Source organism: Sipha flava, unplaced genomic scaffold (assembly GCF_003268045.1).
Source record: "Sipha flava isolate LNK unplaced genomic scaffold, YSA_version1 104_pilon_pilon, whole genome shotgun sequence".
Lineage (NCBI taxonomy): Eukaryota > Metazoa > Arthropoda > Insecta > Hemiptera > Aphididae > Sipha > Sipha flava.
In genome coordinates, this window is record NW_020271718.1 from 2,100,462 (window position 1) to 2,162,789 (window position 62,328).

The window sequence follows — 62,328 nt, forward strand, 5'->3', positions numbered from 1 at the left end:
TGATTCCCGTTTAATTACTCACATTTTCTTTCTCAATTTTACAGGACTGTCAACTTTTAAGTATGTTTGGTTAACAATGTGCGTTAATGTGTGTTAAAAAAAAATTATAAACTATATACAATTTTAAATCATTGATTTAGAAGTCAACTAGTCATCACTTAGATGTTCGAAATACAAATAATAAAATGTAATAAATGCAATTTAAAACCACTGATTTGCAAATTGGAAGCTAATTTTCTTTAAATATTCAATTCTTGCAATCTTCTCATTAAATGTACTCAGTCATACAATTTTCCAAGTATTTGTTATTTCTTTCCTGTTTGCTAGTAATTTGCTAGTCTCTAGTAATCTATAGTCTATTATATTTTTTTACTCTATCTTATCGGTATAATAATTGTGACTGGAATTTAATTTTTAATAGTATGGGTTATCTGTACACAAATGGGAACCAATTCGGCTACTCCCCTGAATCGACCGCTCTCAGACTCCTATCTGTATAAAAATGCCATAACTATAAATGGTAGTTTTGAAAAAAGTTGTAACAAATAATCTTAAATGCTATTTAAAATTGAACTTGAAAAATATATATAATGATGTTTAATAATGCTAAATTAAACAGAGGCATTGATTGGATTAGAAATTATGACGTCTTTGCGTTCTTTAAAGCAAAATATTATTTATTAACCTATAGATTTAACTCAAAAATAATAATATTTTGTAATGAGGGTTTTGTATTACGAACATGTATTTTTGGTTATAATTAATTAATGAATATTATGATTCCAAGCTTAGTATAAAAAACAGGAATTGTCAATGTTTTTATTTTTAATCTTCTATTTTTAATTTTATTATTACTTTCATTTTTTTATATAGGTTTACTCTTTGAGTGTTATTTTTTTTCTTACATTTTGTAAAAGTTAAGAGAACTTAGGCTTGTAAAAGCTGCACAAATTAATATAAATATGCACATATTTATATTTATGTTTTTTGAACCTATACTCATAACTATGCTATATTAAGGTATTTTTAAAATTTAATGATTTTTAATAGTAATTTTAATAGTACTATTTTTTTTTAAGTAAAGGAGCAAAATTTATTATCAATGGAAAATTACAAATATTTTTGTAGCTGACCTAGTTTACAGTAATTTGACCTAATTGTTGATTGCAAAACAATGTACACGATTACTTTAATTTCAAATTGGCAAAAAAAAACCAGTAACTAAAAAAAAAAAATCAACAATAATAGAGCCTTGTAAAGTATTGTCATGTTAAGATTTTTGTTCAATGACACACTAACCTAGTTACTGGACAAGCTATATATATATATATGTTCTGTATATGTGAATAAGTCTATATATTTAAATTTTATTGCACAATCAGCAAATATTATTTCAATGTGTTCTAATAACGTTTTGTTCATATTTAATATATATAAATTGAAATTTTGGAAAAAACGTTCAATATTTGATTATGTTAAAAAGTACATTGGCATTCTAAAATTATTTAACATAATAACATATAAGAGTATTTAGTTAATGTTATATATAACATTATTAGCCATTACTTATAAAGAAACTATGTACTATAGTACGTTCAGTTTTCACATTTAGTTTTAGAAATGTAAGAATCTAATCGATATGGTATAGTAATCAATCAACCAATGGATATAATTTTTATATATCAGTACGTTCGGTCTAAGAAAATACTTCAACAGAATTTATGAAAATCCTTTTTATTTTGTGTATAAACAGTACATATACTTATAAGTTGTAGTAGGTAGAATGCAGCGTATAAAAATAATTTACTAAGTACATTTTACATTGTATGAATGATACGAAATAAGTTATACAAAACAAAACGCGATTACCATAAAAGTTGACTATCGATAAAAATTGATTAATATTATTCACTAAACAGAGTACAAAATATGACAAAAGAAGGTATATTTAAAACATAGTTAGAAAAATTTTCATCTACACAAAAAGTAACAATAAAATAAAATCTTAATGAACAATTTTGAAAAATTGAAATTGTAAGAAAGTATAAGAAAAATATTTTCTTGAAATGTATATTATATTGTTTTATGTTACAACATGGCTAAAAAAATCGGATATTTTTGTGAGTTTGAAATTTTCTACTAATTGAACTCTGATATACCAACAATTTATACTTTGCTCAATAAATATATTTAATATTTTTATAGATTGACCATACTGTGACAAAAGTATGACTTTCTGGCAATTAGGCGATTGAAGATTTATATACTTATAAACTAGAAGTTTCAAAAATAAAAAAAAAATATTTAATATCTTATATACTGCATTATTATAGGTACATATTAATAATTTTTAAGCAGTAAAAAGTTCTTTTAGATATCCAATTAACCTTAATAAACAATATAAGCCTTCAAAAAATAAAATACAAAAAAACAATATGTATGGATATTATTTTTTTCCATCAATAATTAATTAAAACAAAATAATTTAAAGTTATTAGTACGAAAACATGTACGTGCGTTTTAGACTATTAAAATATATAGGTAGATTGTAAGTAAATTATTATAATATTCATAATTGTAATGTAAACTTATTGTTTAAACGTTTCAAATTTCAATAATATTCCAACGGTAATCAAATTAAAATTGCGTTGCACGATGTATACAATGATACAATTAATATAATTTGAATAATGGAATCTTAATTTTATATCCGTCTTAAGACATAACAAATTTTATTATAAAAATAATAGTTAACATTAGGCTGTTTAGTACTTTTTTTTTAAAAAAATCCTAACAATATTATATTTTATATACAATGCTAAATATATTTTTATACTTAATTAATTTAGTATTTAACTGGATATTATACAATGCATAATACGACGCAAGCAAAATTTAATATAAATATTTGTATAAAATCCTTAATTTTTTTACGTCTTTTGTATAGTATAGGTTTGTGTACATTTCAGGTTCCGCATTGTACAACATATCTACATAACGATTTAATTATACGTATTTGTCTTAATGTACATTCACATGTATTTTAAAACAACAAATTTACTAGAGTAAAATTATTTAATTTCTAAATAAAAATACGGGAATACAATTTACATAGTTTATGACTTATGAATATCGCCCAACGTAAAGATGTATAGGTATATATATTTAAATAATTGATAAATCTTTATAGACATTATTATTCAGATACTATAATATTGTTTAGAACTATTGTAAATAAATTGTATATAATGCATCTTAACATATTGTTTATTTATTTGTTGTATGTTTGTTATATATAGTAAAATGTAAATTAAATTACTAAAAAGATAAGTAACTAAATAGTAATTTGGTACTTGGTACTTAATATAAATAGTTTAGAACTAAACTGATGTGAAAACGAAATGAATAATGCAGATTGTATGGTTATGAAAGCATATAATAAAAATGTTAAAAAATATTGTTGTAAATTATACTACGTTTTATTTTCATATCTTTGATATTTTTGACATTTTTTCTTTAAAAATGCATATAATTTGTTAGCAATTCCATGAAATACTCTATGATTTACCTTAGTTTTAAGGATACATATTATTGAAACTGATATTTTTGTCTTTTAATTCATATACAGAAACATTATAATTTATATAATATAACTTTTACTAGTAACACTAATATAGTTATTACTTATTAGAGTTTTATAGTTAGAGATTATTACTATTAATTATTATTCATTTATATTATACTATAACCCCAAAATATGCTTAATATAATCTATAAAATTGTAATTTTGTAAATTAAAATGTCTGATAACGATAAAATTCATTATCATGTATTCATTTATTATTATTTATCAATACAAATTATAATAATTATATTTGTCCACAGTATTAATATCTAGATAAGATTTTTTATTAGTTAGTTCATTGAATAATATAATTTGAAACATGTATAAATGCCAACGACGCAATGCAATTTAATAATGATTTAGAGTACGCAATAGTATCGAAAAAATTAGCCTATTGGCAGTATATACGTAATCGTTTATGCTAAACTAGATATTTTTATCGAGAAGGCATGTTTGTAATGAGGGCGGCAGGAGTAGGGGTTGAGCAGTATTTCCACAGAGTTTTTTAAGAACATTTTTTTTTTTATATATATCGATCAATATTATATACATTGAACTTATGCTATTAAAATTAAAATATTCTATACATTTAAAAAAAATGTTAATTTTTTTCTCTTATTATATTATGTTATATAAAATAACTAGTATAGCATTTTTCTAAACACAATTTTTATATGACTATATGTTATTAACCATATAAAATTATAACATAACCTAATACATTTTAATAATGAAATTAATTACTTGAGTAAATGTTGGTTAAAACATAGGTAAAACAATAAATCCATATAATTTTTTTTCCGTACGATTAGTGATTTTTGGAGTAATCTTTGTCACAATATAAAATCAACAAAGAACAATTTAGTTCTATAAAAATGTTATAGTATGCTATTTCAAAAAATATAATTTAAAATAATTATCCTTGTAGCCGGTATAGGTTTATTTTTAATTAATAACTTTTTTAATGCAATTCATACTTGAATACTATTTATTTCAATATGGGTAAATTTATTAATACCTTATTTGAAAAAAAAAGTGTTGATCTAAGGACAATTTTAATTAACTTCTATTATTTTATATAATTATTTCTAATTATTATTATTTTTTAATTATTAACGTAATTAGCAGTTTTAACTTTCTAAATAGTTATTTAAAATACAACCTAATTTTGAAAAAATAATAAGACTTATCTGAGAAGTAATGGTATTTGAATTGTTTCGTTTACATGGATATTTAGGTAAGTGGTAAATTTATTTTAGTCACAAGCTAAGTTTAGTCTAAAGTATAAATAATACAATTATTAAGACTTATTTAGTTATAATGATACCTGATATTGAATTTTAGGTAAATTATAAATAATTAAATCCGTATATTTTTAATTATAATTAATGATTTATTGTCAATAAATTAGTAATTTTATATTAAATTTTTCAATATAAATATTAGTAATGAGTTGAACTGTTCCAATGTCGAACCGAACTCAAAATTAAAGAAAATCGAACCGAACTATTTACCATTTAGGTATGTTCGAAATTTGAACTTGAAAATATTCTTAATCAAACAATTTCAAATTAATTTTCTATAATTTATAGTTTATAATAAGTATTATTATAGAATTAACAATTTTTTTTTTTTACATTATTACGATTAGGTATGATAAAATAAAATGGTTCCACTTGATTATTTTTGTAAATATCTATAGATAAAATTATCACAGATTTTTTTTCATATGATTTGTGATTATATGATCAAAACCTCAAATTTATTTTTGGAAAAGTGAAAAGGAAAAATATAAATGTTATTTGTACTCTATATTTTTAAAAAATTTATCAGAAATAATTGTATTGAATTTTAATGAATAATTATTATAATTTATTACATATTTTTTAGGTGTATTAATTTTTGCACAATGTAAGTAAAATTTTCATAACTTCAATCTATTTGTAAAAGGAAAAAAAAATTATGAGTTCGAATTTTATTTCGATAAAAAATTTTAATAGTTTGGTTCGGTTCGGGTTCGTAATACTTTGACAATGTTCGGTTTAAGTTCGGTTCGACACCAAAAAATCAGTTTCGACACATCACTCAAATATATATATATATATATATATATATATATATATATACTTATATGTTTAATATTGATTAAAAACTATATACAAACCAAATACAATTATCAAACCAGGAAAAATATTGAATTCAGTTGAATTAAACTTATTTTAAATTTACTTTCAGTTTGAATATCATTTATAGCGCACTCTATGATCAAATATTTTAGCCAGTCAATAAATGCACCTGAAACTTTTAAATATTTTTTAATATATACTATCCAGTTAGCATTGTTATAAATGCTTAAAATTGGGCACTCACGTGTCTTACAACAGTTGCAACGTTTTTCTAACTATATTTTAGACCAGAATATTGGTATTCCTATATCGTTAATTTTATAATTTATACACAATGCATAATTTGATACTATTATTTATTACAATATCAACTAATAATTATATACACAAAAATTAAACTTAACACTGCAGTATAGAATAAAATGTATTTATATTAAGTATTTATAATATTATAAATTATATTTAATTATTAACATTTATTTGTTAGCTGTAAAGGTTCATTTTAATATTTTATGAAAGGCAATTACTTATTTAATACAAAAAACCAGCATATAATATTTATACATAAAAATAGTTCATTAATGACAATAACTAACAGAATGCATGCTGCAGTGATCCAAATCATTAAGTAGGTGTTATATATTATATGCAATTTTCTCGTAAACTCAACTACTTTTCAACATGTATTTTTTCGTACTAGTATATATTTATAAAGTTACAATATAATATTATTAACTATAAAAATATATTCTGTATTTTAGCAAGGAAGCTTATAATTTTATGTATGTTATTGTTTAATTTTTTTAAATTATGGAATTATAATCTATGTTAATCAATAAAAAATAAAATGTTCTAAAATTTCGCAGAAACTTTTGTATTAGAAGTGTCTACTTAGAAGTATATTTGAAACAATGCAACTGTCACTAAATATATTAATATACAATTTTAAGGACGGTTGCTATAGACTCGAACATAAAACGAAAATATAGTTTTTGTGTTGTTAGATTACTTCATGCAATCATGTAATATTTTATATACTTCTATTTACTTTGAAAAACCAATAATATTTGAGTCATGTTGAAACATGATAAATAATAATCGTACACAATAGTTGAACAATAATATACATATTAGATCATTAGATTGTTACTGAATAATATATAATTAGGTAATACCATCGATTCAATTGATATGGTGTATTCGGTGACAAATTGTTCGTGTCCTGTATATAGTTTATTGCAATACCATCATACAAGTGTTGACGAACTGTTCACACTATGGGTTTTGCACCGACGATCGGTTATTATCGGTCGTTATTATTTTACATCCTATTTAATATTCGCGCAAACAGTGGACCAGGTGTTCAAAGTGGCAAATACCTACGTCACGACCGTTTAAATATATGAAATATATATAAGTATATATTTGACACCATTGATATATTTTAGGTTTTCATAATAATTATGGCATTTTATATGGATTTTATATTATTTTAATTTTAAAATTTTAGTTTGCTGAGCAAACTTCATTTAACTGTTTTTTAAAAAAATATAATGCTAATAAAGTACACAATTTAAATTACTAAATAATTATTAAATTATTTACAATTGATATTCTACGGCCTGTATATTTTCATATTATATTCTGGCGCCTTCTTTATGTGTTCTGCCACCAAACATAATTTTATATACGTTAATTGATGAACACATATTGCATAACAGAACACATTTTTGGGAGCAATATTTAATTATAACCATTCGACTTATAAAACGATTTCATAGAATTAGCAGAAACCAAGAAGTATTTCATGATGGAAGACATGTAATCAAAAATTTCTATCAAGAAATTATCTTGCTTCCAAGTTACTAGATTTTCAAAATAAGGTAAAAAGTTCTTTTGAATTAAGGTGATTGTCGTTTCCCTTGTTTTTCTTATTATGTTTTGTTTTCAATAGTAAACTTGTAAACCTGACATAAGTTATTCAGTCTATATATTTTTTGTATGTACCTGACATAATATATTTTTCGTTTCAAGTAATCAACATTTAATTATCGATCTGTTTTTGAAATTCAACACTTGCTCAAGTCTCACAAATTATTTATTTAATTTATACGTATAGGGGTACTGCAACGTTTTACACAAAGCTTGTAAATTAGATGTAGTGCAAGTGTAATTAGTCGTAATTATACTACACAGCTATTATAATAAAAAATTGAAACAATTAATAATCACTTGCAAAAGACTTTCATTGACGAAATTTTATCTTTCATTCTCAAGGCAAATATTTGTCCAGAAATTACAGTAATGCATGGTATTTAAAAATCTACCGAGTAATTACAATTGTATGCAATCATGAGGCTATAATAGTTTTAATCTTTATTTGTACGTACATACGCATACACGTACATTATATGCTATTTTTAAATATATGTATGAACCATTTAATACACATGTACACAGTATAAGTAAATATACTTGTATTATTTTTATTGTTTTATGCTGTATCACAGTTCACAGATGTTTCGGATTTGAAAATGTTCGTTGTACAGTTTGCAATATACAACACATACTTCTATGCACGGTAATAATCTCCACAAATAAATAAATACATATTATCGACTAAAATTTTTTTTTATCAATTTTTTTGTGTTCATTCATATGTACTATTAACTAATATTTTATATTTGTTTATAATATAACAATACTATATACTGAAAACAATAGTTATATTCATAGTTCAGTATTTTATATTAAGATTATAACTGAAAAAAAAATTTGTATCGGAATACGATGAGGTGCCATTTAGTTTATAGTTTATAATTGAAAATTATGGAATGACATTTTAATATCTAATATAAGTGATAGCTGTTAGGCAATAATTTAGAAAACCTCAACATATACATCAATCAAAATTAAGTAATGTATATACTTACACATATTATCAAGTATATGTAGCTTGGTAACTATTGTTTGTCATTGTTGACCATTTTCCGCAGTCGGCAAACGTGTACCTATTTACAAATATATGATGTTGAACAATTTGAAATCATTGTTTATATTTATGTTGAAGGTAGGCATATTGTCATATTGAGGAACAACGATGGTCGTTGTTCACTTTTTTTTTCTTAAAAAATTATCACTATGTGCTTTATAACACGTTTTGGTGTTTTGTAGTATGAATACATTTGTACACTTTCGTTTTATCGTTTTAACCAATGGCGGTTCGTGAGTTTTTAATGAAGTGGTGCGAATTTAAAAATTAATTTAACGAACATGCAAGTATATACTTATAGGTACATACATTATACACTATATTAAATTATTATTTGTAGATTTTATTTCATTACCTTCTATTTTGTTTAGAATATATATTATACTTAAATATTAAATTTATAAGTAAAACTTATTTTTATTCTTAAAGGATAAAGATATGATAAATTCGAATCAAAAATAAGATATTAATTTTTTTATAACAATTATATTTCAGCCTTCAGTTACATGTTTAAAATGTATCTTTCTCTTCTGCGAACCTAGTTATTACTTCTTTATTGAAGTTCGTAATATTGTTTATCATTTTTTCAATCAATAACATTGCTAGGGCCATCCTGCCAAACACTAGCCTCTGAGATTCTACCGACGCCCCAATCCACCATCTCATCAATGTGTTATCAAAAATAATCTCATGGTATGACCCCAGAATGTTTTCAGGGATATATTCAAGGTTAACTGCTGACCAATGCCTATTTAGCGCCTACCAGCTTCCCAGTACGGACAATTGAATAGAGTATGTTTATTGATTCATCTGGTTTATCGTAATGGTTGTAGTGAGAATTAGCTACTCTCCTCTTTTTCCATAAGTATTGCAGGAAACATCTGTGTCTTAACAATGCTTGGAACATGTGGAAAAAACATGGTCCCCAGCCTTGACTGATTTACCCATCTCCGGATATTAGGAATCATCCTCCAAGTCTACGTCACCTTCGTCTTATAATCCCATTGTTCCTGCCATTCGAGTAGTCATCACACGCTTCTGCCTCCTGATGACTGCTATCGTCATGACTTTCCATTTGTGAACTTAAATTCTGCACCACTCTTCGGCCAGCATATTCGTTGGAGGCATTTTAACTAGGATCTGAGCAGCCATATCAGATACAGTTTTCTAGCCGAATAAATTTCTAACCCGAATAGCAACAACTCTTTCGGTTTAGCTGAGGGCTGTTCTATTTTGGGCTGACTTCATCACCGCCAGCACTCAAACTAAGGATGCGTACAGCAATTTGCTCTGAGCCACCGAAATAAACAATCATTTAACGTTACAGAGATATTCGTCTTATTTAATTTAATTTACAACTCATTGTTGATATACTTACAAACAGGGTTTAAAATACTAATAAAGGATAGGAGAGATTCTAATCCATTTATTATTCTCAGCGTTCCATAGTCTCATAAATTACTAGGTAATTAATTATAAATATTATTATATTATGAGGTGTTGTCAGTAGCGCAAGGGCGTTAGAAACGTAAAAAAAAGTAATGATAAAATAAAAATAATGATTTTTTTGCAAATGATCCATACAAAAGTTATGTATACGCTACTGGGTGTTGTTAGTATACATTTTTCCTTTATAAACTATTCATTTGCTGTAAAAATGTATAAACTTGTTAAATTACTTACATATTATTTTAAATAACAGATTGTAAATATATTTTAATAAAATAAAAAAATTAAAAAAAGTTATATGTATCTGTTGTATATGATTCTTTTTAACAAACAAACTTGACTTCAAAGTGCAAGTTCAGAAGCTTTACAAGATGTTAAACAATTTATTATTTTATTCAATGTATAATTAAATTATATATAAATATACAATACAATATATATATATTACAAATAGCGAAACTATACATTTTATCTCGAGAAAAACACACAGCCCAAAATTTAATTTTTTTTTTTAAAGCTCGTATTTTTAATTGGCTGTGAAAACTGTGGTAATTTTACATTGTATTGATACATTTATTTTATTTAATTCTGTGAAAATATCAGCCAAGTAATGAAATTGAAATAACCAAATTTTATCAACAAGTCTGATTTTAAACTAAATGGGTGTTAGATAAACAAAACGTACAATTCATTATGTAATTCAAGTAATCGTACAAGTGTTTATCCTCAATAACTAAAGAATATAATAATATTTGAATTTAATTAATTCAGATGTGCCCATGGACCCATGGAGTTCCTAGATTTTTCATTCGGAGCCCTAGGGCTCCGCAGAGCACAGTTTGAGAACCACTGCTCTAGATGTTAAAGACTGAAAAGAGTTTTCAGATAAAATTGGTAATGTAATTATATTTAATCGTATAATTGTTTGGTTCTACGATCGTGGTCATAATGTTGTACTGCTATATGAATACCCTTCAGGAGAATACAAATTAAAAAGTATCTTTTGATCGAAATTTTTTCACAATATTATTAAAATTTTACTGACACTTGCTGTTCATAAGTATAATTTATATGTAATAGGAATACGCTGTTGACTTTGTTATAATTGCTTAAGTAGTACAATATCAGAAAGTTCAATGAATAATAATATCGTTGTAACCGTGAGTAACGACGTATAATTTATTGAATTCTGCTACAACTATATACAGTTATGTATGCTGTTGCTGTTGTTGTTGCAATAGATTGTCATAGATTGTCAACATTGATTACCGTAGGTAACAATTATAGAGCAATTTCATAACTGTGGACATTTCTGACAGGATAAATTTTTTAATCACACGTCGACACATTGACATTAAAAATACAGAACTTAAAATACTTGACCGTTTTGAAAGCGGTCAAATTTAAACTAGATCCGATCGTTATGTGAGTTTGCTGCACTGTAATAAAAAATCCCTTTTATAAAAAACACTGTTAAACCATCATTAACCATTGTGTCATCGTTATCAAGCCAAATAGTTAACAAATTCCAAGTAATCATCCATCGAGTTTCATTATCAGACGTATTATTAAATCTATTTTACTGTATTATCCTAATAATTATAATAATAATAATAAAAATAATAATTAACTGAATGATTTATTTCATGATCTTCAGTTTCTACACGATATTATAGTGCTATTTTACATTTATTCGAAACCGTATTGTGTGATTTTTGTAATTCCGTAATCCGTTGTGTAATTGTGTTGGAAATCAAAACGAAAATTGGTTTTCGTTGATATTAATTTCAAGGTATTTACTAATCTAGGTAAATATTTTCACTTATCATGCATTACGTAATATTCAATATATAACAATAGTGTTTATGTGTGCATTATTTTCAACTAAAATTAAATTTTTATTTTTCTAAGAAGACGTTAATATGGTGAAATTATTTGCTATGAGTGTATTATACAAAGGACCTAATGATGCGACTCTGTTGAAAGCTGCATTTGAACTGCAGTCTTTTGGTTATTTTCAACGCAAGAGTGTTCAAGAGTTTATGGGTTTTGTAACAAAAACAATTGTTGAACGTACAGCTAGTGCTGCTCGGCAATCTGTCAAGGAAAAAGGTATAAATCAGTTAGTTCAAGGTTATTGTTTTTCATTGGTTATCCTTATTTTATTGTCTTAGAGTACATGTGCCATGTTTATGTTCGGGCTGATAATTTAGCTGGTGTTTTAATATCTGACGATGAATATCCACACAGAGTAGCTCATACACTACTTACAAAGGTAAATTGAATGCAGTTCATATAAAATTAAAGTATTATATTATCTTATTTATACTTAAAAATCGTATTTATTTATTTATCTTAAGTAATTACGAAACAAACAATCGCAGTTTACCAGGCATATGTCATTTTATTTTTTGTTATAATCTTCAATTTGTAAACTGTTAATAAATCAAAATTAGCTCACTTCGATGTTTTAAATTGTATACATTTTAATGTAGTAGGTTTATTAGTTTTTGTTTGTCCAAAATTATCATGACTCATCTGAATAATGTTTGAAATGAAATAAATACATTTCTAATTAATTTTAGTGAATACAATTTAAAAACATTTTAATGGTGATGTTATTGAATGGCAATAACATTTTTTGCAACTATAAGTACAAAATACTATGCAATGTATAAACAATTTTGATAACTAAAAATTATATGTTAATATATATAAGTAGGTGAAAAATTATGTTTAAAGTTTATAAATTATTATTTAAAAGCAAAATTAATGCAAAAAAAAAAAAAAAAAAAGAAAGATTGTCTAGTAAACTGCTTTTGTATTATTATTTACATGTGAAATTCTCATTTTTTTAATTTAGACATTGGATGAATTTTCTGCAAAAGTACCTTCACATAGTTGGCCAAAACTTAATGAAACACAAGTAACTTTTAATGAACTAAATATAATGTTAGCCAAGTATCAAAATCCAAAAGAAGCTGATGCAATGACTAAAATTCAACAAGATTTAGATGAAACAAAAATTATTTTGGTAATAATAAATGAGTAATTTATAATTTAACTTGTCTTAATAGTTATTAGTTTTTAATATTAGAAAATTTGTAATTGTTATTAAATGTAAAATCAATAGAATTTGTTAAGATGGTTTGCTTAAATATGTATAAACCCGGGGCAAACTAGCAGATTGGAAGAATAGAAACTTTCTCAAAAGGCCAACCAAAAGTTGAAATTTGGGGCCAGTCTATTTGGTTTTAATCAGTAGTCGAAGTGGATGATAAAAGGATTGGCATCCTTCTACTTATTATATTCTACATTTTTCATCCTTCCACTTATTTTATACAAAATAATACACCCCTTTTATATACAACAATCATTAGTTTATTTTGGTGTTTTTCATAAAAAAATTTTTTTTGAATTGAGTATTTTTATCTCATTTATATTGGATCACTTGACTATTAGATCTAATAAATCTAAATGTAATTTCTTCTAATTGTATGTTGATAAGAAAATTTAAATATGAATCACAAGACTTCTTCTTCGCCTTTCTACCAAAATTGAATTCTAATATATATAATTATGTTTAGGGAACTAATATATTTTTTTTAGTCATTATTTTACTTTTTAAAATAAAAAACAGTAAATATTTTATTTTTTCATATTTAAAGCAATTTTATTAACTTTGTACACCTGACAATGAATTTTGAATTTTAAACCAATTGTACTTAACAAATATAATAATACACCTAGCAAAGCTTAATTTATTTATTTATTTTTATATATAAACTATTTGTTTTTATATTTATATATTACTTTAATTAGTTATATTATATTTATATTATATTTTAGCATAACACAATTGAAGCAGTTTTGGAGCGTGGAGAAAAACTTGACGATTTAGTTGCTAAATCTGAAGGTTTAAGTATGCAATCCAAGGCATTCTACAAAACTGCCAAGAAAACCAATGCCTGTTGTCGAATGTAATGCTATGAAATTATTGGTAATCAATATAACTTGACTGGTTTAAGTATATTATAATTTTTATTATCCAGTTAGCCAACAAATAAGACTACTTTTAAGGATATTTAAATACAATGTTATGGCTTATTTATTTGTACATTCCATTACCTTCCCAGCTTAAAATGTATTCTATAATTGGAAGAAAAAGTGTGTTCATTACTTTTATCCACATTTGAAAACATAATACATAGTTTGTTATAAACAGAAAAAACATGCAACTATGAATACCAATTAAATTAATTTAAAATGTTTTAATACTCAAAACATTTTTTTTATAATTTATATTTTTTATTATAAATATAAATTTTAACCAACAGAGGTCCATAACTAAAACCATATTTTTTTTAACCTTTAATATTGTGTTATAATTTATTTTCAATTTTTTTGATTACTGTAAAATGTAATTCTAATGATTTATTATTTTTAAAATACAATAATTCTCTAAGAAATTTAAAAATGAAACAAAGTTTTATGTCATTACAAAGGGTTTACTTTACATTCATTCATTGCTGATCTTTACTACTTAATAATATATGTAAGAATAAAAATAAACAGGGATTGTGTCAATTTATTTAAAATATTACATGATTGCAAATAATATACAATTTACCTTCGAGCTATCAGTCTCTATTACATTATTATATTAATGACATTTTAATTCTGATTATTAAAATTTATTTTAAATTATTTTTACCACTGATTTTCTCAAATTAAAATTTAAAATATTTATAAATAAATAACTTTTTCATGCCTGTGCTTTGCTATTCTATTATTCTTTTATTCCTAATTACTCATTGCTAAAATAAAAAAAAAAATATAAACAAGATTTATAAATAAGTTCATAGTATTATGATTTGTTAATGTATGATTAAATTATGTTTTTGTAATAAACAATTAAGTACAAAAATAGTATGACAATTTTATATAAATTAGCCATTTACTTATTCAGGCTTCTGTAGATGTAATTATTAAGATTATATTAATAGTGTATTTATTTTTACCTTTTGTGATTAAAAATTAAAAATTAGGTTAAAAAAATATTACAAATGTTGTTATTTTGTTAATCACATATTGATATAGTTAGAAAAAAATTATTTATGCAGTTTATTGTAAACAAATTGGTTTCCCTTTTAAATGATAGAATAATATATTCAAATGTTGCTATTAATTTTTAATAATTTTGAATTAATATAATTTAATCCTTATTCTTTTTGTAATGTGAATAATTTAATATGGATGTTAGACTATTAAATATTGTGATATTTTTTATCTATTCATTATTAACAAAACAGTTTTTTTTTTTACAATAGAACGGTTTTGTTCCTAATTTTTAGGTATCATTTTTAATACATCCCAAATCATACTTGAATGTGAATTTTTCATGAAAAAAAAAACAAAATTGCATTGTAATTATGTATTTTAATTTCCTTTTTTATTATTTGTAAAATAGTTTGTTGTTTATGAAGCTAGTAGTTATGTATATTTATATTGTACTAAATATAAAGTTTTAAAATATTTATAGCCTTTTATTGTTACATTTGACAGTTTATCTATATATTTATATAGAATTAGCCTAACATATTTTGGATTTGGTTTTAAAATATACAATGTTTGTAATTTTAAGTTCAATTTTTTTTATCTATTCTGATTAGTCACATAATATAAATTTTATTTGTGTTATTCTGAATTATAATTTTTGAGTGATTCAATTATTTTAGTTTAAAATATAATATAAATAACATAATAACAGTCACTTGTTATAAATTAATATTTTAATCGTAAATGTATTTATTAATTATTATTGTTATAAATTAGTGTTTTTTCTAAGCTAATATGTTATGGACTAAAAAATGAAATAATTGTATAATTGATAAATAAAAAATAAATCACATTTAACTGATTGTTATTGATAATTATTCTGTAATTTTAAGATGTTTGGCAATGTATAGAAATCTGGTAATGAAATTGAGATTTGTTCTTATTCTTTACTCCTCTGACTGGAAATGGAAGGGTGACATATACTCGTAATTTTAACTTTGTGTCAGTTATTAAGCTAATAAATTATATTTATACATTTGATAAACCATTAAAAAACACATGAAATTATTCTAAAAAACTTCTGATTAGTAGTTCATTTTATCTGAAAATCATTAATTAGAGAACATTTTGAGTATATAGTATTTTATCGTGTTCATATAAATTGATAACACATATATGAAAATATTTATTACGTAAAATTGTAAAATTGAAGTTATTATTATACATCAATATTTTAAATAGAAGAAATAAGGTTAATGTAATATACATGCATGCATGTATATAAAATATATTTTTGATAAAAAACTACCCTTTTTTTTTTCTTTCTTTTTTTTTTTTTTTTTTTTGTCGATAGTAACAACCTAGAAAAACTACAAACAAGTCTATAAGTTTGGTGCCACTTTGGTATGCGCTCTACCGGTTTTTCCTGTTATACGTCAATTCTACACCTGTTCTATATTGGACGACTGTATTTATTATGGATTATAGAACGTGAGTACAAGGCAGGATGAGAAATGCATTCTGATGAAGAGGCTGCATATAGGTGTATTACAAGCCGATGTTTTTTTTTTCATGAAACGATAAATCATCAAATCTCATATGTAGATGAAAATACAGGAGCCCACACTCAAAGCATTGAGAAGTCATGGTTGGACACGAAAATGAAACTATTGAAAAAAATGAGGGGAGTTTCTCTTCACTATTTGCAGTCTCATCTTGATTACTGTTGCTAGCTAATTGATGGTAAGTCAAGATAGTCCTGATCTTTTTCTCGCCTTGTTGGGAGACATTCAGAAGGTGTAACAACAATAAAATTAAGTACAGTTAAGACGACGTATGGTAGAACGCATACCGAAATAAAAACTAGTCGGTAGATCACATACCGAATTAAAAACTTGTTGGTAGAGCGCATACCAAAGTGGCATATAAAAGTTCATCACCCCTGATGTACAGCACGCTTGATCGGTGAACACATTCTGTCGCTAGTGTTGTGGTTTGAATGTTATAAAAATATTTATGTTTTTAATATAATTTAATTATAACATTTTTTTTTTATTATAATGATTTTATGAATAAGTCATCAATTCCTACTTGTGTACCATCTACTGAAACCCCCGAACGCAAGGCTAACCTTAAACAGATATACATATTATGCAGTGGTAAAAAAAAAAAAGAAATTATGTATATTTTAAATGTTTAAATATTAAATACTGATACATTACTATCAAACAGTAATTTGAAAATTATAAATAATAATCAATGTATAAACAATAAAAAAAAATTGTTATTTGAAAGAGGGGGTTCAATTAAGTGAGAGTGGTGAGTAATTTTTTTATTTATTTAACAATTCTCTTCTTAGTCCTATGCTACTGGTAAGATATCTATTTGAAAACTGGTATTGACCGCCATAATTGACGCCATTTAATACTACTAATATTTTATTATATTTTTTAAAGAATAAAAACAATACCTACAACATTTTTCTCACATATGTATAGTAATTAAACTTGAAATGAAATTTTAGTATTTTAAGAACTGTCATCGAAACCGGAACCGATATTTTTTTTTTCTGGGGACCTATCCGGAACCGGAAAATTCATCAAGGTTCCAGCCCCTGGTTTCTAACTAGTCGTACAAGTATGTTAACCTTATCATTGCAGTTTCAGTTATACACTCAAAATTGCATATTCTATATTCTACCAAAAATAATAGGTATAAGCTTGAAGAAATGTAATACATATTTTATAAGTTTTTATATAATGACTAGAAGATATCATAGAATTATTCATGTTCTGATCTCAATACTCAAACTAAAGATGTTAATCAGCACGTAAGGTAGGAAAGACCCCCTCCCTCAAAGATCGTATTGTAGTAACCACCACGGATTAAGGTATCGGTATATATTACTTTATTGCATATTATTTTAACCCCAATAATTTCAAAAAAGGTTTATCCCCCCCCCCCCCCCCCAAAAAAAATAAGCACCGTGTTCGATGCAAATACCTAAATGAATTTTAGGATAATCGTTTACAGTCATACGTTTTTTTTTGAACTCCTGAATAGCTTTGGGCCATGTAATAGTATTCATATTATTGTTATTGAGCCCGACCCTGATTTAAATCCACGGCCATGGGGAAATCTAACGTCAGCACGAATGATGTGTGACGTGGAACTTAGACAGGCAAAACGTTTTCTGGAAGAGTATATGATTTCACTGCATAAGAATAAATTAAGTACATACGTGTCTTCTGCCTACTCGTTTCCACGTGAATGCTAAACTTCGTGATGTTTGTCCGTATGCAGTATCTACTTATTTGTTGAATTGTAATTATTAGTGTTTATAATGAACACGTACACTATTTTATTGTATATCTGTAGGCTCTGACCGTGACGATTTGTACCTGTAATATCAATAAGTATTGCAATGTTTTTTTTCTTTTCGTCGATGCCCGTCAAAAATCGAAGAGCTAGAAATGTACACGCATTTAGTTCTAAGTAGGTACCACCTAAGTATTTTGATTTATCGTTAGACAAAAAAAAGAAATAATAAAATAATAATTATTATTTATAAGGTAATCGTTATTATTATTATTAATAATATTTTTCCGTACCGGTTCGATAAAGAATTAGGAAAATTAGGATTAGGAAGAAATTAGAAGGATTTGGAAGATTTAAGTAGGTAAAGTACTAGTATTTGTTATTGTTTACCGTACATACGCTGAGAATGATCTAAATATCTCTATGCACCTCACATGTTAAATGGGATTCAAAATCTATTTTGCATGTTACGAACATTAAACGTACAGCTTCTCATAGTTTTATTTAATTTTTTTCCAATTTTTATATAATTTATCTGTGCGTTCAATGTAATTATTTCGTTATTTTACTCGTTTTTTTGAGATTTTTAGACTTCGTGATGTGACGACGAATTCCGCATTGTAAGAAATTTCTTAGGTACCTAATAAAATGAACACTATTAAATATATAAGTACACTTAAAACACTTAAATTTGCAAGACGCAAAGTAGGTTTTCAATTCTGTTCACGACACGAAATCCTTCTCAAAGTTTACGCATTTCCGAACGTCAAAACACTCAATATAAGTATACAAATGTTCTGTGTACTTATTTATACATACCAATTATGGTACTGCTGAGAATAATACTGTTAGATAAAGATGTATTATTATGTTACTCATGTCTGCTATCTATGATTTATTATAGTTGCTACCTACTTATTTTTATTTATCATAATTTGTTTGTTTTTTTAATGTTTTCTTTTCTTTGTACTATATCATAACTATTATTATGTATTCTAATTATATTTAGAAACTTTATTGTGTACTCTTATCATTCATGAAAGTATGTTCTTTATTATATTGAACTTCAATATGCAAGTTGCCATTTATTGTTTTTTAGATAAAATAATATTAATTAATCTATTGCATTATTAAACAAAAACAAAAATATTTAGCACGATGAATATTAATTATTAAACTAAGCTTAAGAATTGGGTAGTGCTATTTTTAAATATTTCAATAACTGTCATCATAAAAGTCTAGTTAGTTATATTATAATTAAATATTTTACAATTTTACTTTTGGAATGTTAAATCATTATATTATAATTTACATATACAGTTTTATATATACGAGTATATATATATTGTATATGATAGTTAAAATAGTTATTTAGGTGTACTTATGAGGTACAGATGTGTTACTCTTATTTATACAGAACTATAGATTATATCATATAGTTTAGGAGATTAATAGTACCTATATAATTTACCTTCTAGTTTTTAAAGAAAAAACATTTACTTTTATAGTGATATATAGTTCAGTAAATAACACCATGTTCAAATTTGTACTAGGTATGTAGATAAAGGGATTGCTCATATGTTCTTATAATGTTAATTTTAATTTCCGTGCACAGATGATTTATAAAACATATTGATCACATTTTTAACTACAATTATGCACGTTTTTGTGTATTGATATGTGGACATCTCTGGAAATCTTATTCACCCTATATTTTACGTCCACAATTTTAATTGTCATAGTTTTATATTGTCACTTTCCTTAGTGTTGGCAATATCTTTTAAATTTCGCCTATTTTAAAAATTAATGTATGTTAAATATTTCAATTTGATAAACACCAATTGAGTACCAAACCAGTTTCAAAGCCAGTTCAATAATTATAGACATTTCAATTTTAAAAAATTGAGGATTTAATAATTTGGCATGGAATATTTGGCGTAGCTACTGAATGTTGGAACTTTGTTCTGCTAATAATTTATTAAATCCGTTTATCATGGGTCTTACTCAGTTACGACATTAAAAGATCTTTTACGTTTTATATACGGCCCGTAATTTGGAGCATTAGTCGTTCACAGCTGAGATAATATAAAATATATTGGGGGGAGGGGAGAATGGTTTGCTCGTATTACAAAATATTCTGTACAATACGTGACAACTGTCAACATGCGATAATATGTGTATCGAAATGTTGTAGTACTGAATTGTAATTGCCTAAAGTTTATATTAAAATTAACACATGCAGTTTCTTTGTTTGCATAATAAACAGTTTGACCCGAATTATGTTGATAATAATTATATGTTTATAGAAGTTGAAAGATGTGCGTTTGTGAATTATTTCAAATTCGATTTAAATCGAAACACTATTCTTCATTTTTTTGTTATTTTAATCACGTTCTAAAATTTTTGTAGGATTCCTCGGTACTGTTCAAATTATAAACTTGACTTCTCATGTACTTCATAAACCTCCTTTTTCTTCAATCAAACTTCAGATAGTGAATTTACATAAAAAATGTAATGCAACAACGTTTTAGAATGGAAACTAGACACGATCACAAAAAAAAATCAATTATTTGTTTCATCAATAGTGTTTTTGAATAGGTGACTATTTAAAAATAAATTGTCGTCAACTATTAACTTTACCCAGATAAAAGAATTTAATATTATGAACTATCTTATACTCTTTAATTATAAACTCTAGTTGTGTCACGGGCTATTGGCATAATGTATTCAAGAACGTTTTCAAATGAAAGTAAATGCGTTGACTTTTCGTTTGTGAAGTATATTTTTTGAATAGAAGGAACGCTAGAAATGATCGACCAATTGAACTCAATTACGCACTACAATTACGTGAATCTCCTTCCAGCCTTACGCGGTGATTCTGGAATGTAATTTTTTAATTCATTGCGAGGTCATCTCAAATCTTTGCGTCCGCGTCTAATATCTTGTCAAGATAATAAACGTGTAATGAAAACTAGCATACGACCTTCAACTCCAAAGCTTAAGATGACTGGATCACTGAGTTGAAAAAAAAAACAATGTAAATTCCATTGTATATTGTATGAACAACATTTTTGTCGAACCATAACTATTCAATATGTTTACGATTTATTATGTTATGCAGTTAAGAAAAAAAAAACGTGACCAGAATCTGAGGTACCTACTTTAAATAATCTCTAAACCCCTTGCCATTACACCACTGGTAAAAGCGTTACCGTTCCCCACAGCAAACAGATGTAATACACAATATGTAATATTATTGTAACAGATATGTAAAACTTGATGATTTAATTATGACATGTTGTATTTTCAAATCGGGAAAGAGGAAATTCAAATAACTATCGATGCGCTTTCTCACGTGCGTAGACAGAGGGGGTGTTATAGATATAGTAACACCCCCCCCATTGACCATGTCATACTTAAGTCTTATAAAGGTAAAAATTCATTATGAACCGTGATGAACACATATTTATTATAACGAAATATATACATATTATGATAAAAATATTGTAATGCCGGAACTCGGCTTCTTATTACACTGTTTTATCTGTTAAACTAAATCCGTGATTTTGTGTCGTTTCATACACAATTTAAAATATATATAAAAGACAAAATGTCCATTTGAAATTTAAATAAAATATTTAAACACTTTTTCATACATTGATAATAATACACATGTATAATATACTAAAGTATTTGTATGCTTGTACAATAAAGTATACGTAAAGTGATTATTTTGTTGTATATATTTTTGTCGATTAATTTTGAACAACACCCTCTTTTAAAATCCCTAGCATCACGCCTGAGCTCTTTTATTAACATGATTATTTATTACTTATTATTAAGCTGGTTATACACTACGCGTTTTAGACACTAGTGTACGCGTTTTAAAAACGCAGCGTTTAAACGCGGATTAAATAAAAACAGTATGGCGTACACAATATCGCGGAACCATACGCATTTTTAAAACGCGTACGTCAACGTCTAAAGCGCGTAGTGTGAAAACTTCTTTTAAGCTTAAAATTTTACCTTGTAGCGTACCGTAAGTATTTTTTAACAATTGTATTTTTTTACGCCTGACAAACCAATCGAGTATCTAATTACGTTGTTTATTTTGTATGATACATCGAATCCATTATTAGTACTTAAGTAACGGAATGACAAATATAATTAATTTCAATTAATATTCAATAAGTCTTGCCTGAACACTGAACATCCTTCGATTATCATTAATTGAGATGTGTTCGAAATTTCATGAATGTAATTTAATAAACCAAGGAAATATTACAGTTAAAATCATATTTAATCCGGAATACTACGAGCATAAAATAAAACAACTTAAAAACCTATTGTGACGATGTCGTATACAATAAATTTATAAACACATGGTTTCCTTTAATTTTTTTTAGGAGTACACAAATTTTTTTCAAGGATGTAATTATAATATTCAGATAATTTTATTAATATTATTTTATTCTTGTTTACTTATAAACAATAAATTTACTTTAAATAAGTGACACCAACGCAAAATTTAGATGATTAAATTCAAGGTCAAATCATATTTGCATAGAAAAGTATTTTTTAAATAACCATCTCTTTGACAGTAGAAATTATTTTTATAATTTTTACGAATTCACGTTGGTATATTTATTCACGTAATTTTTACCTGTAATTCACAGTTAATTATTAAAGTAAATTTAAATTTAATTACTTTTGAAATGTTATAAATACTTCAGTGGATTATGAAAATGTATTTATTTAACATAAAGATTAAACATGACATATAAATATAGTAGTTGTCTATAAATGTTATAAGTAGGGCTCGGATTTCAATGCATTTGCACTTTTTATATGGAATGTCTTACACGATGCTTTTCAAGCTACAGACGTGTTTCAAGTAGTCCATGTTTTAACTACAATTTTTTTTTTACATTTTTAGTGGATTTTATACTTTTTGGGGCATTTTTAACGTCTTTAATGAATTTTTTATCTATTTCTCTTATTATGACTAAAAACATTGACTTCATTGAAATATAAATATAGTATTAATATTAATTAATTAATTAGAATTAAAAGAATTTATAAATGCTGTAGATATGGTTTGTCAAATGTAATTTTTAACAAATTTTTTCTATATTTTACTTATCATTTTTTATACATTTTTATAATTTTACATGTTAAATAAAGTTTTTTTTCTAAATTTTTAAAATCCTTTATACAAAAATAAAATGATTTAATGTAAATTTATGTTTAAATTAATTTTTTGAATCTGCATTTTTAGACTTTTAGGTTATAGACGCATTTTTTGATAGGGCATTTTGCTAATTTTTTTATGACATTTAAATCCGAGCCTTAATTATAAGTATTCTGTTATACTGATGCTGTAATTTAATTTTATGGTAGTATTTCATTTTTATTGTTAAATTAAAAAAAATGAAAGTTAATACAACGGCAAAAATGTGAATTTGATGATAATTGTTTACAGATTTATAGAAAATAATTACTACTTACAAATTGTAGATTATGTGTTAAACTGTAACACTTTGCTAGTGTTATACGTTATAGGTTTATAGCTAGATAATTAAGATCGGATAGATAGCAACATAATAAATAAAATAATATTTTATAATTGCAAAAAATTAATAAAACATTACCAACTTAATAATATTTTGTTATGTTATTGAATCAAACCATAACTTTACTATGGCCGGTGTTTCGTATAAAATTTTGTAATTTGTTCATTTTGCAATTAAAGGTCATGTATCCTTATTAATATTATAATTTTTATTTTTATTTTGCCTTTGTTAAATATTAATATATTATAATATTATTATTATTTTATTGTTAAAACTTATTATTATTATATCTTAAGTTTTAACAATGACATCGTAAGATGAGTAATATCGTCCAATTTTGTATCATATGTATAATGAATATTATTTAATATTTTCAGTGATTTATACTATATATGGTTATCCTTAGGCGGCTTTCCCAATAGGTAGAGTAGGTATACATATAGCTGCCTAGGGTGATACATTTTATAATAGCTTACTAAAACATCATTTTTTTATAAAATAATAATATTTTTTTACATAATTTAATTATGTAATGTTTACTTAATTGCTTAAACAATGGTGATTGATAAAAATTATCATTGTTACGTTTTCATTAGCATTTGGAGGATATCTATTGAATTTTTTTTCAATATAAAAAAAGTAAATAACTAAAATTAGGAAAAAAAATGTCCAAAAATTCAAATATATTAAGGTTCTATTACATTTTATAATTGGAATAGCAAATTTTTGGTGCTCAAAGCTGTAATAATGTTGAATTCGCCTCTGTTGGTAACTTATAACCTTTCGTTATCGTAAACAGAAGATTTACTACTTCTCTGGTAGATATGTTTTATTTTTTTGGTCGTGTAACCACAGATTACATATATGTATTTACATACTTACAAGTATGTCTTATAATAATATTTTGTAATCTGTGGTAGGTATCAACGCATGGTTGGAAATTATAGAATATTATTTCACACGAAATCTATATTTTCTACATTATACATTATATATGGTTATAATAATACAACATATTATATATAAAATGCAATAATTGTATCGACTTTACTTACTCGACTACTATTTTAACTGCTCGAATATATATAATTCTTTTTATATCCAATAAATTTGAAAAGCCAGTAGATACTGCTTTCGATGTAATTCTTGTGTTCAGTTAAGTGTTTTCATTTAAATACATTTGAAAACATCAATAAATTACCGCATTCGTAAAATAATTCTGAACGAAAGTTAAAGGATCACATGCATCAGGGAAGGACTGAGGCCCCGAAGGCCCGGGTGAGTATACATTTTATAAATTAGCTAACAAGTGACTCTTGTTGCACAAGCAATTATAGCTTGAGGCTCAAACATAAAATTTCTGGAGGGCCTGGGTAGGTATAGCTACCTACCCATAGGCGTGAGCACAGGGTATGCCAGGTGTGCCGTAGCACACCCTATAGCCTGTGATTTTTATTGCGACTTTTATTCATTCGGGGACTTGGTTTAAATTTTAAATTATAAATAGCAAAAATTAGATAAAATAAATTAGGATCTCCATAAAAAATGACAAAATTCTAATCCATTGGTTAATCCAAATTTTTCCTTGTTTTTAGAAGAGAGCGTTAGGTGAGATTTGGTAAGGCACATGTAAAAGAAAATGGTCAAATTTTCTTCATGACACACCCCATACAATAAAATTCCTGCGTACGCCTATTCATCTATCCATCCTGCCAGTCAACTCCTGACATGCATTGAAACTTGTAATTATCAATATTATTATTTATAACAAAGAACAATTTTACAGCAAAATTTATTATTTTATCAATATAGAATTATAAACTAGACAAAATTTAACATAATCATCTTTTAAGTTTTATTCTTCGAGGTATTTATAATTGTGTATAGTTATAATTTGACTATAATTTATGACTTGATAATTTATATAAATAAATAACAATAAAACATTTTTGGAGTAGATTTATTAGGTACCATAGTTTAACCAGACAAAAGTACATTATTGTAATCAAATCAATACATTCTTTGTTAAAATTAATATTTTAAATAACTAGCGATCTATTTGTTGTATGCTTCAAAATTGAATTAAAATACGAGTATATATTACATTTACGTTGTTTATTAGTCCTTAGTAAGGAATTGATTTGAATACAAATTGCATTTTTTTCTCAATGTCCGAAAAAATTATTTACCAAGCACCAAGTTTATTTCACAAAAGTTTTATATGATAATGTGTTTCACAATAACATGCAGGAATAATTCTTAATAATTAAATTATTAATAAATTAATTTCTAATAATTAACTTAATTATTAAGATGATGTCAGAATTGTTTGTGAATAATTATTGAGTGATTATTAATATACATAGATTTTGGTATTATATTTTATGCATGAATATTTTAATGAAAATACATTCGTGAGTCACTGTGACATATGTACAATTAATATAATTACAATGAAATTAGTTATTTTGATTTTGATGAGTAAATACGAGGTTAATATACCTTATTATAATAAAAAAGTATATTTAACAACGTTTTTAATATCTTATGAAAGTACCGAACTTGAGAATTAAAAAAATGAATTAATTTGTACAGAAATTTGATAAAGACTTGATTTAGATTTAATATAGATTACAAATAAACCGCATACAAAGAAAGCTTAGTGGTTTTTTATTCTTTGGAAAATAAGTGATATGATTAAAAGAGAATGTCATACAAAATATAAATCATTTTTTGTATATATTTATAATGGTTTAAAGTTGTATATTTTACTGTAGTTGCGGTTTTAGTTACCACCGCCTATGCATTATAATCAATTAAGACGAATTCAACTTTTCACTTCTAAAACTCAAAGTTAAACGCGATATCATCAATTCACGTATATATCTACAAAAATAAATAGACATTTGCGGTATTATATATTTGTAAACCCTAAGTAGTTGTTGTAAATTATTAAAAATATACTAATTATTAATTGTTATCAATTTGCACAAGATTTGCGTATTAATGTTCAAGTGATTTAATATCATATTGTTATTACATTTACATATATTGTAGTTATAGTAATGACAATAATTACAAGTGAAACTGAAAGGATATATACCTACTATATACTATCTAGATATATTTTAACCTGTCAAATTATGATAAATATAATCACAATAATCTGACAAACATTTTGTTTAAATTTAAATCATATTTTTAGGGTAAAACTGCTTCCTAATCTTGAAATAATGAACTATTTGCATGTGTCCTTCGCTTATTATTTATCTGCTACCTACTTATATTCGTATTTTTTTTTTTTTTTTGTTCAGATCGTTTTATTCATGTATGTCGAGTTCCAGGATTATATTATATAACATGCGATGGTATTGAGCATTGTACACAGTACACAGTGATCTGTTTATTAAAACGGCCGGAAGTATATACAATGCGTACTACGCGGAAATAATGTTGCTACCTAACGCATGGTGAATCTTAATTCGATCAATTATGAAGCTAGTGGTTTTTGATAGTTGGCACGTATACGAATTAGTATCGTATATCCGTATGAGTACGTTTAGTTAGTGAGTAATGGTTATTTATATTACATCAAATTAAATTTTAACAGTTGGCTTGGATATGTTTTCCCATTCTAATAATTATGTTAATAATCTTTACATATTTTACGACAAAAAAAACAATAAACTTTTAAAAGCATGGTAGGAGTCCCGGGCTTTGAGAAGTTTAATGTTTTTGATATGTAAAAAGGATTTCAAAATGATTGGTTTTTACCTATCATCAAATATTTATTTAATTGATACGTATATTTCTCATCAATTTTTATTGTTGGTAGCGCTTTTAAGGCTTCTTGCTTGGAATAAAACACGGCAAGGCTAGATTTTGTACGGTCGACTACAGAATACGCCTTCGCTGTGTAAAATGTACCCTATTAGACGTCAGTCTCTTTTTCGTCCTGAGAGTGGTCAGACACACCATGGCTGGCTTACATTTGTTAAACCAACTAATCGAACATCTGAATACACGTGTGGATTCCAACATAGACATGAAGCAGCAAGTTGATGAAGAGCGACCCTTCAATCAATTCATTATAAATAGTGAGCATCAATATGATCAAATTATATACAATTTAACATTTTCCTGTCCAACTTTCAAATATGAAACCATTTTATTAATTGTAATCGCTCGAGCTAATTTCATTAGTTTTTCTGTTCCATCATTAAACGAACAGATTAGTGGGCTTCACATTAAAACTTGCTGTTACAACGCAACTGTTGATATTGTTGAACCTAGAGATCCTTACCAAAATCCATAGTTGACTACTATGAGAAGTAAATGATAAAGACCAATATAATTTTCACGTACATTTTGTGTAGATTTTTGTTCAGAAATCATATGAGGCCATGTTGACCACCTAGTTGACCATAGTGCGTGGTTTCGTCTATGACGTAGGTGCACTCGTGTTTTAGTGATTTAGTATAAATAATAATTATTAATTATGCAGGTAACATACGCACGGAGTTGGTGAAAGTTCATATAAATTTAAATAAACGAGTTATAATTTGATTGAGTATTTAATTAAATATTTAGTATGCACATAAATTACTATAAAATCAAATGTCTATGAGGCTATTTTTCCGCAATACTATAAACTATATTTCATTTGATATAAAGTTATCTATATAAATTAATAATAATTGTCGATGGTTATTATTATTGAAAAGTTATTATATTTTAGTTTACTATAAGCTACTATGAAAATGTAAGATTATACAGGGGCAAGAACAAGTTTTCATTGTTGTTAACATAATTAAAATTTTTAACGATTTATACTCATTTTACCTTAAAAAGTTAATTATTAACTATGTAAAATAGATACTTATTTAACCCCAACTAGTTAATTTATAACTATGTAAATTAGAATTTTTTATTTAATGCCATTAGCCCTTTGAACAAGAAAATGATAGATTTGTTCCTTTTTAATAAATAAAAGAATAAAACGTTTTTGATGTGTATTTTATAATACAAAATAACAAAAAATTTAAATACTATCGATGCATTTCCTAATTAAACGAAAAGCTTTACACTTAAATATTCATTCGGTATATCCCACTTTATCTTAATTATGTGGTATGATAATTTGGTATGGTAATTATTGTAAAAAAATAAAATAGCTACATTTTTTATAAAATCTTCATCTTCAATATTTGATGTTATTTTAAATTGATTTTGAAGCTAAATTGAATTAAAATAATACAAAAATAACTCATTGTTATTATATATATTTATAATGTACATTATAAATAAATATAATGCTTATAACAAATGTAACAATAAATAAATTTGTTGTTCAGCTATTCAGTTTGTTTAACAAATCATATATCAATAGAATTTTATCAAATTTAAAGCTCAATAGTCAATACGTCACACAAAATAAGATAAAAAGCATTCACATTTTTAAAAAACAATAAAAATAAAATATGAATAGTTAACTCTAAGGCTGTAAGTTAAAAATGCTTAAAACAATAACAACTGTATTTTTATTTACATTTAAAAAATAACAAAACTATTTGTTTACATAATTAAATATGTAAATATACGAAAAAAATCTGTGGAAGAAAATTATTTTATCAAAAAAAAAAAATTGTTGTTTTCGGCGGAGTAATAAACATTAAAATGTTAACCAATCAATATTGGTACCTATCAATAATTAAATAAAATATTTATAAAAAAAGTATTATGTGACTCAATACAATATTAGCTGCAACATTATTTGTAGAGGGATTATCTTCAATAAAATATTTCATAATTTATGAAGAAAATTATAATGACTAAACAAATATTAAAAAATTCAATAGAGCTTCCCAAATACTATTATTTATTGCAATTGTATAAAAAAGTGATGTCCTAATTTTTTATACTATATACGACAATATTGAATGTATACAAGCATACCTACAATACTGATTTTTTTATGATAACAATTATAATGAGTAATGACGATCAACAACTTGTACAGGATTTATGTGTAGTTATTATCTTGTTGTAAGTCAATGCACTTAACATATATTAAACTGAAATTCTTCAATAATAATTACATAGAACATTATATTACATTTCTATCGATATCGTATAATCATTTACTTTTACTTTAGTTACATGCACGTTGTTTTCTGACGTGCATGACTTGTCTAGAAAAACAACGTAAGACGAATATGCTATTATAATTATACTAAAATGTGGTATGAGAAAAATACAGCAAAAAATTTCATAGTTTATAAATTCGCATTTGACAAGATAAACTTTTTCCTTTGGGAGAGTAGATGAAGCTGATAAATAGTTTGTTTAGCTTGACTTCCAAGAGTCTCTTCCTAGTATCTTTGAGCTTTAGTATACAACTATTAATGTAACCATCATATTTCATTAAAATTAAATGTCTATTATTAGTTAATACAATAATATGTATGCATTATTCATGGCGAAATAATTAATAGCTTAAATACATAAAACTAATTAACTATTTAGATACATTATTTATATAATTACTATTTTTTAATTCAAATCGAGACTATCTTTTCGTCTTATTTAATTCTACATTACAGCTCAAAGATTATACACGTATATAACTGTTTATTGATTTTTTAACCCTGAACTAATAATATAGTAATGAAAAATCATAAAAAAAAAGAAAATATATACTTTTAATTCTTATGTATATTTAATTGCCATTTTTACATTTTGTACATTAATAGTTACTAATAGTAACTAATAGTTTAAAACTCAACAATATATCTCACTCTATTAAAAGTTATTTCATTATTATTTTGTGTACCTATTTCATTTCATGTTTCCATTAATAATAATAATAATAATAGTTATTACTATTATTAGAATAAAAAATAAGTGGAATACAAATATTTAATTTGTATTAATAACGCACAAATATAATAACATAATATAAGCTTATTATTCGTGTACTACGAGTAACACTTCAAAACTAAACTATTTTAATTCTTGTTGTAGTGTGCCGATGTTATCCATCGACAAAAAAAAATAAAAAATATTCTCTTTCACAATAACGATTTTGTCATCCACGTCAATGGCATTTTATCAAAAATTAACGTTATACGAGTATTTATATTATTTATTACAGTGTATATAATATTTTTACGTATGTATAACAAGACATATACATTTTACAACTCGTTTCAGAATAGGTCCTTGTATTTTAGATGTCAAAACCTGCAGCTGCCCACTTGACATAATTACGTATGTCAATAGTTAGGATTTAGACGCGAAATCCTCGTTCTAATATTTTATGTAAGGTATAATATTCAATTATTGTCCAATTCATGTTGAAAATTGAAATTAAAAACAATCGATCAAACTGAATCAAATAAACGTAGAGATTCTCCTTGCTCAGGGGCATACCTAGATGTGAGTTTGTGTGTTCAAGCCTCCTCTCCCAAAATTTTAACGAAAATAGAAAAAAAGGATCGCTTAATAGCAAATTAAATTAAATTAATATTTGTATAATTCATTGTCTAGCTATCTAGTACTATGAATTTAATTTCTACAAAAATTATCGTCTTATTGAATAAATACATTTGGAATACGTGGTAGTAAAAATATTTGACCCTCAGAAAAAAAATGTCTAGGCACACCCCTGTCCGTGCTAATGATACATTTTCTACGAACGACTAATACAGGAAGTGCGTCTCTGACGATCGTCATCAGTGATATAACAGACTGAGAAAGTCTAACTAATTTTGTTCGTAAAAGCAGAAGAATAAAATGTATTTTAGTCGACATAGTTCGTCGAAACATGTTTTATTACGAGTAGGATCTATATCGAAAATATTATTATTCAACCGCTCATGTACACTTACATTTTATAATTATATTGATCTTCCGTAAAAAAAAAAAAAAAAATTCTAACACTAAAGAAGTAATTGTTAAAAAAAAATTATCTACATTTCTTTTTATGTTTTTAGAGACATACGTAAACATATTAGGGCATGTAGTTTTCTCCTATGTCTGCGCAAAATAATACTGTCACTACATATCAGTAATATAAGTCACTGTTAATGATTATATTTTGAACATGAGTTACGTTTGTTTGGATACACTACAACCCCTACCCCCACGTAGTCTTGGATTTTCTAAGACGGGCGGGCCCCGGGCGCGCGGAAGTTCGAACATCGCGAGCACGCAAACACGTGTTGTTTACTCAGTCCGAACGGAAGGCGGTGGTGTCGATTGGTCCGACGAGCTTCCGTTATTGCACTGCTTTTTTACATTGCCGCCGGTGCCCGGTTTTCGTGTACACGTTTCGATTTCATGAACTCTGCCCAATGCTACGAACGGCGACGACTCGGCCGCGACATAAGGTCTTGGCCGCATTCCAGAGTCGATTAAGTCGAGGAAAAAAAAAACCTCTAGCGCACAGCGACTGCGGCGACGTCAGCAACGTCACGGTTTCGCGTGCCTGCATCGGAGCGAGTGGGGGAGAGAAGAGTTATCCACACGCGTCGAGATCACGCTTGCGCGTCCCGTTCGCTGTGCACAAACGGTAATGTTTACACGCGTATTATATATAACGTCCGTGCCGCGCCGGTCCGGATACCGCGTTTTCTCAGCCACCACCACCGCGGTTGTCGCGCGGCGCCGTTCGCCACCGTCATCCCGAAAAGATTCTCCACGCGCTCCCTTCTCCCCCCGGGACTCGCCTCACCCATCGTATCGACCGCCGCCAAGCGTGCACATCCGGAAAATACGAGACGATGCGGCGGCGACCAACGGTGTACGTTATTTATACGAATAAAAAGCGAACGCGTGCAGCACGGGAAATCAGAACGCGGTCCGACTCGTCGCCGACAACAACGCTCCGCCCGCCAACGTGTGTTTTCATTCGCCGCGCGACCCACACGACCATTCCGATCCCGTCGATCGGTAAAAAACACCAACGGTACAATAATAATCGTTATAATAATAATTGTACGCTGCCCGGGCAAACGCGTTCGATCGCTCCGTCGTCCAACTCGTTGAACTTTTGTCGTTACTATTAGGCGTTATTGTTATCATCGCTGCTGTTACTACACGGTTCGCGTTCACTGACGAAATCGCACGTACCTACTCCGCTGCACGTATCCATTGTTTACCTGTTTGACGAGCCTAACGCGATTCCCGCGCGAGTTCCACACGCTACGTGTGTAAACAGCCTCAACACTCGGCGGTGTAATCCATCGCGCGTTCCCTCTGTCGCCGTTGCAGATGGTACACAGGGTGGTGACGGCCGAAGAAGAAGAACACTGCCCTTGGATCGACCAAGACGACGTTCAGAGCCAGGTGAGCGCATACACAAGTGTTCGGCGCGCAACTTGCACACGAGTGTACGTCGTCGCACGCGTGTTGCTCGCTTGCACGTTACGAGCGAAGAACGTATAAATAAATCGTGTCGGCGGGGGCCCTCGTTATCAAGTTCTTACCGTGCCGGTGCCATGGTTCGGTCGGCTAAATGTCGGTGACCCCGTATTGTGTAGGCAAATAGACAACGCGCATTGGCGGTAAACCTGTCGTAACCAGCCACGGGCACGCATGCATTCCTGAAAACCGGTAGGTGCAAGTGGCGGCGGTGTGTGCTCGTATCGGTTGCGGTGCATTAATAGGTGCATTAATATTATGATAGGCATAAGGAATCGGAGACAACCTCTACGCACTTCCCCTCGGACTCGAACGTCCGTCGAATTGACAAACACGCGCCCAAGTGCAGTATTGTTGTCTTCGTCGCCTGGTAGTTTCTTGTTCCGTGTAACGTTTGCGGACGTGTCGACGGATTCACCGGTCCACCAAAACACCGAGGAATCGTTTAGAGCTTACATTAGTTTTGTGTTAATATACATATACCAGTGGGCAGTGAACGCATATGAGCTCGTCTGCTGCAGCTGTATTCTGAATCCGATTATTAAGCTGTTGGACGCTTCGAACCTTTTCTCGCCCTTGGAACGGTAATTATTCTTCTATTGTTGTACTAAAAAAAATGTGCAAGCGATATCTGGTTTGAACAGTGTGTCGACAGTCGATTTCAATTCAAATCGAGTAAAATATTTGAATACTTAAAATGGTTTATGTTAAATTATTCAGGAGTCTAGACTATATCCCTTTAATGATTTAATTCTAGTTATTCCCATGTTCCCACTAAAACGCGTGTTGTCCATTGATTACATAGGTAACATAATGTTCCTAACGCGTTACTTACAAACATTTTATTCAACTACCACCGCGTCACGTATATGCTATGTCTTTCACTGTTAGGGAATATACATTTATTATATTTTAATAGACCTTCAATAAAATTAATTTGGTATTTATAACGTTTAATTTATAGCGTATAACTAATCAAGCATCACTAATTAGCAACGACATTAGCGATCACACTAAGCACACGGTGTCACAGTAATATAGTTAGATATCGGGTTAAAACTGGTAACGTGTTAACAAAGCTAAGTTACAAATAAAAGCGGCCAATGAGATTGCCCTGTTCGGTATGCATCACACAGTTTACGCTGAACACATATATAGCAGAACAGTATCTTGAGATGAATATTTAAAACCTACCAACATATGTGTACTAATGTATAACTCTCATTGCATAATTAAGTATAAATTTAACTTTATTCTGAATATTACTAGTCGAGATTTTCTTACGACTTTTTGAAATATTATGACACTTAAATCAATCAGTCTAGCATAAGTGCAAATAGTGTTTGAAATTTGGGGGGGGGGGGGTTGAAGTTCAGGTATATTCTAGATGTTTTTGCGTCATAATAATACAAGTTATGAAGTCATTAGATTTTTAGGAGCTATAGAAATTCCAAGGCCTCCTCAACCTTCTTCCTAGTTGTGTCTATGCAGTCCAATAGAGTCGAAGGTCTAAAAATTTTGTTGAGCGAACATATTTAAAAAAACTACAATATCGAAATATCGACCCTAAAGGGTTCCCGGGGAAAGGGGGGCATAATAGTTTTAACCCAAAAAATATTGTTCGGTTTTAATTTTCTAATGAAGCTTTCATACGGTTTGGCAGCCAAACTTAATATGCTGGGTCTATATCCTAAATTTTCATAAGATGTCGGGTCCTGGTTGGACCTTTGATTAACTTCAGTATAAGTTTCGGCACCACTGAATCAGTTACTTCAGATTTTTAAAAATGATATAAAAAATCGCATTAGCCTTGAAAAATGACGTCCGTCTTATTCATCATATGGTTTCTTAAAACTATAGAAACAAAGAGTAACTCAATATTATTAACGAACATTGATAAGTCATGCTACTTTTGAAAATTAGACAAGAAAATGTTATACCATTACCTTCCTCATGTGTCACCTGTACTATATTCAATAATATGTATATATTTTTAAATTATCAATTTTATAATCGCATTATAAGTAACAGGGGTCTCCAAACTTTTACACTTGAGGGCCATATAAAATAACAAAAGCTTTTAACGGGCCAAAAAACATGAACACATGTTATTTTTAATTGTATAAAAATGTATATATTCATAAATATTTTAAAAAAAACTGTATATTACACATATTTTTAGATTATTCACCGTTTGTTTGGAAGGGGGGGGGGGTTAAAACTTGTTCACGGGTTGAATGCAGTCTGCGGGTCGTAGTAGTTAGAAGACCTCTAATATATATATATATATATATAATATCTTGTATTTTATTAAGAGTAAATTTATTTATAAAAATTTTGTATAATTTATTAGAAAATTTGTTAGGACATTTAATATCTCTGTCTACAGTATGTCATATCCAAATTATATTAACTAAACATTTTTATTCATACAGTTGATAAGAGTTATGGCTCTTTTGACCCTAATTATAATCTACGCGCTATAATTAATCAATTGTACAGTTACATATTTTTTACGGTAGTTACCGTCATGACATTCAGCGTAGATCTCATCTTAATGATATGTGAAAGAAAGAACACAATCGGTAATAACGCATCTCATCCGTACGCTATCATCTGGCTTCTCGTGGCTATTGATTTTTGAAATTTTTTATTAGACTCCTATTGATGCAGAGTGATGCTGCAATCAGCAACGGTTAACGTGAACGCAACGGTAAAGTTTATTACTCTATTATTATTACATTCAAATGTTTATTAATTTTTGGTAATTTTTTTTTAATGATAACATCGTAACTTGTGTTCTCGTAATGTAAAAAATTTAGAAATCTATTGTACTCGTATTTCTAAAAGAAATTATCATCAATCAGTGATATTAGTTAGTGGTTGTTTTTTTTTTTTTACAAAATTTTATCTTTTCAAAATCTGTATTATTTTTTCAATGATTGTATCGTGTGATGTATTAAAAAAACTAGAATTTTGCAGAAAGCTAAGTATAAAATAATGTTTATAATTTAATTTAATTTTATATTTGTTAACTTTAGTTATATATGTATATAATATATAAATAAATATCTGAAATGAGAAGAAATTAGAAATTCTCAGAAAAAAAATTTTATGTCGATTTCAGACATTAACAAATATTAATACTGAACAATGAATAGTATTTTGATATTGTTTTTACATTAATATCATATTAAAGAATAAATGAGTAAAAATATATATAACGCTTTAATAAAAATGCATTTGGTAGACATTAAGGATTAACTTTGTATATAACGAATTATAATTATGTAATCACTCTAAACTAACGAACTATATTTACTAATATATTATTATTTTTACTTAAGACCCGTTATGTATGAAAAATAAATTTAATTTTTAATATTTTATTTACTATTTTGTATAACATTAAATAATTACAATTTACAACATAATAACCATTATATTGTACCCGTATTATTTTTTAGCTATTGAAAAAAATTTAAATTCTTTAAAAATTGATTGTTTAAAAAAAATCTATTTTTAATTTGTACTAATGCATAGTTATAGTGGTATAACTAAGTTTTCATTATCATATAAGTAATTGCCGCTCCAGTATAATATAAAGCCCATTATTTTCCTCTATAATAGTTCATAGAGTACATTTTTATTGGATTTATAATTCATAGGGGGTCTCCTTTATGGTTCATTATTCTTTATCCTGTTAGTTTAAATATTTTCATAAACCTAAATAATGGTAAAAAATAATTCTTTGTATTATAATTATTTAAAATCATATTTATTTTTATTCCTAAACATTGTTGTGTATACGTATTTATATTATGTGAAATTATTTGTATGCTTTTGATATTAATTATAAATTAGTGATCTAGTGTTTAGTCGTAAACTATTATTACATAGGTTTCTGAAATTATAATTTTGGAAAATGTTTTCAATCATTAAAAGAATTTTTTTAAACATTATTGCATTTAATTAAATCTGAATTACTTAAACTATAAATTATATATTTAACATATTTATTATATATTTAGTTAATTATAAGTTAAATCTTAGAAAAATATTATTTGATGAATATTACTGCATGTTCAAATGTTCAATTAATACTATATACCAAGGATGGCAAACCTTTTGAACACTGCGTGCCCAAAATTACTTTTGTTTTTTTTTTTATAAAGCGTTCCATAAAAAAAATTTTAAAAATATATTTTGTTATATTATAATTTGTTGTATAATTAATGTATTAGTATAAAAAGTTGAATTTAGGTACATAATAATAATAATAATAATAATAATATTGCTTTGTTAATTATTTATATTAAATTATTATAATAGGTAGATATTATATAAGTCCTAAAATATTATATATTATACAATATATATATATATATATATATATATATATAAATAAAAATTTTCGCGTGCACACAAAATCTTTTTGCGTGCCATGGATTTGCCATCCCGGTTATATACACTATTTATATTAAATAATACTTTGATTCCTTCTGTGCAAATGTGACTAACAAGTTAATCGTAATATTAAAGACAACTCTCAGGTTTGACAATTAATATCTTTGACGATACAGTCCTACTATGCATAAGTTATAGTGCAAAAAAAAGTAGAAACATATTAATTATAAAAAACTATGTTTTAAAATAATGAAAGTAATATAATAACTTATTATCTTCGTAAAATATGTGATTTCTCATAATTTTTTTTCTCGATGAATCCAAAATTAATTTCTGCAAGTATCAAAATGTCTAGTAAAAACAATTGTAATTGTTGTTTTTTTGGATAGCTAATTTTAGCAGACAATTTAAAAACATACGAAATATTTATCTAACAACAATAAAAAGTTTTTATTGAAAACGCATCATTGTTAATCATTAACTTCCTTGATTCATTTGGAGTCTTCATGTTAATTGTATTTTTTTGATTATTATTTATAATTAATGATATAAAATGATTAAATGTATAAGTGGTTATAAATTATTTAAATAATAATACTATGTGTGTCTATATACTATATTTAAATCATTATTTATTATTAGATACTAGATACAAAGGTTTATTCACAACATTTGATAATTTTGATTAATGTTACTTTTGACCTATAGAAGTGAGGTAAGTACCTTAATTTATGTAGTATGATTACGAGTACATTAGTTGAATAGTTGTTCCGTGTCTTCATTGGTTGTTAATTGTCAGTTTTAAATTAAGAAGAAAAAAATCATCTTCAGTTAAGTAAAGTTCTCAATTAAGTTAGAGCAAAGCAATATAAGGTTGGTAATAAATATGTATTTTAAATTATAAATTTAAAATTTTCAAAGAATCATTAAGATTAAGTTTATTACTATACTTAACGTATACCTCATTTTTATTTAATTTTAAATTTTATTTAAATTTAACTAATACATATATTTTGGTTGAGTAAGTTACAAAAAAAAAAAATTATCTTTTTGTCATATAGTTTTAAAAATTTCAAAACTATAAAATATATACTTTTTTATTTTAGGTATTTTACCTTTTGATCATGATTAATATTATTGGTTGTATATAATATTTCTTGAATAAAAAAAAATCGTATAATTTTAAGTTTTAAAATTTTAAACCTAAAGTATTGATTTTACTTCTTCACTTTATGGTTTTTTTTTGTGAATAAACTTTAAATATAAATAGTAAATAAGTTCTATGTAGCTACTTACTTCATTTTTAATTTCTACAATAATTAAAAAATCGAATTAGTAAAAATTTAAAAAATGTTTCTTAATAATTTATAATGTAGATAATTCCATTTATTTATGAGTTATTATTTATAACCATTAATGTATTTTAACTAGTGTAAATACAATTTCAAAATTAGTTATTAATTATTGTATAACTTATACTTCGTAATAGATCTACCCCGAATACAAAACATTTACAATAAATTATAAGTTTATAAAATACTTAGTAACTAATACATTTTTTTAAAAAATTAGATTACACCAATAAATGTCTAACTTTATTTAATTAGAGTAAATACTTTGATACTTATGTATTATATTTATCCTTTAAACATTGTATATTGAACGTATAGCTTATTATTTAATTAGTATAGGGCCACTAACATATATACACCTGTCGGTAAATTTAAGTATTGTCATTATTAACGAAATTATTTGTTAGGTTAGTATGCCAGAAGTTTTATGACATTTTGTTTTCGAATGAATTGAATATGTTGAAAACATTTTAAATTTTATTATTTTCAAACATTTAAAAATTATGATAGCATATATATTTTATGAAAGTTTTATTTTAATACAATTTATTAAGCATTTTACTTCAATATTTTTATGTTTTATAGATAATAAAGTTTGTAGTAAAGTAATAAAATATACTCGTTATGTATCAATTTATGATATTGAAATTAAGAGAATATCACTATTTAGTTACAATAGTCAAAAATCATACAAATTATTATTTAAAATATATCATATGTTAATTATTCTTTGTTAGGTTGTTAAAATTATTTTAAACTATTCGTATGGATTTTTAAATAACATATTATAGGTATGTATAATCCAAGTCTTGTTCTTTCGAATATAAAAGTAATCTGATATTAAAATACAATTATTATCAGTTAAAAAAATTTGGTTTGTGGTATTTTATTACAGCAACATATATTATTGGAATTGTGTCATTTAATTATAATTAAATATTTCTATGTTAGATTCAGCAGGTCTTAGAAACCATGACCTTTGTTTGACCTTTAATACATTGAATATAGTAAGCAGTGGTATAATTACATAGTATATATACGTTTATGTATATGTGGTATTTTTTTCATAAAATACATTATTTATATGTATTATACAAAAACTAAAATTATTAATATTAATTAATTTACTTGAAAAAGTAAATATACTATAAAAATAATAGGTAAAAGTAGGATTGTTGAGTAAATTTGATTAATTTCCTTCTATTAAGTTAAATTATAAATACGCCACTGATGGTTATAAGTAACAAAAATTCGACTATTGTTTTCATCGACTATAAATGTATTACTTACAAATTTTTTTTTGCTGTTTATTTTAAATTTTCCGACATAAACCTAAGCATGTCAACAAAAATTTGTTTTCCAAATATCAAATAATTCTAATTAAGAAGGTGTAATACAACACCATATGCTTACACAAATTACAAAATATAGTTATTATTATTATTATGATATGCTTATTATTTACAATAATAACAAGTGATACTGTGAAGTACAGGTTATATTATAGGTTATATATTAGGTTATAGGTATTATTGCTTATTGCACTTATTTTTTCGAAATGTGTGTATCGTACGTCTACACATAATTACTTTTTCAATAAATATTTTTTTTGGTTGTTTTTTAAATGTTCTAAAAAGACGAATGAGGTGCCTATGAAAAACCATCTATTATTCTACTAAATAAAAATACTTTAAAATGTATAGTGTATACTTCATGTCTTTATGATTAATATTTTAAGAATAAAAACAACGTAACTTAATAATATAGTTTATTTGAAATTCGTTGAAATACCCGAAATAGTAAAATTGAAATTTTTGTCGAAAATATGTATTCCGTAAATGTTGTTTTTCTTGTAACTATTTATTATTTTAAAAAAATTTTATTTTTCAAAAAATGATTCTTTGATTGTACTCAATAGACAACATTTGATTTAGAAAGAAAAAACAGTTAATGATTGGAACAATTATTCTGGTCTAAATTGTGTTGATTAAAAAAAAAAACATTATTGTAAAAACAATACATTTCTCACTCCGCTTAAAACTTATAAAGGACCTTATATATGTCCATATCTAATGCAATAATACTACAGAAAAAATGGATTGATTTCATTTTTAAAAATAGGGCGATGCTAATTAAATATTCTTATTAATACAGACAATTTCTGATCAGTAAACTTTTATCATTTATATAAGGTATAGTAATATTGAATATATTCACACACTCATTATTTTTCTAATTATCATTTGTTCATTTGTATAATTCTTACTTGAATTATGTTTTTTTCAAGTTCTAAGCATATTTTAACCTATTATAGTTGCTTAAAAATTCCATATCAATGTAACCTATAACTTATTTATATAATATTTAAACAATTTAATGAACAATATAATGTATTCATATCAGAGATAATACGAAAGAGTTGCATAGCTATGTAAAAATATTTTGTAAAAAATAATAGTTATATCAATATTATCTAAGTATTAAGTATTAATAGACCTAAGTATTAAGTAATCTTACTCTTTATTTTAATACAAATAATTATATAAGCAAATAATAAAAAAAAATTAAAAAAATACCTATATCTATATAAAAAAATAAAAGGGTTGATGGATTAAAAATATTAAACCTTCTAAATTCTATAAAAAATAGTGATTACTTATATCTTTATTTCTACGAGACAGAATTTTTTTCTAGAAAATATAATTTAAAAAAATAAATATTATTAAATGAGTAAATAATACAATGCATTTGTAATTCATGAACTTCGAAAAAAAATACAATTAACATTACAATATGATAAAATTCTAGAGAAAACCATTATTTTATTAATTTCCTGCTTTAAATTTAATTGCATCACATGACACTTTTAGTGCAAACTAATAAAAATACTTAATCACAGAAAATAAGAGAAATAGGACTTTGATTATAATATATGATAGTGTAGTATCGTAATATATATATAAATATAAATACGAATTAATATATATTTTTGAGTTAATGGAAAAATTCTATGTTTTAGAAAAGTGCCTCAAGTTTTAAAGTTATTCAGAGTCTGTAAGCCATGAAGTATTTAGTTCTTAATTGATTCTATGAATTGTTTCATATTTTAAAAATTTAACTGTCTAAATAAGTGAACATTTTTAAGAAATTTTAAAGAAAAATGTTCGTAAGACAATTTCGTAGCATTTGAACTGTATCTTATTTTTGTACATTTTCCAAATATTTTAAATTATTAATATCTATTGTATTTATATATTTCACATTTTATGCATACTATTTTAACAATTTTATATTTTAATTTTTATTGATAATTTTACAGAGAATGTTTCATGTTAATTGTTTTTATCTTTAGTGATAACAATATGTTTGACGAACCATAAACGAATTGAGTTTTTTTTAGTAATTCATCACGTACATGATTATACGATACATTCGTTTTTAAAAACTTTTTTGCAATTCTTGTTTGATAATAGTTACATTTTTTTTTTTTTTTTTTTAAAGAATCTATTAATGTTTTAAGTTTGAAAGAACAATTATATATTCTATAGTCCACATAAGTTATATTTATTCAATATGTATTGTACTCATTTATTTTCCTTGGAATACATTTGTAACTAATATGAACTGTTTATTGCATATGCTTATGTGTATTATTGTAAATACACTTTGACTGCTCTTATATTTTCCAGCTCTTGTGCATAAATATGTTTCATATTTTTCAGTTAACTTTATTTATGATTTTTTTGGATTATATTATATGTGTCACATAATATAGATAAGAAAAAACTAACCGTTTCATTTTAGATCTGTTATAAATATACATACATATATAATTGCTTAGAATAAATCAACTAGCTATAATTATTATTAAGTACATAGAAGAACTACTGAAAGTTTATTCACGTTAGGAACTTATATCTAGAGATGGGAGCACAGTAAATTTACTGGTAAATTTTACCAGTAAAGTAACTTAGGTAAATTTTACCGATATTTTTTTTACCGTTATAAAAATTGAATGATCATTTATTTAAAATGTTTTCATGTGCATATTAACACTAGTACCATTCTATGAGGTTATCCGTCCTCGATACGTCAATATATTACGAGAATATGGTATAATCCGTTCAAATTATCACCATTATTATGATATAAATGTGGTACAGAAGTTCTAGTTGAATCTGATAACTTATCAGAAGAACATAATATTTTGAGCGATGATGAATTTTATGAAGCATACTTTAAATTGGTTTATACATTTAACTATTAAATTTTCATTTTATTTAATTTAAGTATCTCAGTATCTGTAAAATAGCTAAGTATAAATATATTTATAATATGTTAATTTTTGTTATTTTTCCTTAGTTCAAATAATTTAAAATGTGCATAATTTATTCATTATACTACTCATACTTATACATATTTAAATATAATGAGGTTAAGTGGGGACAAGTATCCAGTGGTAGTATTAGTTGGCCGAGTTATAAACATGTTATTGTGGTCGTAATAAATTAGTAAAAAAAATATACACTGATAAAAAAATTTACCGAAAATTTTTTATGGTAAGAATCCCATCACTACTTATATCTAGTCTAAGTCTCAGTACATTGATATCTTGGTTACTGATTATGATATTGCATAATTTATTCAATAGATTTTATAAATTCAAATACTCTCAAATGTATAAACTATAATGTTTAATAATATAATAGGATCATAATTTGTACATTATATATTATGTAAGTAAATATTATATATTGTATGTATTTTATACTATTATATATATTTAATTATGTCAAATATTTAAAAAAATAATAACATAATATTAAAATGTTATTTTGAATTAAGTTACATCTCCTAAGTAAACTAATAGATTTTAAACATATTCCCTATTATTTAACAAATACAATTATTTTTGTATCGATATCGATATGTTTATTTGTTATTTATTTTTGTATATATAATTATTGAATGAAATATTAAATTTTTTTTTAGGAAAAAGTTTGGTTAAAAAGAATCATGTCAACTTCACCTGATCAATTCCTTGTCACGCCAACCGATGATCAGACACCAAACAGTGCCATTTTTGAAGTACCAAGTTCAGAATTGAAAAACAATTATAAATTTAGTCCAAAAAAGTCAACAGGTAAGATAGTTCGAAGAAAACCTATAAATTACAATTATTATAATTTTGAGCAATAAAAAATATTATTTAGTTTTACTTTGAAAATTATTAAATATATATGTATTTAAAAGTAATTATATTAATGAGTTCACAATAAAAAATTTAAATCTATTGGCTATTTTGTTTTACGTGGTTATTTAATTTCTATTAATTGTTAATTATACTTAAAATAAATCACTAGTTAAAGTTTATTTAATATTCGAATAATTTATCATTAACTTCCAAATTATATTAATAATGCAACACTGATGAATAATATAATAATGTGTAATGAGATGATCCAACAAATGAGACAAGTATCCGTCAAACATTCACACTGTGCTTATAAGCTACATAGACTTTTCAATAAAAATATTTCGAAGACATTTTATTAGGAAGATACATTTTAACAACAAAAAAGTCATACATGGTATTTTAAAAATATAGCTTTTATTATTTATATTTTTTATTCAAATAATCATTTTAACTATCGTAATGATTATTGAGATAGTAATTGTATATATAATTTCTCTATTTAAAAATTGATGTTCAATAAACAATTTTATTTACATATATTTTATTTATTTATTTTTTTGAATTTTTATTATAAAAATGTCATCATTAGATGCTACTTTCATTTTAAGTATTTATTTAATTTATATAAGAGGTACTTTAAATTCAAAATTAATTTTTATTAGTTGTTTCATAAATAGTACATTCTATATTTAATTATTGTATATCATATAATGTTGTAACATATTTGAATTCATTTCGTCGAACATTCGAAAACATTCAACAAATATGTTCTTAATTATATTAATTTCAAAATCCTTTGAAATAAGTTATCAAAATGTGCATTTTAAATTAAAACAAACAAGTTTTATATTGTTAAACTTCATTCGTGAGTATAATCGAAAATCAGAATTGTAGAAAAGAAATACATTAATCACCATAAATTGTTATACTATATATTTATGAGAATTTCGTTATCATTTTGATTGTTTAACTAATCAGGTTAGGTAAGTAGTGGATTATTTAAAACCTCTTTTTATAATTGATTGACAAATTATTATTATATATTTTAATTCTGAAGTTAAGTTTTTAAGGTCGTACATAAATTATAAATAAGTCAGATTTTTATATTAGTTTTTTTTTATTGATAAATTAGAATCGTCAGTTTCATATTCTTTTGCTATAATGGCTCTTAAGTGTTCATTTTTCTTTTTCTCTGTTGAAAACTTATTTTGAAGTGTTTGAAAGCCTTCTTCTTTTATTTCCATCTTTTTTATTAGGCAAATTAAATCATTTTTTCTCTTTCATTAATAATGATAGATGGTTCTTAGTGTCAATTAATTTTTTATTTCTTAATGTCAATTGTCCAAATAGAGTTTCGATTTGTTTAGATAATTCCGTTTCTTTTTCTTTTAAGTTTTTATTCTCCATTTCTAATATCTCAAATTGTATATTCATCTTTTGTTTATAATCTTCAATAATTACTTCAGCGTTTGTCTCTAAATTCCCAAAACAATTATTTCTTATTTCGTTATCTTGTTTTTTCTTCTGAGCATTTTTCATTCTTAAGAATTTCGTCAACTTCATTCACAATATTTATTAATTTAAGTTGTAAATTGTTGTAGAAATGTTTTAATTTCGATTCCAATTGATCATCTACGTGTTCTTTATTAAATAAATGTTGCATTAAAAATCTTCTAACATCACATAAATCATTGAATTCATTCGGTTTAATAATATTTTTCAGCCAATAATGATACTTAATATTAGTTTCTGAAATTTCTAAAAATATTTTTCGTACCTCTTCATAAGCTTCTTGTATTGCTGAATCAAACTTTAAATGACCAGACGTAAATTTAATATCTTGTTCCAAACACATATCGAGATTCGGAACAAATATTTGATGATTTACTTCTGATAAAATTTTTAATTTTGGAAATTTTATTCCGAATATTTTTTCGATATTTTCTTTTACCTAAATTGGACCAAGCAAACTTTTGTAAAATTTATTTAGTAAAAATAAAATATATTTACTATAATTTCAGGTTCATCATATTTCAACTGGTTTTTATCTGACAATAAATCCATTTGAAGATTTTTAAGTGTTTCATAACTTAGTTTTAGGCTATTAGATGCAGCAACAAATTTCTTTTGCATACTTTTATAAATATTCAATTTAGCAGTAAATGCTCTTTGGTCCATTTTATCCTTATGATTAACTCTGATTTCATTGCAATTCATCGACATAACTTTTTTCAAAGTATTATTATCATTTTGTTGATGTATATGCGAATTAGGTAAGTGAGTCAGTTGATTACAGCTACTGGTTAACTTTAGGATAGATTTTTCGGTTTCAACAGTAGAATTTTGATCCATATTTTAAAATTTTAAATATTATTTTAAGGAATTTGTTTATTACTTTAAATATAATGAAAATAAAATGTTAGTGAATAATAAATTCGTTAAAATAAACAATTTTAAAATTAATATAAATAAACGTATATTTAGCCAAATTATAATTAGACATATAACATATCCATTAAAAACAAATAATTTCCGTTTTAATAGTTTTTATATTTTTGTTTTCAGTTTTAATTTATAAAAAAAATATATGCAATAAATAAATTTATATTTTATATATACTAATTATATTGGTAGTTAAAAAATAATTTTGGTGAATTCTACTTTATTATTTTAGTTTTGATACTTTTGATATAATGTTTTAAGGGGTGTAGAAAAAAATATATATAATATCAAGTAAATCTCGGGTAGTTCTAAATGTGTCAATATTTTTAAAATATCATAATTTATCGACATACGAATGCTGTTTTTTTATTTTCAGACTTTGGTACACCTATTTCGTATTTCAATAAATATTTTGGGGAATTTTGGTTGAAAGTTCAATATACATACCTATCTATGTATTTTCTTTTATTATATTCGTTCAAGTATAGATATATTTATTAAGATTAATACTAATTAATGTATATGCATAATTAAGTTTAAAGCTAAATGTATTTGTTAAGCAGTTTTAATATATTATAAATAGCAACTAAAAAAAAATTGTTTAATACATATGTAAAGAATCTAATTTTTTTGGTACAAATAATGGAGAATGATGGATTCAGTAGCATATATAGAAAATATTTTCGGGAGGGACTATTATGGACAGAGTTAAATTTCCACTGCTATTTAAGAATTACTAACAAGACACAGTAGGTACTTATCTACATTTCATTTACAGAATGTCCCAATACGATTTGACATTGGACGAAAATTCTAAATTAGCATAAAGAACCATAAAATACATTACATACCTATGTTTATAATAATTTTTAAGTTTTTTGTAAGCATTTCGGGGGGGGGGGGGGGCTGCAGTCCACTAGACATTCCCTCTTATATACGCCACAGGATGGATTAAAAGTGGTCGTAGTTAAACAAAATTTTTATCTTCTCCAGGTTAAGATTCGGATCCATTGAATATTAATATATGTATATTGAATATTATTTTTAAAGTAAAAAGACAGAAACCGCAAACCATTAAATAATGCGCATATAAAAAAGCATTGTTTCACAGTATATCCAACTGTAGATATAATACGTTTATATTAATATTAGGCACCTAATCCGGAGCAGATAACCACCAAGTGCTCGGATTCGTCAGTGGGTTTTCAACGAACGCGCACGGAATTCGTGTAGCACGAGTCGTGTTCCGATTATTTTACGCGATAGCCGCCGCAACAACTCACTCGTGGCGTCTATGATTGTACGTCAAGTACTCGGCAGGTAGTGAACGCGGTGGCTAATGGTCCCCGTGGTACTACGACAATCGTAATATTTTCATCAACCCTAGGTCGCGCGAACTACGTGATAACGATTGCTGGTCCGCGCTTGCGCAGTTCAATGCCGATTCGCGTGCTGATAAAAAAAGGCCGACGGCAGTAGACGGGTAGTAGGTTGGTAGGTAAGTAGGTAGAACAATAAAACGGGGGGGTACGTTGCGCGAACGTAAACACGACCGCGATACCTGTAGTTTATCGAAAGCGGTCATTGGCGATACGCGGTAGTGGTAACACATGTGTGTAACGACGGTGACGGCGGCGGTGGTGGTGTAAATGCATAACGTCTGTTATACCGGTGTAATAAAAAAAAAAAAAAATACTCAAAGCGTACAACGAACGATAGTAACCAACAGTAGTCGCAGTGGTTGCGACGGCTTTCGGAGTTATTGATTATCAAAACTTTTCTTTCGATTTCTCTCGTATCCGTTTCGCGTCGCCGGTGCACACTCGTGCTCCGTGATTTTTCGTTTTTAAAATTGCTTCGCATTGTACCGCGTATTTAGTGTTAGTTGTTGCGACGATCGTATGAACCATGCCGAATTACATATACAACAGAGGTAAATATTTGTTTTGATTTGTTTTGGAATTATAACAATACTCTTTACATATCAGTTAGTATAATCGCGTTGAAACATTAGCATATTGGTCGGCCGTATTGTTATATATTACAAGCAACTTATTGGGGCAGTTGCATTCGTCCAATGTGTACTAGCTACAAGCTGGTACTATAACCGTTTATCATCGATCGTCTTCTGAAATTGTTGGCGCGTTAATGCAATGCATTTATTTAACTATTTAACTAGGAGACAGAATTGTCACCCAGTGATTATATTTTGTCGGTTAGTCGATAGTATTTTGAAAGACCGAGTGAAATTATGTGAAGCCAACATGAACGTGACTATGTTCAGAAAAAAATTGTCGCTCAATGAAAATTCCTTTAAAAAATGCACTGCGTTAATGTGTTGTATAATAGGGTCCTTCACCGTTTTGTTTGTTATGAATATTTGTTTATTATTTTATAATTGGTTATACAGTAACGATAAAAAGTAGTTTTGTGCCGACGAAATATCAAAAAAAAAAAAAAAAATAATAATAATAATAAAATATGATATCGTTATCGTGTTGCGAGGGAAGGCGTTTTCGTTTCTTCCAGTGTTAAAATCGACCGCTTCGCCTCAGCGCATCTCCTGCAGTCCAGTTTACTGATTTTGAGGTCTATATTATAACAGTCATAAAGTATTTAAATTTAGAAATTTTCTTCTTATTGGGATATGACCTTCCGGTGACTGGACGATACATATGTTATCTTGTTATTATTACCGTGATTATGGATCTTAAATTAATGATGTACGACTTCATAAAAATTGTATATTTTTATTCACCCTTAATTTTTTGTAGGTATTAATAATCTTAATAGTTGTCTTATAGTTACTAGAATAATTGATTTTACATTTATTATATTGAACCAAACTCTTTTTTTTAATTTATAATTATTTACCTAATTTACTGTTTTATATTCATGAAGAAACGGTGGTAACAGGCAATTTTTACCTGAGGATAAAAATGTTCCGATGTAAAATCTATTTTTCCGTAGTGGGTATAAAATATATATCGCCTTAAATGAAAATTGTAAGACGTAACAAATTAGGAGTTCTTTAAAAGTAAATAAAAATATGAAAAGCAATAAAAGTATTATTATAGTTTAGATGTAAGGTATGTTATTAATTCATCAACAACTAAATAACCCTGCTTAATTAAGTCATTTATTTTTTTTTAAATCAATATTATTTTATATTTAACTAATAAATTAATATTACAGAAAATTATCCAAGTATGAAATTTAATTTATTGATTTTTGTTTTATAAGTATCATAATATGACTTAACTTGAAAGGAAGGATAAAAGTAATCTGAAATGTAGTTTTTTTAATTTATGTAAAATTTTAACAGGTAAAAATAGCTTGAACCCGGTATTCAATAAATTATCCAATGTTTATATGATACGAAATATATTTATTTTAATTTGATATGACGGTTTACAATTTTTAGTTCTATATCAAAAACGGAAATAATTAAAATTGTTTATCATCGTTTAAAAATCCTATGTAACTATAGCTTGACTGTTACAATAATCAAACCTAACCATAATATAGTGGTATCTTTATTTCAAGCTCAAAATCCTAGACAAAGATTAAAATTAATAATCTAACTTCGAAGATAACATTTTTAGTACATGTTTTGATACTATTAATATCTATATTAACCATACTAAAAATGTTTGAAGTATTGGATTTACGGTTTATTTATTTATTGTATATTTATTAAGTTCTATATAAGTAGTTTTATTATATTCTTAACTATCAAATTTGACTCTATGTTTTCGAACATTTATCTTACTTCAAGTAAGGGAAGAGCTGGAGAAAGAGTTTATAAAATTATCGAAATTAGTATGTTGTGCCTATTATTTATTAGGATTCGTCTGATAACATTTAAAACTGATGTACTTAATTAGAGCCATAAATAAGGTTAAATATTGATTTATTCGTCCATCATAATCGTTTTTTATTTTTTATTTGCCTTATGTAAAAATCGTTATTTTATTAATTTTTTATGTACATAACGATTCATTTTTGATTTGAAACCGGTCGTACTTTACAAATATAATATTCCAGATTAAAAATGTATTTATTTATATATTAATCACTAGATGTAGCTTAATAATAATTTATATTTCAATTCTAAAATCACATAGAATAAAAAGATAATACATTTTTAGTTTGATGAAGCTCAATAGCATTTTTGAGCTAGAATATAATGTACAAAGCTTATTATAATTTAGAGAAGAAATGTTGGTATAATCATGTAATACTATGCAAGCATATAATATATGGCATATACCTTATAAATATGATAACAATCTGTGTCACATTTTTTCTTAAGTATATAAGTTAAGTATCTAAAGATGTAAAAACATTTACATACAAAATTAAGTCAGTTTTACGTAACCTCTTTAAATGGTTATTTATGAATCGATACAAGAATAAAAAAACTATTTGTTTAAATAAAAATTAATAGTCTTCATACTTTTTATATTTTATCTTTGAACTTATCGATCATCTGTTATATCAATGAAGTCATCTCAAATTAGTTTGGATTATGGTAAACATAATATTTATATTTTTAAAATTATCATGGAATTAAAAAAAAAATGGTCCTACTGGAATTCAATGTTATCGATTTTTTGTTTACATTTAAATATCTAGATTGTTATACTTTTGTCTTATAAAATTACAAATATATATAACAAATTATAAGGAAAGCTTAAATTTGAAATAATGTTATAGGAAATAAATATTTTCAAAATATTTACTAAAATTATCCTGGTTGAAATACGCTGTGCTGGTTTCTTCGTATTTTTTTATACTATCTGATAATATAAGAATATTAATATATATATATATATATATATATATATGTTACTTTAGAATAACAATGAACACATACACGTTTATGAATACACAATTTCGTAATAGTAAAAAAAATATTTTCACAGGCGTACAGTATAATAGTTTGGTGAAATCTGATACAATGGTGTTCAATAAAATCTCTTATTTAAATACATTGGGGAATGTTCTAGAACAAATATTTCTATGTATTATTGAAAAACATACTCGCCATAGCGAGTTGCGTTGAAAGCAACTTGTAAATCAGTTGTGTATAAATAATTGCCTATCATTAACGCCTAATGTATAACAGTGTTATAGACATATTTTCTGTATTTAAGTTTTTAGTATAAAATATTTTTAAAAAACAATCTTCTTTAGTTGTGAAATTCTCACAACTCTTTTCATAATGATAGGTTCACTAAAAAATTATCCATTAAATAGGTTGATAAACTATTATATATAAATATTATTCACGGTATATTTATTATTATTTAAACTTAGGTGTTTATTAACGTTATACTCTTGTTATAGTGTAAACCAAAGCTGTGTATTATTTATATTTTCTTTATGTATTATATGATAAGATCATTAGTAAAAGATATACTTTACATAATAGTCTATATTTCATAATTTTTAACTAGGGAAGTTTTTAAAATGCAAGACATGATTCTGTAACCATTTGTTTGTTTTATGTGCATTTAATGCCGAATTAAATAAGTATAAATACTGTAAATTTACAGTCGATATTAAAAAACATATGTTACTTCGATTAAATAATTAATGTCAAATTATATTATACCTGAATTAAATATATAATAATAATCACCTCGCTATATTTGATTTAGAACTGTGTTTGGTATTTAATGCATTGTTTAATTACTTTGACATTTTATATGTTATAATGATGTAGGTTATCGTAGATATTTGATTTTGATAATTTTTTACTTAATTTAGTCTAACACTGACTAATTACTTGTTTTGTTATGATAAGCCATGGCCATGGGATAACGAGAATAGTGGGAGAAGTTCCGTTGTCATGGTTCGCCGCCCTCCGTTGATTTAGCTCTGAAACGGGAAAAGTGTCTTAATGTTCTTACCCACTTACTTGTAAAATACTGAAATGAACTCCGTGATTCGAGATCAGTGTTATTTGTCAACTGATGCTGTGTTAAACCTTCCGTATACCGCGTATACCGTTGTTACTATTTCAGTTAATTTAAAATTCGAATAAATATGGCAGGATGTTTTCGACACCCAGGGAAAGCATCACGTAATTTATTGAAAGAACTTGGATCTTCTATTTCTTTTGGGGATTTTTCAGAATATGGTAAATACAAAATATTTGTAACGTATATAATAAATGTATTATATAAAATTCTACAGCAAAAATGGTGGAGTGTAATTAAAAATATAGTTTTGTAATAATTTATATTTATTTTAAATATATTAATTAATACTTATTGAATCAGTATACAAAAATCAAAAATTGATCCATAAAAAAAATTATATAAATATATGTATTGGAATATTTTTACCAACAATTTATTTTTTATAAATTAATAAAATTTTATACTTATTAGTGAAAATAATTTATGTAGCTTAACTAAATATAAAATCGAAGAATTTGATCTATGTATGTAATTAAACTATAATTTTAAATAATATTTATGACTTAGTAGGCTGTTTAGGTATACCTTATGCAATACATATTCCTAATCGGAATGATTAATGTTATATGTTTATTTTAATTTTAAATAAAATAGTTAATTTGGTTAAAAATAATTTTATTGTTAAACTGTTGTATAAAGAGTAACTAAATATATCTTAAAAAAATAAAATAATTAAAAATTTAATGTTCTTGATCGTTTTAGTGTTATATTTTTAAAGTACTTAACATTTTAATTAATATGATTCATCATTATATTAATGTTTGAAATATTAAAATAATTTAGTTTATTTTTACAGTGTCTTTTACAGTAATTTTTTTATTTTAATTTATATTATATTATTTTATTTTTTTTAAACTTTTTAGTCTTACAAATATTGCTTAAACTATAATTATGATTGGCTCTTAAAAATAAATTTCAATTTATTTAAATATGTAACAAATAAAATTTAAATTCAGAGTAGTCAGGTTGAAGTGCTTTAGACTCAATATTTGGAGGCTTTAATCGTAACCTTGGGATCGATCTATTGCAGAATTATGTTCATTATATTTTCTTTCTTTTTGAAGGACGTATAATCTTTAATTCAATTTCGAAATATATTTTAAATATTGAATGTACAATCAAAACTCAGATAAACTCAAACTTTATATTCTTAGGTACAGTCATTAGTAATTATATATACTCGTATATATACAATAATTTTTATTTCAAATGTCGACGTCTCGCACTGTATACATTCCTATGGATAATTTTTGTTTTTGAATATTTTACATATTTGAGTAAATTGAGTATTAATTACATATTTATATATAATGGACAAAATAATGGATATTTTATAAATAATAAATATTTTAATTTTGCCTATTTAATATAAGGAGTTACAGTTATAGTTTTCTAAACTATCGAAAGTATTGTCAAAAATTCCAGGGTATTTTTAAAATTAAACAATCTATGGAACATTAAGCAGAGAATTAAGTGACAAAAATATAGGAATTGTAGAATTGTTACCTGTAGACTTAAATTGTTTTAAATATGTGCTAATAGTGTTTTTTGACGTAGAAATATGTTTTTCTATGTATAATTCTATTCTGCGTGACAACCGTTCCACTTCGTTCCGTTGACTTTCATTTTAAAAATCTAAAATCATATTTTATAATTTCGTGTTGGTATCTGTTCAAAGATAAATATTGTTGAATTTATATGTTAGATTATTAATTATTTATTCTGTAATTTGTAAATCATAGTAAATTTTAATATTTTATACAATGTAATATATTAAAAAAAAAAAAAAAATTAAATACATAATAAAGAATTTTATTGCATATTTTTTGTGTATTATTTAATTTTCGTGTGCATAAATATATGCAATTTAACAATATTTTTTACAAAAAATCCTGGCTTTATTCATTAAAATATATATATTATATATTATATAATATAATTATATTATAATACATTATATATTATAATATATTATAATATATTATAATTATAATATAATAATTATTATATTATATATTATATCTATATATTCATAATTGTAAGGACTTTTTTAAGTTTATCCTCATTCTGAATTATTATTAATCCATCAATTAAATTATATTGTAAAAGTATCACATCTAAATATTAATTTGATTTTTATATTTGTAGTAAAAGTTCCTGAAAATTAGATGTGATAAATGTTCTTTGCTTATGAATAATATTCAAAAATGTAGTTGAAGCGTAGGTTAACGTTATGGGTTACGAATCATGAATATATGTGTTTTATATTAATTCTATACTTTTTATAAATTAAAATAATTTAATATTCATAGATATTACAAGTTTATTACCAGTTTAAAAAAAAAAAAAAAACTTTTCTATTGTTCAAATAAACAGTATGTCAATATTTGTTATTATTTATGCGCAAAATATAATTTTTGTCTTTCACTAATATTTGAATCGTGGGGGAGGGGAACTATAACACTTGTATTTAATAATTATACATTTTTCTGAATTATTTAAACTGTATATGTTATTAAACATAATACACAAGGGAGTTATACTTTAATACCATAATCAGCTATAGTAGTTGTATCTCGTAACTAATTATTAACTATATCTTCGAAAAAAATTATTGAGTAACGAAGTATTTAAAATGGAAGATCTATTTGAAATAATAAATTACAATGATTACAATGATAGATTAATATATCGACGTAATACAGGTAAATATATAATTATTTTATATTTATTTTGATACCATACTTCAGCACTAATTTTATTTATTACATTTTTACAATAATAATTGTGAGTATTTACATTTAAACATAATAATGTTTTTTTCTTAAAAATATTAATGTTTGATTTGTGTAAACATAAAAAATTATAGTTAATTTTATTATTATATTGTAGTATTAACTATTAGTAGATATAACTGATTATTCGGGAGTATTTTTATTATACTTAGTATCCGTAATTTAGCGTTACGGTTTCTCTATTTAATAGTAGAAAATACTTTGACCTACATAAAATATGATTCTTATAAATATCTTTATACAATAAAACTTGTTTTATCAGACTCTTGATAATACAGAAACCCATCTTTAGAGCAATTTTATTTTGTTCTATCATAATAATATCGTGAAAATAAAACTTTTTTTAAAAAAAAAAGAATATTTTCGGTGTAATGTAAGATTTTGAATTAGATTTAAAATTTTAATAGAATTTCACTACTTGAATTTTTATTATTTTAGCTTTAATTTTCTTGTTTATTTTGTGTACATTTTATGTAATAAAAATTCAGTAGGACAAAAATCATAATATGAAATTACAAGTTGTCTGGGATTAATATATCTACAATCATCATGTTACATGTATACATATATATTAATTGATATTTTAGTTATGTCTTTAAGTTTATTTTTTTTCTATAATCACTTATTATTTTCCTTCATATAATTAATAATTTCAAATATTTATAAAGACGGTACTTATATCAAATTATTAAAATTGAAAAACGTATTTCAAACAGTTACAAAATTATCATATTTTTTAATCCTGAGTGTATAAAAATACATTTATTCTTGAAACCATACTTTAAACCACTGGTTTTCAACCTGGAGGTCGCGAATCATATGTTTGGAGGTCGCCAAAAATAATGGATGAATTGGTTTTTCCATATTCTTTAAAAAAAAACAAAGTAAATTATTTATTTTGTGAAATTTTTAAGTGTTAATTAATCAAAATTATTTATCATGTAAACATTTTATGGGTAATTAAATCAAATTTTCATGAATAAAACAACATTTTTTTTTTTTTTTTAAGGGGTCGCATTACATAAAAATAAAAAATGGGGGGTCACGATCCAAAAAAAGGTTGAAAACCACTGCTTTAAACTATTCTCATCATTCATGTATTCATATATTTTTTTATACTGTCGACATTTTATTAATATTACTTTTATTTTTTTTTGCTTTGTTTATGTTAATGATAATTACAACTCTTTACTAAATAATTTTAAGTAAATATAAATGTAACTGTATTAGAAAATTTTGATGCTAAGGTAATTCATTTACAATGTGTGACCGGTTAATAAATTAATACTTTTTATTTCTCAGTCAATTAAGTTAGAGATAAATTCCACCAACATTTTTCAGAATCTACGTGTATTGCTTTTAATTGATTATTTTATGTTGGAAATCAATTATAACCTTTTTTTTCGACATCCATAAAGATTAACAAAACAATTCATTAAATTTGTATTCTTGAGAAAAATAATATTGATTACCATAATTATCATAATGAATTCAATATGCAAATGATATTGTGATGTTGACTTTCCTATATTTTAACATGAATATTAAAAGTTACTCGATTATAACATTTAATTTGTCCTGTTGTTACGTACAGATTAACTAGAAATAATAAACGATTAAAATTATTTCAGAATTATTTTATATACCTTGTTATTATATGTTGCTTTTAAATTAATTTAATATTGAAGTACGAGTTCGTAGTAGTGTTTAAATTAAATAATTTTAAATAAAAAGCTTTCACAATGAATCAATATAATAATAGTTATAATTCACTAATACTTACCATAAAATGCATTTATATATATATATTTTTTTGTTATTAGGTACTTGAGTGTTTACAAGCACATAAAAAAATATACGGTTCAAATTTATAAATGTATGTGTTTGTATCTACTTATAATATTTATTATAGTTAATGCATTATTAATTTTAATACATTAAAAATAAGCCTCAAAATACGAATTAAAATTTAAACCATTTATTAGCTTGAGTTATTTTATTTATGCGTACAATAACTTGAAATATCGGCTAATTTATGTATATTTAGTGTTCATTTTAAGTCTGTTTAATTTTGAAATATATAACACTAAAATCTATGTTCTAATTATTCTAATTGCGCCTATACTTGTATAGTACATTTAATTGCAATAACGAATAAATTAAGAATTTTTAAGTATGCTCTCCATGAATATTGCATTATTTATTTTGACCTAATGGTACAAAATTAAAAAGTATTGACTTAATTTCCCAAATAATTTATAGTATTAAGCTGATGTGTGAAATACATATTTTGGCTATACAGATTTAATTAAATTTTTTTTTTTTTATTTATTATTTACTTACATTTATAAAATACAGTTTTATTTATGTTTCTTATGCTTGTATCACTATAGAAAAAAAATGTATTCTTCGTTAATATTAATAATTTATTTTAATATCATCGAGTGTGATGTTACTTTTAGATGAAAATAAAAATGTCATATGAACTGCAAAAAGGTCTGAACTTTAATATTTTCATATGTTCCAAATCGTGGGTATTGGGAACAACTGTAAATCTACAGCCGTAATCATGGGTTCCATGATATAATTTTCGATATCATTAAAGTTACACCTGATAAAGTTATTTGATAACGTCTATCACAATTCTAAATAATTTTAAAAGTATTTTACTGTGTTAAATTTGAATTATTAAATTGAAATGTATATTGAATATATATGATTTGAATTTTTAAATAAATTTGATATCCTTAACAAAACGAATTGTTTTAACAATACTTGAATAATTATGCTATTAATTAAACAACGATTATTTTTTTTTGTTACTTTGCTTTGGTTTTATTTATATAATTTTTGGTCAAATGGTTGAATCATCATATTAAGTTGTATATTAAAATGGATGATATAATTGATGATAATTTACCTTTAATAACTCAAAGTACACAGTTTTTTGTTAAATTATCGACTAAATTACTTTATTTCATTTTTCTTTCAGGTACAAGTGAATCGAGTCAATTATTTGAACGACCACCATGGCAAAAATTACTGTCAATATTTCTAGCTGAACTTATTGGAACTGCAATATTAATGCTATTCGGTTGTATGGGATTAGTTCCAAAATCTCCTGAAAGTGTACTTGGTCCGTATAGTGGAGCTATTTCATTTTCTGGCATTGTGTGTGTTACTATTGTTGTAAGTTTTATATATTTAATTTATAAAAATATTTATTTTATTTAATTTTTTTTATTTGATTTGAACAATTAAAATAAAAATTAATTTATAGATCATTGGTCATATCAGCAACTGTCACATAAATCCTTGTGTTACATTGTGCGCCTTATTATTGGGAAAACTACCTATTATAACAGCTTTTGTATATATAGTAGCTGAGTTCTCAGGAGCTCTTGTTGGATATGGAATTTTAGTGGTGAGTATATTAAATATAATATATAATATTGAATATAATTTATGTTTATCATCTATAGGTTGTTTCACCTTATAATATTTTGAATACTGCGGAACCTGGAATTTGTGTGACAAGTCCAGTTGCTGGATTGACTCCTTGGCAAGCACTTTCAATTGAAAGTATGACAACTGGAGTATTAATTCTTCTTGTTTGTGCAGTTTGGGACCCACGTAGTGGTAATGGAGATTGTGGTTCTTTAAAATTTTTAGTTATCATCTTCATGACTTCAGTTATAGTTGTAAGTTTTATATTTATTTTTAAGTATAATATTTTGTGTCTTTTAAATATATTATAGTGAATTATAATACGTAAAAGTTTGTAAAATAGATTACTTATTTCAAATGCAAATTTGGTACCAAATTTAAATTTTTTTTAAAATTTTTTTTTATCTTTTTTTTTCTACTTTCAACTATACATTTTTTTTATTATTATTTTAGGGTCCATTAACTGGAAATAGTTTAAACCCAGCAAGGTCATTAGCACCAGCAATTTATAACAATTCATGGGATATGCATTGGGTAAGTTATTTTAAGATTTATTGATGATTTATTGTCAACATTTTGCATTTACTTTCATTTTTAAATTTAAACACTTATTATCAAATTTAAGGAACTCAATGTTTCTAAATATTGGTCTCTATTTGTTGTGTACCTAATATTATTAAATAAGAAAGTTCCATATTTTTAAATTTTTTAGTTATTTTTTTGTTAGATGATGTTGTGTAAATTATTTATAATTTTGTTTATACATGTTTAAAGTGAAGTTTAAGTCCACATAATTTGATTTTGCATTGTAAAATATTGCTATATCTTTCATTAGATAATATCATTATATTAAGAATGTATAATAAAAATAATAAATATATTGTATTTTTAGATCTACTGGGTTGGTCCCTTTTCTGGAACAGTAGTATCAACACTATTCTATAAGTATGTGTTCATGGCATTAGATATTGGTGAACGAGAAAAATAATTTATTCTTCATGAATATACATCTGCATTACCAGAATTCTATTTTGGCTTTCAATTTATTTTTCCACTTTAAATTTTTAATATTGATAATTTAGTTAAAATAAATGTATCCTATACCTATAATGTTAATTATTTTTATATTAATTAGTATTATATATTATGACTACTTAATTACGTTTATATTTACCAAATTATTTAATCTTTATGTACCTGTATAAGTTTTATTTATTAATTTTTTGTTTTTTCAACTGTGTATGTATTTTCTTAAGACATATTCATAAATCGTGTATCTTAAGAATATACACTATACTATTTACCTACAGTATTATGTAGTTAAGTACTAAGTTGTAACAAACAAAAATCTTGGCAATAATTATATTACTTTATTCATCAATATTTAATTTTCTCATTTGGTTATTTTACATGTATATATTAATATGATAATGTTTTATTTTATACACATTTTGTCATTTTATTTAAAATGCATTTATAGATAGATAGTTAATTTTTATTTCAAAAAAAAAATGTTAAATATGTTGGCATTGATGATAGTAAATTTGATATTTCTATTAATCATAACCATACCTGGCTCAAAAAGTGATATAATATGATGTCTCATTCATTAGTTTTCTATATTTGTTTTTATACCAAAATAAACTTATACTATACATATATCGACGGCCCCATTGAAAAAGGTCATATCTCATTTTTTGGAACTTTTCAAGATGAACCAAACTAACATTCAAATTTAAATTCTTATTCTGTTTTTTAATATATAAATTTGAAAATTTGGTTACATATTATATAATTTATGATAAGAATATATAAAAATATGAAAAAAATAATTTAAAAAAATAATCTTTCATGGGATTTTTTGAGATACTACCTTAATATTGAAAAAAATAGGGATACGACCTTTTTCGTTGGGGCTGTCGATATATATATATATAGGATTTATGTACTATTATTGTAATGTTCTTAATTATATTTTACTGTGTACTTTTTTATTCAATAAAATCGATGTATTGTCAATAAAATGGCTGTGGTATATAATATAAATAAGACATTAAATTTTTACAATTTATGTTTTTTGATTGCAACAACCTAATATTATTCTACTATTACACCAATAGTGTATTTTTGAAATTTTTGGTGTGGTAAACTATATACATTCTAAGTGTATGTTTCTGAAAAATATTTTTAATTATTTTAACTGCTACTGGCAGTATGGTTTTATTTAAATAATGTAATTTAACATTCATGTGAAGTTAAATTCTCTTGCATATTTTAAACCTCAGTCAATAGTTTATTTAATTAATTACTTATTGTTCATAAATCAAATGAGAGTATGTAAATGTCTAGGTAACATTTTGATGATTATTTTATACAAATGATTTAAAAATATAAAAAAAGCAAATTTTTTAGGTCGAATGAGGTACAGAGATGAGTGTATAGAATTGGTGTATCGCTCTTATAAATTTAAAATCAATATAACACTAATCTCGAAAAAACCTGTAACGTGGTCGGGGATGACCAGTTAAATATATGATATTCAGGGAAGGTTTTCTAGTCCTTATGAATATATTATACCGTAGCTCGGAAGCATAAGAGGAAAGATCTTGATATTACAAATAAATGTAGATTGATTTAGTTTTAGTTATTATTTAATATACATATATAAATTAGACTTACGGACTATGGAGTTCAGCTACCTCGGACAAACGTTGTGGCAGAACTACCGCGACTTAATGTAATAACATGTAAATTAACGTGATGTCTACTCAGCAATATCCATATTACATGAGTAGACATTAATAATATGTAACAATCGTTACAAACCATTATGAACGAAAGATGTCAGGTAAATCAGTTTATATTTCTTAAGATGGTAGATGTAGTAGAACCGAATTTCTTAATAAGATGGGTTAAACTTTGTGTCATATATCAAGCACTTGATTAAGTTTAAATTTTTAGAAATTTTTAATTTTTATGAACTGAAAAATTCAAATGTATTCACCATTTCATTCAAATCAGTAAATCTTTTGTTCAGTTGTGCTAAAGCTATATCAATAGTAGGTAAAAATATTTTTATTTTAAAATTATTCTCATTGGTCAAGTTCAATCGTCTGTCTCCATTTATCTCATCA

At 25.3% G+C, this 62,328-nt stretch overlaps 2 protein-coding genes across 11 annotated transcripts; both read left to right on the top strand.

The window, feature by feature from the left end:
- The first annotated feature begins 11,769 nt into the window (after positions 1-11,769).
- LOC112683284 (synaptobrevin homolog YKT6) lies at positions 11,770-14,504 on the top strand. Of its 4 annotated transcripts, none has more exons than XM_025554260.1 (5): positions 11,770-11,984; positions 12,104-12,304; positions 12,367-12,467; positions 13,056-13,226; positions 14,042-14,504. In XM_025554260.1, exons 2-5 carry the CDS (start codon positions 12,115-12,117, stop codon positions 14,174-14,176), a joined length of 597 nt encoding a protein of 198 aa, XP_025410045.1. In that variant the 5' UTR covers positions 11,770-11,984; positions 12,104-12,114; the 3' UTR covers positions 14,177-14,504. The 4 variants fall into 4 exon arrangements, with proteins under 4 accessions (XP_025410045.1, XP_025410037.1, XP_025410028.1 ...); XM_025554252.1 differs by having other exon boundaries at positions 12,107-12,304; XM_025554243.1 differs by having other exon boundaries at positions 11,771-12,000.
- An 18,251-nt stretch (positions 14,505-32,755) lies between these two features.
- Positions 32,756-60,183, top strand: LOC112683027 (aquaporin AQPcic-like). 7 transcript variants are annotated; one of them, XM_025553871.1, is made up of 7 exons: positions 32,756-33,489; positions 44,316-44,466; positions 58,740-58,936; positions 59,028-59,171; positions 59,230-59,448; positions 59,648-59,728; positions 60,087-60,183. In XM_025553871.1, the coding sequence occupies exons 1-7, from the start codon at positions 33,415-33,417 to the stop codon at positions 60,180-60,182; spliced, it is 963 nt and encodes a 320-aa protein (XP_025409656.1). In that variant the 5' UTR covers positions 32,756-33,414; the 3' UTR covers position 60,183. The 7 variants fall into 7 exon arrangements, with proteins under 7 accessions (XP_025409656.1, XP_025409671.1, XP_025409664.1 ...); XM_025553886.1 differs by lacking the exon at positions 32,756-33,489 and adding an exon at positions 33,837-34,148; XM_025553879.1 differs by lacking the exon at positions 32,756-33,489 and adding an exon at positions 36,107-36,277.
- The last annotated feature ends 2,145 nt before the right edge of the window (positions 60,184-62,328 follow it).

Coding starts and splice junctions, on each gene's coding strand:
- LOC112683027 (XM_025553871.1), top strand. CDS start 33,415: ATGGTACACAGGGTGGTGACGGCCGAAGAAGAAGAACACTGCCCTTGG. Junction 44,467..58,739: donor TAGTCCAAAAAAGTCAACAG/GTAAGATAGTTC, acceptor TTTTTCTTTCAG/GTACAAGTGAATCGAGTCAA. Junction 59,729..60,086: donor ATTCATGGGATATGCATTGG/GTAAGTTATTTT, acceptor TTGTATTTTTAG/ATCTACTGGGTTGGTCCCTT.
- LOC112683284 (XM_025554260.1), top strand. CDS start 12,115: ATGGTGAAATTATTTGCTATGAGTGTATTATACAAAGGACCTAATGAT. Junction 12,305..12,366: donor GCAATCTGTCAAGGAAAAAG/GTATAAATCAGT, acceptor TTATTGTCTTAG/AGTACATGTGCCATGTTTAT. Junction 13,227..14,041: donor ATGAAACAAAAATTATTTTG/GTAATAATAAAT, acceptor ATTATATTTTAG/CATAACACAATTGAAGCAGT.